General features: G+C 51.1%; 1 protein-coding gene and 2 pseudogenes across 2 annotated transcripts; all 3 read left to right on the forward strand.

Annotated features, from left to right (window-relative positions):
• Positions 1–9,750: 9,750 nt before the first annotated feature.
• Positions 9,751–11,747, forward strand: LOC107539174 (transmembrane protein 230-like; annotated as a pseudogene).
• Positions 10,584–11,295, forward strand: LOC107539160 (glucosamine-6-phosphate deaminase 1 pseudogene; annotated as a pseudogene).
• Positions 11,748–33,104: 21,357 nt separating the features above from the next.
• Positions 33,105–60,031, forward strand: ITGA3 (integrin subunit alpha 3). Of its 2 annotated transcripts, XM_016215597.2 has the most exons (26): positions 33,105–33,447; positions 41,070–41,197; positions 41,517–41,596; positions 42,856–43,105; positions 44,663–44,749; positions 45,120–45,327; positions 45,798–45,994; positions 47,767–47,855; positions 47,979–48,115; positions 48,285–48,371; positions 49,298–49,362; positions 49,438–49,574; positions 50,182–50,331; positions 50,425–50,522; positions 50,864–51,011; positions 51,233–51,307; positions 51,896–51,975; positions 52,082–52,159; positions 52,678–52,780; positions 52,929–53,111; positions 53,300–53,422; positions 54,152–54,265; positions 55,095–55,193; positions 58,179–58,304; positions 58,684–58,822; positions 59,551–59,639. In XM_016215597.2, exons 1-25 carry the CDS (start codon positions 33,242–33,244, stop codon positions 58,792–58,794), a joined length of 3,159 nt encoding a protein of 1,052 aa, XP_016071083.2. In that variant the 5' UTR covers positions 33,105–33,241; the 3' UTR covers positions 58,795–58,822; positions 59,551–59,639. The 2 variants fall into 2 exon arrangements, with proteins under 2 accessions (XP_016071083.2, XP_087682308.1); XM_087826182.1 differs by lacking the exon at positions 58,684–58,822 and having other exon boundaries at positions 59,551–60,031.
• Positions 60,032–62,715: the final 2,684 nt, after the last annotated feature.

Consider the following 62,715-nt stretch of genomic DNA (forward strand, 5'->3'; position numbering starts at 1 on the left):
TCTCTTTTGTTCAGTCAGGAGGGGAGATGAAACAGTTAATATTGGCTTTCCTTGAGCATTCACTATGTGCCAGGCACACTCAAGACATTCTGCACATCTCAGTTCATTCACTCCTAACACCACCCTATGGGATGGGCACTCTCATTTCTGTCTTCTGACAGAAAGGGAAACTGAGGCATGGAGAAAAGAAATACGTGGTAGATTTGAGATTTGAACCAGGCAACCTGACTGTTACCCTCTATGGCGTGGGCAGGTTTGCAGGTTTCGGGTCAGAAGGTAATTTGATAGAGTTGGGGTCTGGACACATGGGTGTTTGCTACACAATTCGCTGTATTTTTCAGGTATTTGAAACCTTTCAGAGTAAACAGAATTGTGCGAGATGTTTGGGGGTTTCTGTATGGGTGTGTATGCAAAGTAGATATGAAGTTGATAGCTGAGGAGCGGGGAGGTGGTGGAACCAGAGGTGTAAGGAAAATGGAGAAAGGCAAGCGAGCCTAAAGTGTAGCTGCTGCCGTGGTGACCAGGAAGAGGCCTGACCCGGGGACATGGAAGGATTTCTGGGGGTGACAGCCCTTTCTGTGGTGGAAGACCCTGAGGTTGTAGTGACCTAAGGAGGCATGGTGGAGGCCATGCCAGGTGGTGGGCTGCTCTCCAGCAGGGCTCAGTGGTCAGCTGTGGACCGACAGTTGGGTTGACTAGGGGTTTGCTTGGCAGGCAAGGGAGGAACAGACATTAGCAAAAGTCGCTCATGTGGTTTTTAGGGGAGTCTAAGCCAAGCAAGGGAGGGAGGGAAGAGTGGAGTGACAGGTGGAGGAATAGAGGAGAGGCCCAGGCCCAAGGTCCCCCTGAGGTCAGAGGCAGCCAGCGTGTCAGGCACCTCGGCTGCAGGCTCGATCCCGGCCCTGGCTGGGTGGGTGCCGGAGGCAACCAATCCGTGTGTGTCTCTCACACTGATGTTTCTCTCTCTTTCTTTCCCTCTCCCTCTCTCTCTCTCCCTTCCACTCTTTCTGAGAAGCAATGGAAAATATATCTTCAGGTAAGGATTAAAAATAAGTAAGTAAATAAATAAAATGTCCTGTGGAAGAACACGGGGGTAGTTTTGATAAGACAAGCCATGGCCTCCGACAGTGGAGAGCTCATTTTGTCATTTCTTACCAACAATCATGCTACTCACAGTATGTCAAATCCAGATCACGGCAACCAAAAGATGTTCCCCTAGCTCTCAGGTACTTTGATTTGAAAACCAGAGTTTCAAATGGTCATCTTGGTTTCTATGAAGATTTGAACATATCCACAGAAAACAACACAACACAGGTTGTTGAGCCCTGGCCTGGTAGCTCACTTGGTTAGAGCATTGTCCTGATACACCAAGGTTGTGGGTTTGAGCCCCGGTCAGGGAACATACAAGAATCAACCAATGAGTGTATAACTACGCGGAACAGCAAATGGATGCTTCACTCTCTCTCCCTAAAAATCAATAAAAAATAAAAAATAAAAACACAGGCTGTTGATATCCAAATACGAACTAATCTTGCTCACCTATGGTGCAGATTCAGCAGGCAGGGCAAATGTGAATTTTAGCAAATTCCATTCAGTCTATAAACTTCTGATGAACAAATGGAAACGATCTTATCTGCTCGATGACCTGCACATCCTGTGCACGGTGCTGCTAAATGGAGACGCCTTACTTATCTGTGACACTGGGGCTTTCGTAATGAATGTTTTTAGTCACTTTCAGCTTCCTCAACATGTGCAGAAGCACTTAATGAGATGATTGACTTTCTATAAATGGAAGGAAATCGTCCACAGCCATGTGCCTACAAGATGACTCTCAGTGTTGCTGTCCCTGGCAGAGACGTAAAATGTTGACCTGCTGTAAAATCATATTTTTAAGGGGTGAGATCAAACGGATGACCTTCTCTAATTTGGATGAGAATGGAGAAAGGGGTTATCATAAAACAGGAATTTATATGCTGTTTTCCCAAAGCTCTTTGATGATTTCTGGATAGGCCGCAAGGAGCCTAGAAAAGGGTGAGCTGACTGATCTGACTTGTTCAGTGTCATGTGCAGCCTGTGACAAAGACTCATGCAGAGCCAAAGGACATAGTTTGGAAACAAGACTGCTTCAGAACAAAAACAAACAAAAAAGTTACCAGAAAAGGACAGCCAAGTTAAATAAGACTTTCTCAATTTCTTCACTAAAACTGTATTTTATTTGAAATCTATATTAGCCTGGGTTTTCCAGAGAAAGAGAATCAATAAGATGGATATAGATAGATATAGATACAGATATATAAATATAAATATATAGATAGAGATAGATGATAGAGATATAGATAGATGATATAGATAGATATAGATATAGATATAGATATAGATAGATGATATAGATATAGATATAGATATAGATATAGATATAGATATAGATATAGATATAGATATAGATATAGATATAGATATAGATATAGATATAGATATAGAGCCCCCCAAAATGTATATACACTTTAACAGCTGATAGCTCAATCGATGTTTCTTTCTTTTCAGAGTTAACCCATTGGAATTAATAATTATTCAAAGTGTGTGTACATTTTGGGGGAGAATATATATTACTATAAGGAATTGGCTCATGTGGTTACAGAGGCTGAGAAGTCCTGGCATCTGGAGTCAGCAAGCTGAAGACCCAAGAGCTCTGATGGTGTAGTTCCAGTCTGAGTGCCAAGATCTGAGATCCAGGAGAGCCCACAGCATAAGTTCTATTACAAGTCCGATACTCAGGCCTTCACAGGACTGGATGAGCCCCGCACCCCCCCCCCAGCACCCCCACATTAGGAGGGAAATCCGCTTTACTCAGTCTACGGATTCAAATGTTAATCTCATTCAGAAACACCTTCCAGACACACCCAGAATAATGTTTAAGCAATTATCTGGGTGCCCCATGACCCAATCCAGCGGACATAAAATTAACCCTCGCAGGTTCCAACTTCCATTTCACCAGTTCACGCTACCCCTGCGCTTTAAGACCATTTTCCCTGAGAAAGAAGTTAAACTTCCAGCGACATCCCAGTGTTGAAAATGATGGACGTTTAGATATCGACATTCTACACGATGAATTTCTAGATGCAAAGGACCCGATGGATAAGCAGCTGGTCTGTAGCTACAAAGTGGCCAGACTTTTTTTTTTTTTTTAATATATCTTTATTGATTTCAGAGAGAGGAAGGGAGAGGGAGGGAGAGAGAAACATCAATGATGAGAGTCACTGATCCGCTGCCCCCTGCACGCCCCCAACTGGGGATCGAGCCCGCAGCCTGGGCCTGTGCCCTGCCCGGGAATCGAACCCCAATCGCCTGGATCCTAGGAGATGCTCAAGCGCTGAGCCACGCCCGGCCGGGCTGGCCAGACATTTTTGAAGAGCTATAATTTCCACAAGTCTGAAGACCTGCTGTTGCTGTAAGTAAACTCCTAAGAACTCCATGCTCACATGTTTTTGTCGAGAGGCTATTGGGTTCGATGTCATCGCACTGGACGGACACAAGAATCAGTATCACTGGGCCTGACGAGAGCAGAGCTGTGGGTCAGAATGAGTGTTAGGTTCCACTGTCTGCATCAAAGGGAAAGGCCATTCTAAGGCAAGGCTGCCTGCCGTTCAGAGAGCATTCCTGGGAAAGAAAACTGAGAGTCAAATTATCCCACCCTGTCACGGGGCAGAAAGAAGTGGCTCATTGCTCTTTTTAAAAATTAAATATGGATAATATCTGTTTGATTTGTCCTATTATATTTATGTTGTCTTTTTTGAACAGTCTTACATTTATGTACCTTAAGAATACAAAATAATATAGCCCACAGAATTTAAATATCCAATAAAGAATTTTAAGGAGTTAAAATATGTAGGATCACTATGTAGTACATCTAAAACTAATATAATGTTGTAAGTCAGCTATAATTAAAAGTAAATTTTAAAAGAGAGTTAAATAAATTTATAAAATCATATCAGAGGACAAAGAGATGTTACAAAGATATTGTTATGTTTTTCTCACACATAAATTTGTTTAATTAGTCCTACTTTCCATTAGTGCTAATTGCCTCTTTTAACTAGTCTTATTGTGTGTTTTTTTGTTTAAACAGCAGCATTTATGGACCAGAAAAGTAGTAGAGAATAGCATATAATTTAAAATAAGTGCCTATTTTCATATTTTTATGTTAAAGTCATAAAACAGCTATATTATTTGTGTGTGTGTGTCTGGTACGGCTGTGTCCCAGGCTGGCCCTCTAAAAGTTCATGGCAGTGGGTGAGGGGTTTCGCTGCCTAATGAAATCCAGGGCCCCTGGCTTGCTTCACAGAATTCAAATGATGTCACCAGGTCCACTCTGTCTCTGTCTGCTTCCTGTGGTTCCCCCCTCCCAGCCTGTGCTGACATGCTCCTCACCCAGAGGCCTTAGCCAGGAAAGCACTTCCCCAGACACAGGCCTGGGTGTGAGCCTCAGGCCGGTGCCCTTGGGTCACCTGCCCATCCCTGAACTACTGCTGCGTCTAAAGGGAGGGGCTAAGCCTGGGTCCCGCACTCACCCCAGAGTGGGAGGGAGGCTGGAGTGAGCCAGCTCCCTTCAGCACAGGTTGAGAGAGTGGAGAAGTGGCTCCCTAAAGAGGGGCTCTTACCAGAAGAGGGAAGAGATGCTGTGCAGGCGAAAGCATCCTCAGCTGTCCATTACTCCCTTGGCGGGGAGCCAAAGTGCTTTCCGCTAAATTGTTTTTGGCCAGATCCCTGGAGCCAAACAAACATGCATCCATTTTATCACTTACCAGATTACATTGAGATGATCTATTGACATGTTTCTCTTACCAGTGGGTTGAACAGGGAGTTTCTCAAAGACAAGGGACCATGTCTGATTCCTGCTCCTTCCCCAGCACTTGCCCCCAGACCGGCCTTCCCGGGATGCCCTGGGACCCTGCTCTCAGTTCATGTGTTTCCTACACAATTCCTTCCACTCCTATGGCCTTTAAACCTATAGCTCCGGCACAGACCTTCCACTGGGCCTAGGCTTGGCAATCCTAGTGTTTTCTGGATGCTCTAACTCAGACGTTCAACAGGCAGCTCAAAGACCATCTGTTAGAAATAAAACTCGGCGTCTCCATCCCTAAACATTTTCCCCCACTGCTCCCTTTCTCAGCAACAGCACCATCAGTTACTCAATTCACTACCCTCTCATGGCCATAATCAGTCAATACCCCAAGTGTTATTGATCCCGCCTCCCAAATACCTCTCAATCCCCATCCCTCCCACCTCACTGCCCTTCCCTGCCCAGGCCTCAGCGTCCCTCTCCTGACATGCAGCAGGCCTCCTGCGCCAGGCCTCCCTCAGCCTGTCCTGCCTCTGGAGCTGTGCCCCAGCTCAAAGACCTTCCATGCTTCCCATCACCTTCACCTTCACCTTTACCTTCACCTTCACCGAGACCACACCAGCAGCACTTTGGCCCTGCAGGCTCTGGCCCTGCTGCTCTGCCCATACCCTGGGTCTCCACCCCTGCACAGCCTCGCATTCCCCAGGGGCCTGCCTTGAGTACACTGTGCTGGGTCTCTGGTCCCCCCTTTCTAGATGCTAACTCCTTCTTGTCCTTGGGGACCAAGCTCACCTCCAAGCTTCTGAGCTCACTGCAGGCTCTTGTGGGTCCCCACAGTGTCCTGCTCTGTGGGGTGAAAGGCAGAGCATGTCTCTGCATCCCTGGTGCCCAGCGGGGCTGTCCAGGCCCCTCGGGGCGGCCTGGAATCTGCCCTCCTTCCTCTTAGGAGAAAGAGGCCAAGTTTCCTCACATTAATTGAGAGGCAGGCATGGACAGCCCATCCTGGCATAGCAACCAACTTAATATATATATAAGTGGGGCAAGAGGCAGACAGACAGACAGAATTCCTGCCAGGCCAGGGCCTGGCCCCTCCTCCAGCTGACCTTCCTGTCTGAGTGAGGGGAGGGAGTCCTTTTATTTCCTCTCTGCCTTGAGGACAAGAAAGAAGAGGAAGACACATGAAGGTGAGACCACAGGTAGGGTTTTCCAGGGAGCAAAGGTGAGGGAGGTAGCTCTTTCCTTGGAGGCTTTAAAAAATAAGAAATCTGCCTGAATGTGCTACAAAATAAGGTGGGATGGCCTGGAGGCAGGAGGAGGCAAAGGGGGCGCCTCCTGACCAGCCTTTTTTTTTAAACATTCAATATTATTTTGTATTAATTTCAGGTGTATAGCATAGTGGTTAGACAGCCATATACTTTACCAAGTGATTCCCTCAATATTTCAAGTACCTGCCTGGCACCATACACAGTCACTACAATGTTATTGACTATATTCCCTATGCTGTACTTTACATCCCCATGGCTATTTGGTAACTACCAAGAAGTATTTCTGACTCTCTTCACCTTTCTCCCCCGACCCCCTAATATCCCTCCCCTCTGGCAACTGTTAGTCTGTTCTCTGTACCTACGAGTCTGTTTCTATTTTGTTTGTTTGCTTATTTTGTTCTTTAGATTCCACACATAAGTGAAATCATGTGGTATTTGTCTTTCTCTGTCTGACTTACTTTACTAGCATAATACCCTCTGGGTTCTTCCATGCTGTTGCAAATGGTAAGGCTTTATTCTTTTTTATGGCCGAGCAACATTCCATTGTATATATGCACCACTACTTTTTTTGGACGGGTCTTAAGGGTTGCAATCCAGGGGATGGGCCCTGGGGAGCAGGGTGATGCTGGGCCCGGAGCGTGGGCTGCGGTTGTCTCCATCGCCAGCAGGGGGCGGGGCTGCCTGTTTCTAACAGATGGGAACTCCGGCTGCTGGGAACTCAGACTGGCTGATGAATTTGTTTATTTATCCATCATTTATTCATTCATGGTTTTTAATCCCCAAGCACTTTGGGCTCCTTATGTATGCCAGCAGGCATTGTGCTGGGTGTGAGGAGGAAACAAAAGTGGCCAATACGAGGTCTCTGATTGAGGCCCTTAGCACAACTCCTCTCTACCCAGCAGCAGGTCATATGCCCAGGCCAGGGTCCATAACCACTGACTGGCATCTGTGGGGCAGGCCTGCCGCCTGGGTCTGTTCCCACTGCAGCCACGTGGGCTGGTGCCCCTTGCCCTCTGTTCCGGAGCGAGAGCCAATGGGCAGCAGGCCCTGAGCAAGGTTTGGATCTCCTCCCACCCTGTCTCAGGTCACAGCAGTTTACCCGCGGCAGGGTCACAAGTGTAGCTGCATAGTAGTCCCTAGGGCTGAGGTTTTCTCTAGCTCTGTTCCTCCTCCAAACAGGCCCAATCTCAAACCACCAGCCCCTCCCCTCCCTTTCTTCTTTCCGCTTGCTCTATTGTGGCAACCTGTCTTAGAAATATCCACCCAGGGAGCAGAAAGTGGGCACCTGGAGCAGGCCCAGGTCCCAGGGGCCTTGAGGCTGCTGTGCCCCTTCTGCCTTCCTCAAGCCTTGCTCCTACCCCCTCCCAGTGCTGGTGTTCACCGTCAGAACGTGTGCTGGAAGCATCCATGCCTTGGCTGATATAACCTCAGGAGGGCAGGAACGCCCCTTGTTCATCATAAAAGCCCCAGGACCTGGCACAGTGCCTGGTATGTAGTAGGTCTCAAACGGGCTGAAGCACTCATGGAGGTGAGGCAGGATAGGAAGGGGTAAGCTTGGATGCTAAGGACACATCTGAGAGTATCCATGTGCCCAAGTAACTGCCTTGGATTGAACCAGTGGCCCCCCTGGACCTACTTCAAGGAGGACTGCAGGAGCCCTAGTCTGCTTCTCATGCACTGGGACTCCAGATCCAGCAGGGGGGCAGCACCCATGGGGGTCGCTCTTTGGAGGGTCCCCCCAGATGCTGCTTCAGTGGCCAGCAGCCATGGAGCCCTGTCTTCAGGAAAGGTGCCAGCCACTGCCCTGCCTTCCTTCCCCTTTCCCTTCTCCTCCTGCCCCAGCTCCCCTGTTAACCAGGAACCCCTTCTCTCAACCCGGCCCCATATCTTCTGACTCAGGTTCCCCCCCCCCCCCCCCCCCCGCTGGAAAGCATCTGGCCATGATTATGGCCTTGGCAGCTAGCCTGCTGGCCCTGCAAGAGGGGCACCTCTCCTTCAGACCTTCCCTGAAGTCCTCCATTAGGATATGGCCACTGAAAACTTCCTCGCTGCCCACCTCCCAAACCCACCGCCAGAGCTCTGTGCCAGGTGGAGTAGGAGTCCCGATCTTATCAGCTCATCACATTCCGAACATTCCCCATGAGTGGAGGAGGGGTGGCCAGAGAGGAGAATGCTGCTTGACTTGGATATCCTGTGTCTCAATTTGCCTGTTTCTCTCCAACCCGGACCCAAGGCACAGGCTCAGTTCCCTCCGTAGACCTCCCAGGCCTTTGCACCTTGGACTCATGTCTAAATCCCCACTCTTTCCTTTCTGGTCTGTTCTGTTCTTCTTTTACCTCCATTTTCTCTTTCCTCTGAGCCCTCTCCTCTCTGTCACCCATAGAATTTGTGGTAGGAAGTGGGGGGACCAGCCCAGGGTTCTCTGCTGGGACTTTGTCTCTATTCTAGGCATCTAAGAACTCTGGGTTTGGTCTGCCCCCCAGTTTGGCACCACCTCCCTGTGTGTCATGGGTCTAAAACTTGCCCTCTCTGGCCATGGGCTCCTCCAGCCCCCTGGAGCCCTGAGGTCCTGGGGTCCAAGTTCTTGACCTCTAAGGTCCTTACGGCCTGATGGTCTGGGTCCTCCAAGGAGAAAGTTCCCCAAAGCCTTCTTCTACATGGCACAGGATGAGAAATGGTGTGAACTCCTCCACCCGCCTCCCACCCCCATGAGCCCTGAGCCCCCTTCCTCTCGGGCTGAAGGAGAGGCTGCCTGCCACGTTCTTTACACAGAAACTGCGGGTCTTGGGCCCAGTACTTGGACAAAGTTGTCCTGCTCCTAAAACACTTACGTGCACATTGCTTTGCCTTCTGGCCACCTCCCAAATCCTGACCATGGGCTCCAGGAATCTTGAGTTCTAGTTCTGACTCTGCCACTAACTCGCTGTGTGACCTATGCCTTATCCTGCTCTAAGTCTCTGTGTCCCTGAGAAATGACACAAATAGACTGCTGGCCTCATGTTTCAGAGCCAAAGGGAAATATCCAGTGATTCCCTAGACTAGATTGAAGTTTTGACCAGGTTTTGATGGAGGATGTGGAGGGGAGTCATCATGGAGGTGTCCCCTTTTGGAGACAAGGCTATTTTGTTTTCTGAGTGAGGAGCAGGCCACTCCTAGGGTTTCCCTTCCCCCCAGTGCTCCTCAGGCCATTGTCTTATCAGAAAAGTGTGTCCAAAAAAGTAATACTATGAAGAGTAGCTCTAAACACACACATACGCACAGAGTCAACACGTTTAGTGGTGAAATACAGAAAGCTTTTCTACCGAGATCAGGAGCTGGACAAGGGTCTCTCTATCACATCTGTCCAACACTACAGTGGAAGCCCCAGGCAGAGCACCAAGGCAAGAAAAAAAATTAAGGGAATTGTACAAGAAGAAATAAAACTGTCAATATTTAAATGGCATAATGGTACATGGAGAAAATCCAAATCTCTCTATAAACTAATAGAATAAATGAGTGGATTTTTGGCACTGGGCTGGTCTGGGTGGGGTAGGGTGGGTGGCAGTTAGGTGAGGGGTATCAGGAGCGTCTCTATTTCCGATCGTGAGCGAGCTGTCGGCACGCTGGCGACTTGGCACGGCGCTCCGACTGTAGCTGTGTCAGCGTGTTATGATGCCATCTCAGACCAACCTGGCTACCGGATCCCCAGCGATAAGGTGAAATACTCAAGGCTCTCCAGCGCAGATGGTGGCTACATTGACCTTCAGTTTAAGAAAAACCCTCCGAAGGTCCCATAAGGCCATTGTGTTTGCTATAGTGTTGTGTTGTAGTTTTTTAAAATGTTTTGATTGATTTTTTTTTTTTTAGTTGTTTGACTTTTGAGAGGGAGGGAGAGAGAGAAAGAGACACGGGGGAGGGAGAAACATCCGTTGGCTGCCTTCTGCACCTTCCCTACTGGGGACTGAGCCTGCAACCCAGGCATGTGCCCTGACCAGAATCTAACCGGTGACCTTTTGGTCCATGGGACAACACTCAACCAACTGTGCAACACTGGCCAGGGCTACAGTGCTGTTTTTCATATTTTTAAAATTTTTGTTGTTGTTGTGTTTTAGAGAGAGAGAAGAAGGAAGAGGGAGAGAGAGAGAGATCGATGAGAGAGACATCGACTGTTTTCCTTTGATTTTCAGAGAGAGTGGAAGGGAGAGAGGGAGAGAGAAAAAAAGAGAGATACATCAACTGGTTGCCTGAACCTGCAACCTAGGTACATGCCCTCAATGGGGGGGGTTGAACCCAGCCAGTACTCTTCTACCCTCAGGCCTATGCTTTATCCACTGAGCCAAACCAGCCAGGGTTCTAGTGCTGTTTTTTATTGGCATCTTTTTCATTGTCATAGGCTCCCTCCTGCTGGCCGGCTATACCTGCAAAAGCTTTTGCCTCCAGCCATGTGACCCGAGCCCTTGCTGCAGTCGCCTAGGGAGGTGTCTGCAACAAGCTCACTATTCTGGACCCACTATTCTCAGGCCAGAGAGTGGGCAGCCAAAGACATCAGGACCTGAATCATCTAGTTTAACCCAGGACCAGGCAAGTACTTCACCCTGGGGCTCCACCCTGGGAGCACCCCATTGGCTGCTACAAGAAGCTAATTGAGTACTATAAGAATGGAGACCTGTCCTTCAAATATGTGAAGACCTTCAAGGTGGATGAGTATGTGGGTCTTCCTCAGGGCCATGCAATGGAAGAATGCAGTCACCGCTCCTTTATGTGTAACAACTTCAAGCCCACTGACATCCACCCAGAAAACACCCACATTCTGGATGGGAATGCAGTTGCCCTGCAGGCTAAGAGCGATGCCCTTGAGGAGAAGATCAAGGCTGTGGGCAGGACTGAGCTGTTCGTTGGAGGCATCAGACCCGGTGGACATACTGCCTTCACTGAGCTGGGCTCCAGTCTGGTGTTTAGGACCCGTGCGAAGGCGCTGGATATGGACACCATCCTGACCAATGCTAGGCTCTTCAATGGAGATCTCGCCAAGGTACCCACAATGGCCCTGTGATGATCCTAGCCGCTGTCATGGATGCTAGAGAGGTGATAATCCTCATCACAGGTGCTCACACGTTTGCTCTGTACAGAGCCATAGAGGAGGGAATGAACCATATGTGGATCGTGCCAAAAAGCAACTATCACAGGCAATTGAATAGGAAAAATTGTTGTTGATTTGGATAAACAAAAAGCAGTTAGCTGGTGATAGCATTTTGGAGGCAGTAATATATGAAAAATTCATTTAAGGCTAGTGGGGTGTTTCGATAAATTTAAGAAAAGGAGTGTCTATTTTTAGATTAAGCAATACATTAGACATGTATATAAGAAAGATTAAAACAAGGAATCATTTGGGGGTCTGCAATGGATTAATTCCATTTACATTATTTTTAATGGGAAAAAATGGTTCCATTTTCAAACAAATCACTTCTCAAACAGCCTTCCGTGATGAATTAAGTTCGAGCACTGAGGTTGCACTGTATTTCTAAGGGAGCAGACTAGTTGGTCCTGTCCTGATCATTAGCATCCTGGTGTTCCTGCCAAGATTTTACCACCTGCGCATTGCCTACTAAGCGTCCAAATGTTACCAGGGTTACTCCAACAATGACATTCCAGACCTTGATGACTAGCTCTCAACTCAGCCCTGAGGAGCAGTCAGATGGTTCTGAACTCAACTTCAAGATATTGAGCAGAAACTGTTGGCTAAAGGCTAAGGAATTCTGCGGTTTGCCGATGCTTAACAGAACAATGGCCAGGTTTTATGATTCCATCCTAAAGATGTTAACTGAGCTTACAATCAGCTAATTAGGGCACACTGTTTTTCATCTCCTGGCCCTGACAAAAAGCTGACAAATTTTCCCACAACCCCTATCAAGGAAGAAGAGCAATATTAATTGAAAAAAGCAGGAGGTTATTCTGTAGTGGGAAGTGTTGCTGCCACCACCCTTTTTAGAGTTGAGCATTTCTTTTAAATTGTCTTTATTGTGAGTTCGTTCTTGTGGCAAATGGAAGAATGCAGTATGTCAGATTTCTTATTACTAAATAATTTATTTGGAAAATATTTAAGTATCTTATCCCCTATACTCTAGCTTAATGCTCTAGTGGAAGACCTTGGCAAAATCAAATATTAGTGTGGATACATCTGTAATATTTTTTACTTGCTTTCTTATCAAGAGCAACCAGGAATTTTTTAAATCTCAGAGAAAGTTTTCAAAATATAAACACTTTCTCTGTTCACCACTCCTTGGCCAGCTCTGATCTGGTTGACCAATAGGTTGGCACCATATAATCTGGGTAATTCTATCCTTTATAGATTAAGATGTTCTGTATATCATGCCGTTAAGGACTGGGCTGTTGGCTGTTTTCTAAAGAAAAAATGTAGATAAGTGGCTGCTATTTAGAGTTTATAACCCCATTGTTAGCACCTTGTATTATGTCATTCTGCTGAAGATCAAAAGATTTGGCCTGGATCCCCAGGGGACTAGACTACCTTAGTTTGATTCTCTTTCTTAGCTTGCAAAAAGTGATTTATGTTCAAAAGAAATTAAAATGTCAAAATATTTTTTAAAAGAATAAATAAGTGAATTTAGCAAAGTCACTAGACAAAAGATCAGCAAAAGAAGTCAAGTGTTCTTCAACAAACTACCAGTGCACAATTAGGGAAAGGAATTAAAAAGACAACATCATTTATACACCATAAAAATATCAAATACCTACCTAGAAATAACTTTAGCCAAAAAAAAGTGAGAGATCACGCAATACACAGAAAACTACAAAACATTATTGGGAGATCATTTTAAATACCTAAATAATAAAGGGAATATACCATGTTCATGGATTGGAAGACTCAATATTGTAAAAGTGTTAATCCTCCCAAAAGCAATTTATAGATTTAATGCAATCCCAGTCAAAATCCTAGCAGGAACCTGTGTGTGTGTTTGTGTATGTATGTGTGTGTACTGACAAGATGACAAATTCTAAATTTTGACAAATTTGTCAAAATTTGTAGTGATAATTGACAAATTCTAAAATTGATATGGAAGTGCTAAAGACCAAGAATAGCCAAGACACTCCTGAAGAAGAACAAGGCTGGAGGTTTTCTAGCATTAAGTATTAAGACAGTATAGTATTAGTGCAAGGAGAGGCCAGTAGAACAAAATAGAGAGCCCCGAAACAGATCCACACAAATATGCCTGCTTGATTTTTGACACAGATGATACTGCTATGCTATACTGGGAAAAGAATGTTCTCTTCTACAAATGATGCGAGGTCAATTGAATATTCATATGGAAAAAAGTTATCTTGATCCCTACTTTATACCATACCAAAAATAAATTTCAGATCAATTTAGAACTAAATATAAATGATAAAACAATTAGAAGAAAACATAGAATATCTTCATGGCCTTGAGGTAGGCAAAGATTTCTTAACACAAAAAGTACTAACCATAAAGAAAAAAAAGTGATAAATTATTCTCCATTAAAATTAAGAACTTCTGGCCCTGGCCAGGTAGCTCAGTTGGTTAGAGCATCATCTCAATACGCCAAGGTTTTGGGTTCAGTCCCTGGTTAGGGCACAGGTAAGAAAGCAACCAATAAGTGCATAAATCAATGGAACAACAAATCTCCTCTCTCTCTCTCCCTTCCTCTCTGTGTCTAAAAATCAATAAAAAAAATTAAGAACTTCTGCTTTTCAAAAGTCACCATTAAGAAAGTAAAAGGCACCCAGCCAGGTGTGGCTTAGCTGTTGAGCATCGACCTAGGATCCAGGAGATCAGGGTTAGATTCCTGGTCAGGGCACATGCCAGGGTTGCAGGCTAGGCAGCTGATCAATGACTCTCTCATCGTTAATGTTTCTATCTCTCTCTCTCCTCCTCCTTTCCTCTCTCTGAAATCAATAAAGATATGTTTAAAAAAAAAAGAAAGTAAAAGGCAAAATATACAGTTGGAGAAAATGTTTGCAACACAAAGGGCTTGTATCCAGAATATATAAAGAACTCTTACAGATCAATAGGATGGACAGGATGGACAACCCAATAGAAAACAGGGGAGGGACTTGAACAGGCACTTCACAAATAAGACTTTCCAAATGACCTGCAAACATATGGGAAGGTGTATGATATCATCACTCACCATGGAAATGCAAAACCTGCAATGAGCTAAAATGAAAAAGACTGACTACTAAATATTGGCAGGGATGTGAAGCATGTAGCACTCTTATACCCAGCTGGTGGGAGTGTAAGTTGGCACAACTTACTTTGGAAAACTTTATGACAACATCAACTAAAGCTGAACATATTCGATCCCCATGCCCCAGCAACCCCCACATCTGGGCATGTATCCAACAGGAAAGCAGACATTATGCTCCTAAGACACACACAAGCATGTTCACCACAGCACTATTGTCAGCAGCCCCAGACTGAAAAAACCAGATGTCCCTCAGCTGAACAGATAAAGGGTGGTACATTCATATGTTGGTATACTCTACAGCAATGGGAAAGAGCAGGCAGCAACTATAAAAAGACGAATCTCACAAGCTTAACGTTGAACGTACGAAAGAACACATATTGTATGATTCTGTTGCTAGGAAGTTCAAAAACAGTCAAAACTATGGTGGTAGAAGTCAGGATGGTACTTACCTTTTGGGGAAAATAGCTATTGGGAGGAGGCATGAGGGGGTCAGTGGGTACTGGAAATGTTTTATTTTTCAATCTGGGTCTGGTTGGTTACACAAATGTGCTCATTTTGTGAAAACCCACCCACTTTCTGTCTTTATGTGACTTTCCAGTAAAACATGCACATTACAACAAAATTAATTGGTGATCCAGAGAGACTCATTAACTTGCCAGAGTCACACAGCTCTTGCACTGGCAGTTAAATGTCCTAGGGTCTTATTCCTGCTTTGTCGCTCACCGTAAGGCCCTCGGCAAGTCATTTTTTCTTTGGGGGCTGGCTCAGTTTTCCCATCTAAGTGGAATGGGAAGAAAAGACTCGCACTTGGTATTGTAAGAGCTGGTGGCAGAACTCCTCTGAGGGAGAGAGCTCTGCCTGGGAAAATGCTTTGCTGGGCTCTCTCTGAAAGGAAGATGTGGGACAGGGAGGGGGGTGGAGGAGAGAGAGAGAGAGTCTGAGAACCAACAAGATGGCAAGATGGCAGGCAACTAGGATGAGATAAAAACATGGCTATGATCTGGCCGGTGTTGCTCAGTGGTTAGAGCATCAGCCCTCACACCAGAAGGGTTGCAGGTTCTATTCCTGGCCAAGGGCATGTACCTGTGTTATAGGTTCAATCCTTGGCCCCGGTAGGTTGGGACGTATGCGGGAGGCAACCAGTAGATGTGTCTCTCTCACATCGATGTTTCTCTCTCTCTCTCCCCCTGCCTCCCTCCCTCCCTTCCACTCTCTCTAAAAACTATCCTCAGGTGAAGATTAACAAAACAAAACCTGGCTGTGAGAGGAAAGGGCCCCATGGTGCTTGAAGATCTGTGGTATCTCATACCCAGGAGGCTCCTCCCCCCTGCATCCCCCCACCTTTCAGGAATGATCCTCCAGGCTCACTGCCCTGGGTGAATAGTATTTAGGGAGGAATTAAAGGAGGGGGACTGCATTCCACACCTGGCTGACACAGTGAAGGGCCAACAGCCCGCAGGTGAGAGGCAGAGACTTGGAGAATTCAGCAAAAGCTGAAATCCAAAATCTGAGGGAGAGGTCAGCATCCAGGCCCCTCAGGGTGGGGAGCTCAGGCTTAAAACCCTGGTATGATTTGAATGTGAGAGGGGAAGAGGGAGCCTGAAAGTGTGGAGAATTCAAGGTGCTGGGTGACTGACTCTTGGGTTTCATGTAAAGTGAGCAGGGAGATTAGACACTGTAGGCCGGGCCCTCTCAGTGAACTCCCTGGAGCCCCTTCCTGTGCTGGTGCAGGGCTGGGGAGCCTCAGCCCCTCTCAGCCAGACAGGACAACCACATGGACATGGGCCAAAGGCCAAGGCGTTCGGAGGCAGCCATGGAGATTTATCTCAGTCATATTCAAAGGCTGGAAAGAGAGACCCTTCTCAACCCCCACCCCAGACCTCTCCTTGGGTGGAAGGACTCTGATCCCCAAAGAAGCAAGGGGCTCAATGCAGGTTGCAGGCCCCAAGGAGAGAGTCAGCTCTGAGGACCTGGGGACAATGACCTGCCGCCTTGAGAACAGGGGAGAGCTGGGGGAGCTGAGACTGAAGGCCAGGGGTCTTCAGCTCCCCCAGGGCCAGTGGGGGAGAAGGACATTTACCTGCAATATCTCATTTCCCTCTCACGGATTGGAATCCCCAACCCTCTACTGTCTTTGTTGCTTCCAGCAACAAAGTGATGGAGGGGTCACATTATGTGGGGCCTCGCCTCTCATGGAGCTGTCAGTGGCAGGACCCCAGTCCATCACTAGGAAAACTGTGAGAGGCAGGGTTTCAGTCTATTTCCCAGATGAGGTTCAGGAGGTTCCATGGCACACCCCAGGGGCACAGCTGGGGAGCAGGTGGAGGAGGTGGGACCTGTGGAGAAGAGGCAGTGCCCTGGGTGAGGTGGCAGGAGGGCAAGGAGCAGGCTTTGCCCCTGGTGGTCAAGGAGGCTTCAGGTCGGTGTGGGAGTGAGGGGCCACCAGGGTGGACAGAGATGCCAAGAGAGATAGGTCCCTCTTCATTAAGCCCCACCTCCTGCAGCAAGCTATCCCAGGAGCCTTCATCCCAGAGGCTGTCCCCATCTTCATGTCCACCCCTGCCTCCCAGAACACGGACCACACCAGCCCCACCTTGAGTGCAGGGTCTATTCTGCCTGTGTCCCCCTTAATACTGACTGACATCTGACCCGCAGGGGTGGGAGCTCCTCTGGGTTTCCCCCAGCTCCCCCTAGAAGACCTCCTAAGGGAGGGCTGGAACAGAAACGGGAAATGAAGGCGGAGTAGGGGGGGGCCTTCGTGCCAGGAATAAGTGCTCTGCAGTTTCCCACCACACACCCTGCTTCTAGGGCGGACCTGCCCTTTCTGCCCTGGCTGGGAGCCCCTGAAGGCGTGGAAGGACCAGCCCACTCCCCTGACGAGTCTGAGCCAGGGACGCCCAGGTCTGGGAGAGGAGAGGCCATAACTGGGCAGAAGGTCTATCCTTTACTGGAGCCATTTACACCCCCACCCACCCCTACTCAACCTGTAGTCTCTCAGGCCCACAGCCCCTTCCCACACTGGCCCTGAGCAGAAGGGAGGCGCTGCAGGAGGTAGGTGGGGCAGCTTCCCCCACTGTCCTCGGGGGTTGTGGGGAAAGGGCGGCCTGGTGGGGTGGGGGGGGGAGGGGAGCAGATGTTTACCTGGTTGGGAGAGGCTTGGCCGAAGTTCAAGCTTAGCTACTTAAACCACACCAAGAGGGGGAGAGATGCGGTTTGTTCTAGGGCACGGTGGGGACTGGACGGGACAGAGAAGGGCGATGGTCTGGGGTCTCAACCCTCTAGGAGGACCACGACCGCTTCTCCTGGCCTAGACCCCTTCTCCCACCAAACCCATTCTAAGTGAGCAGCACCTGGATTCCTTCCTGTCCAGAGATGAAAGATAAGGAGAAGGGGGACAGACACAGAGGGAGACAGGACAGGGGGGCAGGAGGGAGGTGATGGGGGCAGAAAGGGGGCCAGGGAGGAAGCTCCAGAAGGGCCCTGGGAGTGAAGCAGGCTGCCCGCTGTCCAGGCCTAGAGGGAGGCAGCTACACAGGGCGGCCTCTACCCGGCCTGGAGCGGTATCTTAACTTTCTGGGCCCAGCCTCTCCGCACCCAGATAGTTCTGGGTGTGTGTCTAAGGGTTGCTGTGCGTGTGATGCCCTGACGGTGTGTTCTGGGGGGTGGCTGCTTGACAAGCGAGCCAGTGACAGGCCCAGGAGAACCCCCACCCCTGTCAAGCTCCTTGGTTATTTTTTCCTGTCGGCTCTGCCTCCAGGGACCGCTTCCCGCCCAGGATGTAAGACAGGCCGCAGCTTGTCTGACCCAGCCTGGCCCTGGGGGAGTCCAGCTCTTGGGGGGCTGGATAATCTGAGCCAGGGGAGGGCAGATGAGAGCGACGGCTCCCACCCCCATCCTGGGAGCCTGGGAGCCTGGGAGGCCCCCTCCCTGCCCCCAGCTTCCCAACCTCCCTTCCGAGAGCAGGCTTGAGCCTTTGGGATGCTGCCAGGTTCCTGCCAGGCGGGTGGGCTGTGGGAGGGATCGGAGGCCCCGGCTACTGTTCCGCACTGCCCATCCCCCACGCAGGGTGAGCCAGGCTCCTGCTTCCTCCCGCCTCCCCTCCCCGGGTCCAGGGCCTGCTTGCCTGAGTGAGACAAGAGTAATGGACGCAGCCAGGGCCTGACCCGAGGGCCTTGGCTCCAGGCCCAGAGCGAGGAACACAGTCCGTAAATATTTGGGGAGTGAATGGTGCCCACCCCTCTGCGTACAGCCGACTCTTTCCTGCGTCCACAGAGGCTTTTGGGGGATGAGGGGAAGGAGGCCATGTCCATCCCTCTGCTTCCGAGCTGGGATCAGCATCAAAGACCTTGGGGTCCAGCCTGCTGGGCCCTCGGCCAGGTCTGGCCACAGACAGGAACACCATCTCTTCATTACCCAGGGCAGCAGCCACCCCCTGCCTCTAATGTCAGCGCAGCCCGGGGACCCCAAGCCTTGCCTTTTGGATACAGAACGCTTCCTGAGGGAAGTTCTTTCTGCAGTCTAGCTCTGCCTTTCCAGGACCTCTTTACTTGGTATTGGGATGGAAACAAACCCTGTCTGGCTTTTGGAAAGTTAACAGTGGCCCTAGACCTGCTCTTCTGGGCCCTTCCTGGAGCCTGTCTGCCCACTGTCACCCAGTTTGAGAGGGCTCAGCTCCGGGTGGGTGCCCTGAAACTCCTTGGGGGCTCCCTTCCTTGATCCGCCAGGACCCTGGAAGGGAACACACAGCCCTTAACCTTCCCCGATTTTTCCACTCTCCTGTAGCCTCAGATTGAGACAACAAGGTTTCTTTTGAAGGAAGTCTGAACAGCTCCCACAAAGAGAAGCTGGTAATTTGAAGGACCCTCCAGTCACCTGCTGCAGTGGGATGGCTGGAGGGGCCTCCTGCCCCTACTCCTGGGGCCTTGGGAGAGACCGTGGAGAAGGGAAGCTAGAGTTGGGGCTGGGAAGAAGGCAACTGGGGCCACTTTTCCAACCCCACTCCCTAGTCTACAACTGGATATCTAACCTCATTTCATGAGAATCTTGTGGCTCATTGTCTTGTTGTGTAATATCAGAGCAAGTTATTACAATCCTCTGGGGCTCAGTTTCCTCATCTGTAAAGTGGGACTAATAATGGTACCTGCTTCATAGGATTGCTTTAAGGATCAGATGAGACGATACATGCATGGCACTTAGTTAGCAGGGGATATAGCAGAGAGTAAGTACTCAATAGATGTTAACCATTATGACTAAGACTTTTAAGACTTAAAAGTCAAGTTCCCCAGGTTCTCTCAGACCTGAACTCTGGGTGTGTTTCTCATGAACCAGGAGAATGAAGGGTGTGTGGGAATTAATGTGCTTTGAGGCCGGACAGACCCCTGCGTCAACCTGCCTGGCCCTGATCAGGCCAACCTGCTCCCACGCACTGTTACCCTCCCCACTGGGTTCTCATGGGTCCCAGGTCTGGTGCCAACCCCCCTCTCGCCTGGCCAGGCTGGTGCCCATCCCACTTCCAGGAAGAGAGACATAATAAACACAGCTTGGATGGATGAAAGCCCACCTCCCCCAACATCCTCTGCGGAAGCTCAAGGGTGATCAGGGCTCCTGTCCCCGTCGGGGATAGAGGCTGGGAGTTCCTGGGCCTTAGGTCATGGAGCTCAGGGAGTGGGGGAAGTACCCCTTCCAAAAAATATGGAGAGAAGGGGCAGGGTGGTCCCCCCAAAGTCCATGTCCAGACCCCCGCCAACACTGTCTGCACACCTAGTGGGTATCAAGTGATCTCACTGTGGTTTTGATTGACATTTCCCTGATGACTAATGATGTTGATCTTTTTAAGTGCTTATTGACCATTAGTATAACTTCTTTGGAGAAATGTCTATTCAAGTGCTTTTTAACCACCTTGCTGGCACCAAGCCCCTAGGCTGTCTTCCCCCTTTCATTCTCTCCACTGCAGCCTGACTTTCTTCTAAGTGCAGCTCTAGCCAGGCCCTTCTTCTGCTTAAACCTTCAATGGCTCCCCATGGCTTGCAGCCAAACTTGCCAAATTATGCTCGGTGAAAAACATTTTGTGAGAGGTTAGGAGAGTCTCCTCTGAAGAAGATTCCATGGTCAAACTATGTTCAAAGTTTTGGGAAATACTGCATATTCTAACCCACTCCAAGAGTTTGCCAATGCATGTTGGCCCAGAGGAGTCCCAAAACAAACAATCCCCTCCGTAACTCAGCATTTTCCAAGTGAATTTGATGGTAATTCTACATTTCTCCCTGTATTTTCTTTTTCACAGCTTTATTGAGATATAATTCATATCTCATAGAACTCACTCGTTTACAGTGTACAATTCAATCTTTTTTTTTAAAGTATATTCAGAGTTATGGAACCATCACTACAATTAATTTTAGAATATTTTCACCACCCCCAAGCCTCACACCCTTTAACTTCCAACCTGTGTCCCCTCATTTCTCTCTTTCAACCCTAGGCAACTGCTAATCTACTTTTTGCTTATATTTGCCTGTCCTGGACATTTTCTATAAATGGAATCATACTATAGCAGCATTTTGTGAATGGGTTCTTGCACTCAGCAAAATGTTTTCACAGTGCATCCATATCTTAATGTTTATCAGCACTTCATTCCTTTTTATGGCCAAATAATTGATTCATTGCGTGAATCCACTACATTTGTTCATCCATTCACCAGTTAACTGACATCTGGGTTGGTTTTACTTTTGAGCTATTATAATTAATGTTGCTATAAATATTCATGTACAAGTTTCTGTGTGGTCATATGTTTTCATTCTTTTGAGTATATAACTGTGAGCAGAATTGCTGGGTCAAACGGTAACTCTATGTTTAACTATTTGAGGAAATTCCAGCCTATTTTTTTGAAACAACTGCATCATTTTACATTCTCACCAACAGTGAATGAGGGCTTCAATTTCCCCACATCTTCACCAACATGTATCTGATTTTTTGTTTCTAGCCATCCTTGTGGGTGTGAAGAGGTATCTCACTGTGATTTTGATTTGCATTTCCCTAATGATTAGCTGAGTATTTTTGATGTGCTTATTGGCCATTTGTATGTCTTCTTTGGAGAAATATCAGTTCAGATCCTTTGCCCATTTTTAAACTATGTTGTTTGTCTTTTTATTATTGAATTATATATTTTATTTTTTAAAAATATATCTTTTTAAAAATTGATTTCAGAGAGGGAGAGAGAGAAGCATCAATGATGAGAGTGTTGTCATTGATCAGCTGCCTCTTGCACACCCCTGACTGGGGATCGAGCCCACAACCCCGGCATGTGCCCTGACCGGGAACCGAATCTCGATCTCCTGGATCCTAAGTCGATGCTCAACCGCTGAGCCATGCCCACTGGGCTGAGTTATATATTTTAGATATAAATCCATTATAAGATATAGGATCTATAAGTATTTTATTCCTTTCTATGGGTTATCTTTGAGCTTTTTTTGAAGGTGTCCTTTGAAGCACAAAGGTTTTAAATTTTGATGAATTTCAGTGTCTTAATTTATTCAGACTGCTATAAAAAATATAGCTTATAGACAACAGAAATTTATATCTCACAGTTCTGGAGGCTGGAAGTCCAAGATCAGGCTGCCTGCATGGTTAGGTGAGAGCCTTCTTCTGGGCCCCAGGCTTCTAATGTAACAAAGGGGCTAAGGAGTTCTGTGGGACCTCTTCTGTAACAACACTAATCCCAGTCATGAGAACCTTGCCCTCATGACCCAGTAACCTCCCAAAGGCCCCACTTCTTAAAACCATTACCTTGGGGATTAGGATTTCATCATATGAATTTGGGGTTGACACAAACAATCAGACCATAGCATTCAGTTAATCTATTTTTCTTTTGTTGCTATGTTTTTGGTGTTATATCTAAGATTCCTTGCCAAATCCACGACCACAAAGATTTAACCTTATGTTTTCTTCTAAGAGTTTTATAGGTTTAGCTCTTGTATTTAGATCCATTTTGAGTTAATCTTTGCATATATGATCTGAGGTAGGGATCCAACTTTATTCTTTTACATATGGACATTCAGTCCTCCCCCTCACCTCCCCTTATATGTTTACAAAACATCCAGTAGCATCTCATGGACCAATTGGGAAATGCCAACCAAGATCAGGCCCAACTTTTTAGCTTGGTCAAGGCCTCTCAGCATCTACCCCCAACTTGCCTCTTGCTGCTCCTTAACTTGCACCACCCCCACCTGCCACTGCCCACACCCCCCATTTTTGCCTGATGAAATCCACTGTCTTCTAAGGAATAATAACAGCTTTCTATGTACCAAACATTTTCCTAAGCACTGTATTTGTATTATCTCATTTAAATTCTTACACTAACCCATGTGTTATATACTCCTGTTATCCCCATGAAGAAGTCAAAGTTCAACACGATTAAGTAAATTGCCCAAGGTTACAGTTAGCAAGTATTGAAGGGAGCAATTGAACTGAGGCCATCTGACGCCAGAGTCCCTGCTCTTAAAAAAAAATCACTACCTCCCATCAACCTTTGCTTTTCACCGCCACTCTGCTCACCACTTAATTGGTACCAAAATATATTTACTGAGCTCTACCATGTATTTCGCTGAAATAACAAGTTAGCAAGTGAGTAAAGAATTAATAGAACTGCATTGTTGGAGCTGGCAGGGACCCAAGCGGTGGCGTACATTCCAGGATAACAACTCTATCCGATGGATGGGGAGGCTCTGTGACTCCTCCAGGGTCACAAGGTGGCCCAGAGATCATATCAGGACCAGATCTCTCCACCTCCTGCCTGGCAGTTTTTGACACCATGCCTGCTGCATCTCCATTCAACACACGTTTGTTAAGTATCTTCTTGTGCCAGGCCCCAGTCTGAGCTCCGTCTGAGCCAAACAGAACAAGAACCCTGGAACCCTGCCCTGTCTCTTTCCTCAGGGACAGGGGCTTAGGCCTGGCAGGGTCCTTCTGGCCTTTGAGACCCTCCCGGTTTCTCCTCTACGCAGAGCCATCTTCTGAGCTCCAGGGATGTCTCTGTTCCTTCGGAGGGAGCCCTGGGAATGGGAGGCGGCCAGCTGCTGGCCAGGGGCACAGGGCGGGCCGGGAGGAAGGGCCCTGGGTAGGGTTCATTTCCTGGCACCCTTGTTTGCCGTGTGCCCTGGCTTCTGGTGGCCGTTTCCGCCCCGCCCACAGCCTCCCTGGATGAGTGGGCAGCCAGCCTAGGACTGGAATTCCTCACCATCCTCAGTTTTAACTGTCTCTCAGCTGGGTCCTCTCCCTGGAGGCCAACAGACTTGGATGAGAATCCTGCTGCCCCCACCAGCTGTGTGACCTCGGGCATGTCTGGGCCTTTGTTTCCTCTTCTGGAAAAGGGGAGAATAGGTTGACCTCAGAGGCTTGTCATGAAGAATAAAGGAATAATTTACATAAAAGGCCTGGCACAGTGAGACTCCCAGTATAAACTGTTACCCGTGTTGTCAGCCTCGCTCTCCCATTTTCCTCCTTCAGGAAATCTTCCAGGATGCCCACTTCCCCCTGTCTCCCCATTCTTGTGCTGGGTCCCAGTCCGAACCTTCGGGGAGGTCTGTGATGGGGGTGATATGATGGGATTCCCCAGGTGCTGATACCACCCCCAACTAGCTCTTGTGTGTCCATTTCCCATGTCCCACAGTGAATGGGACTGAAGGGGACCCTTGGGGAGCCTCATCAGTTTTCTATGAACCAGATTCAATTTGATGCATAACACTGACCACTCCAAGCAGAGCACTGTAGTGGGAGCTATTGGCAGGTGGAAAGAGGGGGTCTGAGCTTGCTTTGCCTGGAGAACAAGGCTGTGGGGGCTGTCTCTATAGCCACTGCTGCTCCCACCCCCATTCCTATAAAAACGTAATATTTCTTGAGCAATTGCTATGTGGCAAGCACTGTGCCACTCTCCTTTACTCTCCACAAAGATTCTATGGTCAGGGTACAATTTTAAACTCAATTTTACAGGTAGATAAACTGAGGCACCAAGAGCTTAAGCAACTCTGTAGAGCTAATAAGTAACATCTGGCCAAATGTGACAAATGCTCTATCCGAGGGAGAAACAGGGTTATGCTGGAGCAGAAAGCATCGGTCAAGACCCAGGGAGCCTGGGAAGATGGTGGTCAGTTGGCTTTGAAGGACAGGAAGCGGTTAATGGGCAGGAGGAAGCTAGAGCATTTGCTTGTAGGCAAAGGCCTCGGAAAAGGGACCAGCAGGCGTTTGGGGGATGAGGGCCCACCCAGTGGTTGTAAGGGGAGGATGGGAGTGTGGAGAGCAAGGGCCGAAGATAACCAGGCAGTCACAGAGGACCACAAGCCTTGGGCTAACGAGCTGGCCGAGGCATCCACGGTTGGGTTTTGGGTGGGGTCAGATCAGAGGGAAGTAGGAGGACCTCTTGGGGCCAGGTGGCAATTGTCTAAGGGAAGAGGGGGAAGGGCACGGTGTGCAGCCTGGTACCTGATGTCCCCTTGTGTGACCTCAGTCAATCTTTCAATAGTTCTCAGAGTTGCGCACCATCATTGCTGCTTTACAAATAAAGAAATTGAGGCTCAGGGGTGGGGGTGCCTCATTGTCCAGGGTAGGGTCAGGGCCCAAGCCATGTTTGCACACTGGCAGCGAGAGTGTGCATACAGTGCTATGGGATCCTCTCAATGCACCCGTGGCTGCAGAGAGGAGGGTAGGCATGGGGTGAAGGAAGTGGGTGTTATATCCGGGTCACCAAGAAAGCTAGGGCAACAGTGGTGCTGAAAGAAAGGAAGGGAAGAAAGAAGGGAGGGAGGGAGGGGGAATGAGGGAGGGGGGGAGGGCAGAGTTAAGTGGCCGGAACCTACGTTCAGGTGGTGAGTGGCCTCTGGGAGTTGAGGCCCCAGGTGGCTACCTTGGGCAAGCCAGCCGTGGGCCCAGCCTGATCTCGTGGAGCCAGGCTGGTGTGCTCTGGTTGACATCAAAGCCAAGGCTGGTGCTCCCAGGGAAACGCCTCTAAGAACTTCCCTCTGCCAGTGGGTTTGGGGTGCACCACCTTGGGGTCCTTCCTGGGCTCTAGCTTCCTTATCTATCTCCACCCTTGTCCTGAGGCTTTGAGCAGTTACCAGCCAGACCTGCCCCTCCACCCTGGAGGCCCTAGAGGTCCCCAGATTCACCAGCTGTCCTTGATGCTGACCTGTTCCCTGCATCCCACAGCCACCAGCTCCTGTGCCCACCCCTTGCCCAAACACCTCTCAAGTCTGCATGTCTATATCAGCGCAGCGCCCTCTCCTTGTTTCCATCCCTGGATCAGTCCCCAGATGGGTCTCTTTGACTCCCAACCAGAGAAAGCTTTTGACTCCACAAAGGCTATCAGCTCACTCTTAGGAGTGAACCCATCAGTTCCCTCAGTTTCAAGGCCATCAAGCTGAAGCCCTACTCCTGGCCCTAGTGCTTTCCTAGTGTGTCCCATGTCCTATACAGCCAGTTGTGCTGTGACTGCTACTCTTACATCTCACTGCCCCTTTGTGCCCTCAAAGTACCTGGCTGTTCCCTCTCCCTCCCATCCCTGAAGGGGCTGCACCCTCACTCTGCCTCACTACTATGCCTTCCTGAGCTGCTACTGCAGGGGTGGCCTACATCCCCCAAGCCCCATCTGACTCCTTCTCGCAGAGGAACCCCTGATGTCCAAGACAGGGTGGGGAAGGGACCCCCAGAGGGAGAAGGCCAAGACCCTGGGGGTTTGTTTTGCAGGGAAGTGAAATCTTCATCATGGCACCCATTGTGCTAACAGTTAACTGGAGAGGGCAGGCCTGGAACCCCTGCCCGCCCCACCCACCTCCACTAAGTCATTCTTTATACCTGCTCTTCTCTCAGCGCCCTTTCCCTCCCGCCCACACCTGAGTCATTTATACCCCAGGGCCCTGGTTTCTGTGGGTGATGCTGTAATATTCTCCCTGCCCCTCCCAGGGAGACCACGTGCTCCCCTGCCAGGTAGGGCTGCCTGAGTTTTAATTGGAAGCCTTAAGCTTTGGAGGGCTGGCCAACCAGTAGAGTTGCTGTGATCCCCGCAGGAAAGGAGAGGGGGATCTTCTGCTGTTCTCCAGATCAAATTCCAGAAGGGGGCATTGTCTTGCCCCTCAGAGAGCGGGGCTGGTGCCTCCCCATGCCCTGTAATCTACTCCTCAGCTCGAAAGCAGGTTTCAAATCAGCAGTAACCGGCTCCACTCCCCTTCCACTGCTGGACACTCAGAGGTGAGGTCCACAGCGAGGGGGGCTGGAGGGCGCCCGGATGAGGGGCGAAGCCTGGGCGGAAGCTACAACCTGTGTTACTCAGGGCCCTGGCCCGTCCGGAGCGGGTGGGGAGGAGGAAGTGAGTCAGTGGGCACAACGATTCATGCCTCAGAGCTCTGACTTTCTTTTTCAACCCACTGAGCCAAGACATTTGTCCCAACAGGATCCCACGGTGGGGGAGGGGATGGGAGCAAGAGGCTATTTACAAGACAGAGCTGGCCTTTCACTCACCTCCACTGAGTTTCCTCTTTTAGGGCCGTAAAGAGCCTGTGGCCAACTGAATTGGGCTGGACGCACAGTGGTTGAAGACCTACGGGGAGGGGGACTGTCAGAGGTGCTGGCAATACAGGTATAATCAGCAAGGAACATAACTACAGGCTCCCAGTTCTACTCTTTTTCAACAGGCCTGTGAGTCTGGTATATTTCTGTCTAATTTACATGAGGAAACTGAAGCTATGAGAGGTGAAGAGACTTGTTCAAGGTCACAGCTCTGCAGTCTATAATCACACCATAAGCCCAGGCTACAAATCAGCTCAAGGCCTGGACGATTCAACAGGGATTACATGCACGGGCAGGTGGGAGCGCGGGTGATAGAGGGTCCAGGGGTGAGGGAGGAAAGTGAAAACTCATGAAAGAGTTTGAAGAACACGTAGATAGAGTGGTACCTCGGTTTTTGAACGTCTCTGTTGACGAACATTTCAGTTTACCAACGCTGTAAACCTGGAAGTAAATGCTTCGCTTTTCGAACAGGCCTCAGAAGTTGAACATGCCACACGGCTTCCCCTAAGGGCAAGACCCTGAGGCCTAGCTGTCGGCTGCTGATCCCTCGGTTTTCAAATGTTTCAGAACTCGAATGGTCTCCAGAACAGAGCACATTCGAAAACTGAGGTACCACTGTATTTTCCAAGTGGACAAGGTGTATTTGTGGAATCCTGCTGGAGACAAGGCGCTGAGACAGGCTGTTCCAGGACAGTAGGCTGTGGGGGCAAGGATGGGATGCTGAGCCCATTCTGGATGCTCAGAGTCTGAGGGGACTGTGGGTGGCCAACTAAGTGGCTGCCGAGAGTTGAATGTCAAGGCTGGAGCCTGGAGGAGCTTGGTGGGTGTCATCGGCAGATAGGAGGATGCTGGCGTACAAGGAGTGGTCAGACAGACCGAGGGATGAGGTCTGGGAACAGAAACCCAGGGTGGGCTGGGGAGTCCCCCAAGGGGGCAGTGCGCTAGGAAGGAGCAGTCAGGGAGGAGGGCCGGGAGAGGGGACAGAAGAGTTTAAATGCAGAGGGCATCAATACAGTCATTGCTGCAGCCCTATGAAGATCAGGGGCAAAGAACCGAAGTTTCTTGGTTTCGCCCATCAGAGGAAGCTGGTGCCAAAGAGAAGGTTTCTGTGAGACGGGGGGGGGGGGGGGTTGGCGCTAAAGCCAGGTTGGGGAGCTGGAAGGGGCAGCAGTAAACCAAGAACAGGATTCCTCCTCCAGTGAGAGACACAGGTGACTCCACTCAGAGAATATGACTTCTAAGCTGGGGTGTCCTGGAAGAATAGAAAATAACCAAGAGAACTGGGGTAAGGGGGGCGGTATCTGGTGGAGATCCTCACACCTCTTGCACCATGGGCACCTCAGTACTTTTAGCTGTAAAGCAGGAGTCATCTCTACCTCATAGGGTTTTGGAATATAATATACATAAAGGGCCAGGCCCACAGTGGGTGCTCAATAGATATCAGCTCCCTTTCAGCATTCAAATGTACATAAAGCATTCAGAGACATGAAGCCACATAGGCAAACACATGTGACTGCTTAAGGAACCATGTGCACAGATATGTTCCAGTCAACACATATGTAGCGGCATTCCACTGAAAACCACACGTGGTCCTCCATGCCCAGGAGAGTTGTTAGGGAGTTAGTAGGAGTAGGGGGCATAGATGAAGCCCCCACCTGCCCAAATTTCCCACTTGAGTACAGAACCCTGCAAGTAAGAAGGCATCTCCCCCAGAAATGACAAGGCCCCAGGGGCTGGTGACTCAGCTCAGCTGGGGTGACTACATGGGCCCCCATGGCCTCCCAACCTTGAAGGGTCCACCTTGGCATGAGATAGAGAATGCTGGAGAGCCCAACAGAATTCCAATCTTCAGCTAGGGCAGGTCATGTGCAGCAAGGCCAGACCATGGGTGGCAGTGAGGGGACCATGAGAGGGCTGGAGAAACTAGAAAGACAGGTGTGTGTGCGGGATGTTGGCTGGCAGGGAATTTTAGTGATATTTGGGGCCTGCACACCAGGGCCCTCTGGAGGACACTGCCTGTTTATTCTGAGAACCCCTCTGCTTTTCCCCTCCCCCATGCCCTGCCACACCTGTGCCTGAAGTCCAAGTCAAATCTGTGACCTGGGCCTTCTCACTCACACTCTCTCCCTCACCCCTTGCCCAAATTATTACAGCAGCCCTTTTCTGCTCTCTCAGTCTCTCTTGGCAATGCCAACTTCATGCTGTAGCCCAAATGTTCTAACACCATCCACTGTCCCATAAGCACCAGCCCTAAAATATAATGTAATGTGGGTTTAGCTGTTTGAATTTGAGAGCTTTCAGAATGTGAGGCCAGGATGAAACCCCAGCCTCTGGAACACGCTCTGTTCATCTCTGACACCTCTGGGGGTTCCCAGCTGTGTGCAGGTACATAGTAGGTTGTCAATGAATGTTTGAGGCTGACGGATTCTGAACCAGAGAAGTTGCCAGGACTAGGCACCTGCCCCACCCACCCCAGGCCTGTATCTGGGTCACTGGAGAAAGGAAATCTGATAAAACCATTCAAGCTTGTCAGCTCCTCCCTCTCTCCTCAGTTATTTGCATTTTCAATTCAAGTCAGAGATAGAGACCTGAGTTTTAGTTCAATAACAGTTATTTGGTCCACTTTGTTCAACAAATATTAGGAGCGTTGGGACACAAAGGATACCAGTAGAAAATTAATGAAAATTTTTCTCTAGCCCTTTCCTTTCATAGATGGGGAAATCAAGGCTTAGAGGAGGAAGGTAACTTGCCCAAGGAGAGAAAGCAGAAGGTAGCCTGCATTCAACCCCAGTGGCACCGCAATTTTACTCCATCACTATCTGTCCACCAAATGCCTGTGTACATCACACCCAACCCCCGGCCTTCTCGTGAGAAGTGAGTGGGCTAGTGGTGCAGTCTGGGAGTCTCCAGAGACAAGTGGACAAGGGGAGAGTGAGAAGGGAGAGTGAAGTGAATAAAAAAGGTGCTTTTGTAGAATTTTGACATCATTTTTGCAACTGGGAAAACTTCACCCCAAACAAGGCACCAACTCTTCTGTTTTCTCCACTCCCGAGGCTCCCTCTTGCTAGTCCTTTCCTTATCCCTTGTCCAGATACTCCTCCTCCAGGAAGCCTCCCTGACCCTACAGCAGAATCCACAGTTGCATGTTGTCATGGTCATTTGCAGAGGTAGATGGACCCCATTCAAGATTTGGTTCAATGTCAGGACTGATGACGTCACACACACACACACCAAGAGGGTATGAGAAGTTTTATTTACATAATTGAGGTCTCCGGGGAGCAGGGCTGGCCTCTCAAGCAGGTCTTATATGGCTTGAGAGAGCCAAGAAAGGAGATTGGCCCAGGATTTTTATTGTGGTTAGGGAGTGAGGTCAGGGTGAGCATTTGTGTGGGAAGGGCTTGCATGGTTCGAACATCCCACGGATGCCAAAGGAGGGAGCACAGCACCCAGGCTTTCTCATCAGCTTACCTAGGTGTGGGGCACAAGGGGAAGGGGGAGAAGGGACAGCTTAAGAGCTGTCAGCCATCAAACATCAAAAACTGGACCCAGATTCCTCATTACACGTGTTATTCATACCCCTTTGTTTCTCTCTCTCTGCCTACATTTCTATCTGAGTCCCGTCTCCATGGGAAGAGTTGACATGATGAAGTCAACTGAGGGGTGAGATGAGGCTGTAGATGATGCCACCGAAACCAGAGCATTTCGGGTGCTTAGCATGAACTCTCCAGCTCAGAGGCCCTTCCAGTCTCCAAGTCTCCCTTCGCCATCCCATCTCCCCCAGACCTGTCCAACACTCCCCCACATTCCTTAGCTTGGGCCCTCCCCCTACCAGGCACCCCTGCTCCCGCTCCCACATTCCCTCTGGACACTCCCCTGGAGTGGAAAAACCATCCGTCATCCCTTTCCTGCTCCCAGCCCTGGGATCGGACATGCTGGTCATTCCTGCTGGGGATGGCCAAAAAGATAACGCTTGGCATGGAGCCCCTCGGTGTCATCAGAGGACTCTCAAAGCTATTTCAGGCAGGACCCCTGCCCACACTGAGTGTCCACCCTGATCCCTGAGCTCCTGGAACAAGGTGGAGGACCCAGCAGCCAGCCAGGAGAGCAAGATAATGGTTTCACTTCCAGCCAAGTCAGCTTCCTGCTCCTTGACCTCCAATATCTCCTAACCCCGGGAGACTCTGGGCCATAGGTGGACCATGAAGAGAGGCCAAGTGGCTCTGGGAACAAATGCCATCCTAAGGGCAGACAGAGACGAGTGTCCACTCCCCAAAACTACAGAGAGCGCTGTTATCGCAGCTGCTTTTGTTTAGGCATATCTGGCTGGCTGACCAACATCTGCCTGGAGTTTGTCACTTAAAGACACAGCTGTGGTCAGTGGCGTCCAGTCCTAACTGCCTCCCATGAGTCGCGTGATCTTGGACATTCAAGTTCCCTTATAAATCAGATGAGGATGATAACCCTGACCTCACAGGGAGGCCGGGAGGCTGAGATGAGAGTCTTCGTGTGAAATGATTCCTTAGCTGTGAAGTTAGGCTCCAGCCCTTCCCAGGCTCTGAATCTAATTCTGTACTCCTAATTCTTTATTGTTTTCCTTAAAGAGGGCTCCAAATTGTACAAGCTTCAGGCCTCACCAAAACTAGGTCTGCCCTGAGTATTATATAAATGTTAATCATTAGCTTATGTGGTTAAGAAAGGCTCTGGGGCCAGGAAACACGGGATTAAAATCTGAGCTGTGTGGCCTTCACCAAGTTGCTTAACCTCCCTGAGCCTCAGTTTTCTTATCCTGAAGCAGAAACAACACCTCACCAGTTGTTGTGAGGATTAAATTTAGTAATATTTGCAAAGCACTTGGCATAGTTCTGGCTGCATAAAGACTTACCACGTGGTAGTTTTCTTATTCTAAATCCTCAGAGATAGGAGTACTAAACCGAACTTTAAGGGAATGAGAGCTGAGGGCTGAACTTCTGGACCAAAGTGAGAAAGCTCCTTTAGCTCAGTGAAAAGAATGCTCAGGGGAAATGGGTCTCTTTGTGCTGCAATAAGGGAAATCTGAGTGAGACTCAAGAGAGTACATAGGGAACCTCTGCAAGTTCCCTTTCAGAAGTTCCCCACACACCTGTGGGGGCTGGCATCCCCGCCTAGTCTCCAAACACTCAGTCTGAACCTGGATGGGAGAAGGGGAACTTTGGGGTTCTACTGGGCTAGTCTCTGAAGACAGGGATGGGTGAGAAATGGTGCAGTCTGGGTCCAGCTCCCTGACCCTGGAGGGCATTCTTAGGAGAAGGGGATCATTTCCACATCGATGGGCTTACAAGGGATACCAGAAGGCGCAGCCCTTTGGGGGAAGCCCTGTCTTGTTGCTAACTACTACAGATGCTTGGTTATTTACTACTGTGAAATATCTGTCTGGCTTTGCTGAGGGAACATTCCCAGCTGGGCTCAGGGTGGATGGGGGCGGGTGGGCAAGAGAGAAAAAAAAATCTCCACCAGGACAGCGAAGGGGCTGCGTGCGAGGAAGAACGCCCAGAGACCGCCAGCCGCCTCTCAGGACTCACAGCACAGCAGAGGCGAGCCGGGCTCTCCCGCCCGCGGCGCGCGGAGCTCAGCGCGCCCGGGCTCTCCAGCCCGGCTGGCGGAGGTGGCCACGCCTGGAACCGCCTTTGCAGCGCCGGTAGCTGCGGCCGCAAACCGCCGGGACAAATCCCACCCCTGGCCCCGCCCGTCCGACCCATCTTGCTCAAAAGGCGACGCTTCTCCGGAGAAGCAAGGGGCGGGGAGGGGAAATCCAAGCCTTTGGGGGTTCTCGACAGGTGTTTTGGGGAGAGGGCGGAGCCATATCGGGGAGGATGAGGAGGGAGGGGCGGTTCTGCCCCTTTAAGAGGCGGTGGCGGAGCCGGGACCTTTTCCCTTTCCCCGGAAGGAGAGCGGAGCCGCGGCTGGGCGCGCAAGGTGGGGAGGTGCGGGGCTGGGCGTGGGAAGGCGGGGCGCGCGGAGGCACCCCTCCCTTGCGTCCTCCCTGCGGTCTAACAGTCTGCCTGCCCAGATCCGTCACGCAGCCGGGATCGAAGTCGACAGCGCGGCCAAGGGGGCGCGGCCGGGACGTGCTGTGGTGCAGGGTGTCCGGGGCGGGGGCGCGGTGACCAGACGCAGGGCTGGCGGGAGAATAGACCGGCGGACCTCGGAGGGGAATCTGAGAGTTGCAGACCCTGAGCCGACGTGAAACCGACCGGGGCTGGCGGCCAGAAACTGATCGGCGCTGCGGGGCTGAAAGGACGCGGCGGGCCGAGGTTTTCCAGCGGTGAGGAAAGCAGGTGAACAGGTCCTCCCTCCCAGCTCCAGGTCCTCACGCACTCTCACCCGGGCTCCGGCTCCCGCTGGCATCCATGGGCCCCAGCCCCCGCCTCGCCGCCCGGATCCTGCGCCCAGCGCTCTGCGCGCTCGCCTTGATTGTGGCCGCTGGCGTTCGCGTCGCCTACGCCTTCAACCTGGACACCCGATTCCTGGTGGTGAAGGAAGCCGGGAACCCGGGCAGCCTCTTCGGCTACTCGGTCGCCCTCCATCGGCAGACGGAGCGGCAGCAGCGCTACCTGTGAGTGAGGCTGGCGGGGGTGGGGTGGGAGAGGGAGAGTGTGCGGCGTGCAGACCTCGCGCGGAGTCCGAGTCCTGGCCCGCGGGCCGCCGGCTCCTGTGAGCCAGGATTCAGGGGGTGGCGACCTGGGCCGCGCTCCTGCTGCCGAGGTTTGGCGGGAAGTGAAGGGATTAGGCGTGGGGTGGTGGGGGCGGGCAATAATCATTGGCAAGTGCTGACCCAGCCAGAACCTGTCTAGACGCAGCCCCTCAGTCCTTTAAACCTTTCTGGAGAGCAGCAGTGGGGTCCCGCTTTCCTGAGCCTCCTTCCCTTCTGTGAATTAAGTACCTTGTATACTGCATGCCTCTTATTCTCCAGGGATGGGAGCCGGGGAAAACCGCAAGATAAACACCTAGTGGATCTCCCGTATCCATTTCCCGGGAAGAACCTATAGGCACATGCTTTTAAGCCCTCTCCCTTTACACCTCGCATTTAGTCTGCGGCCACGTCAGCCACACCCTCTGCAGAGCCAGACTAGAGAGGTTCTCGACCTCTTGGGAGTTGAAGGGTGAGGCCTGAGTGTTTGGAGCTGTCCAGGGGCTCCCTCTGATCCTTTGAGAGTGGGGGAGTAGAAGTGAGAGGAGGGGCTGTCCCAAATCCTGCTTGGTCTCCTGCCTCCCCACCCCCAGCCCAGCAGTGACACCCTCCCACCAGACATCTTTCCTGCATTCCACAGATTCATGTTGAATCTTCAACCCTGAGTGTGTTTGTTTGGTTTGAAGAGGGAAATGGTGTTTTTCTCTTTCTTCTGTTCTCCTTCCCCAACAGCTGCAAGAAGGAGGGGAAGAGCTAGGCATAGGGGAGAGAGGGGAAGGAGATTGCATCCAGCTGCTTGTGTGCCCCCTCCTCCGCTCTCACCAATGCACTCATGCCCAGAGGGGTATGTCCAGGTTTCAGACCTTTCTCTGCCTTGAAAGAGAACAGCTGGGGGAGGTGAGGCTGCTCCAGGAGAGAAGATGATTAGGACAGGTCAGGCAGGCCCCGTCACTTTGAGCTGAGTGACCTACCAGACATCTGTCCCCACCTGGTGTCTGACCCTGCTGAACAAGAACATAGTCAGAAAAAAAGGTGTGTTGAAACCTCTCCCAACTCTGGCCGAGGCCTGTAGAAACTTGAGGAAGCTTGGAATGCCCAAAGTCCAAACTTGGCTCCTGCCTTGCTGGCCCAGCCCCTGCCCAGTCTACCTACCTGAACTGGCCTCGATTCCATTTAGCTTCTGCAGAAGCTAGAGCCACCACACCCTTCCCAGCCCGGCCCCAGCAGCGGCAGTCTGGCCTTGGCCACTCCTCCATCTTTTGGAGACTCTAAGTGACCATCAACACAAGTTTCTATATTGCTGCTCTTTCTGCCCCCGTCCAGAAAGAGATTTTCCATGCTAAGGCAACATAGTGTAAAGAGAAGATCAGAAAAGCAAGAGGAAATAGTGGAAAGCTGGAGCCAATAAAGGATTCTGTAAACTGCCTCCCTCCCCTTGCTATGTGACCTTGAGCAAGCTATTTCCCTTCTCTGGGCCAGTTTTCCCCAAAGAAGGGTTGGACCCGGATCTATATGCTCCTTCCTGCCTCTGTTGCCCTGTAAGAGGCCACTAGGTGTTGTGGAGAGAGAAGAAGCTTCAGAGTTCCATTGCTAATTTCCTGTCTTGGATCTGTCACTAATACATGAACCTTCATTTCCTCGCATGTTAGGGGAAGGGGAAGGGAAAGGGGAACAGCACACTTTCTTTTTTAAATAACCTTTGAGTGCTCACTATCTTCAGACCACATATACGCTTTGGATATATCATCTTGTTTGTTTTTTCTGAAATATGTTTTAATTGATTTAATTTCTATCTCTCTAGATAGAAATGTCAATGAGAGAGAAACATCAATTGGCTGCCTCCTGCATGCCCCCCACTGGGGATCGAGCCCTCAACCTGGGCACATGTCCTGACCGGGAATCAAACCGGTGACTTCTTGTTTCATGGGCTGACCCTCCACCACTGAACCACACCAGCTGGGCATAACATACTTTCTTCATGGGGTGATAGTGGGGCTTCAATGAGATAATGTGTGTAAAATGCTCTGCCTATTCCAAGGTGCAGCAGAGGGCTCTTGTACCAAAGCCAGGACCTGGATACACCCGCACTACCAGTGGGCCTCACCCAAGATGGCTGAGCAGAGAAGTTCTACTTTTCTTCCTGGGCAGCTAGAGATGGCATTAGGCCTGACAAGAGCCCAGAGGTTCTAGAACTAATGAACCTCAGAGAGGCAGGTGGTTCTAGATAGACTTCTGGGTCACTTTCTTGGATTTCCTCAGTCTTTCCCAAGGATGGTTCTAGATCTTGGCTCATCTCTTCGTCTCACTGAATTCTGCTCCTTGGTCCTTTGGGAGAGCCAACTGGCCCAGCTGGGCTTAGCTGCAGCCAGCTGTATAGCCAAATGTGAACAGCTGCCTGACTGCACAGCTCAGGGGAACCAGCAATTCAAGTCACAGTCTTATATTCTGTTAGCCTCAAAGTCCCTTTAGAAAAGGGGAAGGGCTCATGATCCTGAACAAACTCTTAGCCTGGGGTTTATAGGTGGTTTTCCAGAGGTGCAGGGACCGCTGAAACTATAAGTAAAATCATGTGCGTTTGTGCATTGTTCTGGGGGCAGGAGCAGGGAGAGTGTAGCTTTCACCATGTTCTCACAGGCCTTATACCAGAAATGGTTAAAAACCCAGGTGTGGACCCTCTTTGTTCCCCATCACCTCCATCTCTGGACTGGGGTTCTCTGCCCACAACATCAGACACTCACCCCAACCCAGGCCCCAGTTTCTCAGTCTCCCCACCTGAGGGGTGAGGAGTATGGCAGAGGACCAAGTTGCTTTGGGCTCCTTGGTGAGATGCATGAGGACCCCTGGGGAAGCAGAGGGACTAGTCCTCAGGGAGATGGCCACTGACTCCCCAGCCCCGAGCACCTGCTCTTCATTTTCTCCTGGGAATCCAGGTGTCCTAGTCTGGCCTGCCCTTGTGGGCTATGGGAAATACCTCTGGGGCCCTCTCCCCCTTTTGCCCTTGCCTGGCAATGAGGGTTTCTGGGAAGCCTGGGGTGGGGGTGGCTGGGGCTCCTGGAAGATGAGGTCATACCTGAGGGAGGCAGGAACCAGGATTACCTGCTACGCTCTCCTAAAACATGTTACCCTGGGCACAGCAGCTACCTGGCAGCCTCCAAAGCTTGTGCCAAAGGAAACAGGCATAGCAGCTGCCGCTGCAGGCAGAACGCCTGCATGTATAGTGTCGCTTTCCTCTGGCTGTCTCCAGTGACCAGTCCAGGCCAAGGAGCTTTAAATTGGGAAGGAGGCAGGGGAAGCCTGATCTTGTAGAAAAAGAAAGGGGCTTGGTCAGAGCTACACAAAGGAGAAAGAGGATGTCCCGCTGCAGCGAGAGGAATTGAGGTTAGATGACACATAGAGTGCCCTGAGGGATCAAATATGGAAAAAACACTAAGGAGCAAGGGAGAGGGAGCAGAAATGAGAAGAACGGCCTTGTTTCTTTTAATCAGAGGCTCGGGCCAAGGCCTCTTTCTCCTGTCCTTTCTCATTCTATCTCTTCCTCCAGCTTGTTGCTCTGGTTCTAGGGCTGAGTCACCAGAGACGAGAGGGGGCTGGATGGGCAGCATAAGAGGTAAGGGAAGGACAGAGAGGGCTGCAGTTTCAACTACCAAGGGAGCAGCCTCTGGGAGATGGCTAATTCAGGCAGCAGAGTTGGCACAGAGCTGGGATCCAGGCATCTGAGAACTGCTGCCACCCCACCCCCAGGCTCAGAGCTGGGGCAGCCCCCTGCCTGACCAGCTTCTAGTCCTGAGGTGGAAGGGAACCCTGAGGAGTAAGGCATGGGGCCCACTGGCCTGAGTGCTGGACCCTCTGGCCCTCTCTTGGTTAACCGAAATCTTCCCGCTGGAGGCCCCCCAACTCCTCCCCCTGAGGTGAGGAGCCTGGGAAGTTGACTCACACAGGTTGTTTCTCTGAGCATCACCCCACCCCAGTGCCCCAGGGGGGCCTTCTTCTTTTGGGGATGAGCCAGCCTGGTGCCCTGACACCCATGGGCCTCATACCCCAGCTCTTTCCTATTCTACTGCTTTCTATTTGGCTGTTCCATTAGCCTTGAACTGTCAAAGAGTGATGGGGCAGGGGCGAGGAAGTGCTTTTCCAGAACTTGGAGGCCAGGGAGCTCACCAGAGGCCAGGAGGGCCTTTCTGGGTGGGCCACAGGAGGTAGTGAAGAGGCAGATGCTTAAAAACCTTTAAGAGTCCACTTTACCCATTCTCTTACCTCCCAGAGGGGCTCCCTGCCTCCCCCCAGCCTCGTCTGACTCCAGGAGAGGTTTGGTCTCATCTCCTTTCATCCTTGCTCCAAGAGCTGGGCAAAGCCTCCCATCTAGCCTCCTTCCTTCTTACTGCGGCTGGGAGGGTGGACTCAGAGGTGGTCCAGAAGGGGTCAGCTTTTGGATTCTTTGATCTGGACCAGATCCAACAGAGGGCAGCAGTGTGCTCATTTGCATATTAATTTGCAATACACTGGCATATCTGTAAGGTCTGTTCCATGCTCTGGCTTCTCCCACACCTGGCTGTGGCTGGAGGCAGCTGGACCTGACCCTCTGCACACCCACCTTCCCCCATCCATTCAAAGTCCTCTGGCTGTAGACCCATTGGATCCTGGGCTGGCAGCCAGAGGGCCTTAAAGGGCCTCTGAACAGGCCAAGTTGGAGCTAAAAATACTCCGGGGGGGTGGAGGTAGGGGCTCCCTGTGGAATCTCTAGGGAGGGAGGGGCTTGGGATGTGGGCCTGGGATTAAGGCACTGGCCCTGCCCTACCACCCGTCAGTAGGTACAAGTCTGGTTCCCAGCAATGGCAGGGAGGGCATAGATGGTAAGGGGATTTACTTCAGTTCAATTGCTGGTTGTGCCCAGCGCTGCCTGCTTGGTTCTCCAGGAGGCTAAGAGGAGGGGTCCCGCAGCCCACTCCCTCAGACATCTTGGGCAGGCAGCAGCATGACCAGTAGCACTTCCATTGCATTGCACACCCTAGGAGGCAGCCTGGGCTCCCCTTGCCCACTGAGGCCTGGACTTGCCCCTTTAGGTTAACTGTAGCAAGCCTCCAGCTTCTACTAGTGAACTCTGAGCTCCCACCCTAGAATGACTCTAGCTTCCAGGGCCCCACCCCCACTGTAGTGATTGCCTGGTCTCCTGAGGTCTCCTGAGGCATTGAAAGTGCTACTATGTGCCATCTTCTGCTCCCTCTAAATAACTGGACTAGATTGCTCTTTGTCCTCTGCTCCAGGCTCCCTAACCTGGTGGAACAGAAATTCTTGGTGCCTGGAGGGAGACCTGGGGTGTGCTAGGGCCAGTCCTGGTATCTCAAAAATCGGAATGACAGGACTCACATTGACCATGGCTTCATAGTCAGAGAGCCCTTTTATTTTATTCTTTTTTAAATATATATATTTAAATATATATTTTTATTGATTTCAGAGAGAGGAAGGGAGAGGGAGAGAGAGAGCAACATCAATGATGAGAGGGTCATTGATTGGCTGCCTCCTGCACGCCCCTGACTGGGGATCAAGCCCCACAACCTGGGCATGTGCCCTGACCGGGAATCGAACCTCGATCTCCTAGATCTTAGGTTGATGCTCGACTGCTGACCTACACCCAGCCGGGCAGAGAGTCCTTTTAAAGAAAGAACCCACTTGTTCCCCCAACAACCCTGAAGATTGTCAGGACAGCTGTTCTCCCCATTTTACAGATGAGGTATTCAAGGCTCAGAAAGGGAAAGGAAATTGCCCCTTGAAACAGAACAAACCTTATAACCAGTCCCTTAGGCTCCCAAGCTGGAATGTTTCTCTTCTAAGGCTTCCTCTCTCACCTGTCAGGTTCCTCAGGGGTGGATGTCCATAGGCGGTCAGGCAACAACTCGCCACGCGCCCTTCCGAGGCTAGACAGAGGGTGACTAACTGCCTCACTGCCACACTGGCTCCCTGCCAGCCTTTCTGCCTAGCACTGCCTAACACTCCCCCAGGGTGAGGTCTTAGCTGAGGTGTAAGGTGCAGGCAGAGGTCCCACCCCCTTCCCAGCACCCCCCAGGCAGTGCATTCCTGACACCCAGTGGGCGGGTGCACTCAGGCCCTGGCATGCCTAGGCCCCGCCCCACCCACTCCTGCAACCTTCACTCAGGTCCCAGGCAGGAGCTGCAGGCGGGGTTTGGGGTTTCGCTTGGCACTCCCAGTCTCTGACAGGCCCAGAGCCCGAGTTCTGAGCTGGGAGCCTCAGGGTGATAGCATTGCTGGGGCCAGATGGAGAGGCCTGCCACCCAGGAGACTGGGTCCATCAGGATCAAGGAGGCTGTCCTGGCAGAAGGTCCAGAGGCTACAGAGAGATGATGAGATGATACTGGGAGAGCAAGGAGTGGTAGAGCTGGGTTCTCAAGCTGGGTGTACAATATTTGGGGTGCATACTAAATATGCAGGTTCCAGAACTCCATCCATATTCAGTTCAGATGGTCTGTGATGGGCTGAGGAATTTGCCTTTGTAACACATATCCCAGGGATTTCTGATGCTGGTGGTCCAAGGACTCTTCTGAGATATTATTCCCAGGCTGATCCCCTGCCTTTCTGTCTTCTAGTCACCTCCCTGGTAGGGATGGGTTGCCAGGACACTAAGTACCCTTGTAGGAACCAGTAATCAATGTCCCTAAAGATGGGCAGGCTGGGTACAAGGTGACAGTCCTCACCCATCCCCCCTCCCATACCCACTTACCAAGAACACTGCCCTGGGGCCACATTGTCGAAAATGTCAGGCACCCGGTCCCACACAGTACCTGTGTGCCTTTCTTAAGGTGACAGTGGGGGGTAAACATCACCCAGATCACTTAGGGGTCCACTCCTCCTACACCTGAGTCCTCAGGTTCCCAACAACCAGTCCCACCCCACCCTCACACATTCTCCCCTCGGGCCCCCTGGAAGTCAAACCCTGTGCCAGGATTCCTCCAGTCTTGCCCTCTTTCAGTTTACCTTTATCTCAGAGGTCAAAGCATTCCTTCCCAAACCCAGGTCTGGCCATCTCACTCCCTTGCTTAATATCCCTCCATGGCTCCCCAAGGCCCTTTGCACCCTGCACTCGTGTCTCTCCCCAGGTTCCTGGATTCCAGCTGTATGAGGCCCCTGCAGATACCTGAGTCATCCGCTTGCTCACTCTTCTTGGCCCTTGCACATGCCGCACATGGGCCTGAAGTGCCCTTCCTCCTCTTCCTCCCCTGGTGACCCCTGGTCCTCATCCTCAGGCTCAGACCAGGTCCCCTGTTCCCTGACTGCCCCTCATGCAGAACTGGGCCTGGTTTGCTGCCTGCTTTCCTCTCGTGAGGCGCTGACTGCAGAGGTCTGCTTCCTTGCCTACTTCTTCTACATGGGTGCTCCTGGAGGGCAGGGGCTGGGATCCATTTATCTCCCAACCCCAGAGCCTGGCACACAGCCTGGCAGAGCAGATGCTCAGTAAATGCATGTTAAACAACAAGTTATTTGAAGTGGGCTTTGGGGAGTCTGAACCCAGGCCCCCCTACCTTCTTGCCTTCCAGGCTCCTGGTTGGTGCTCCCCAGGACCTCGCCGTGCCTGATGGCTACACCAACCGGACCGGTGCTGTGTACCTGTGCCCACTCACTGCCCACAAGGACGACTGCGAGAGGATGGACATCACAGAGAAAAGTGAGAAGGGACTGGGGATCAGTGCCGGGTCGGGAGCCTGGTGGAGGGATGGCAAAGAGAGAAATGACTTGGAGGAGGCAGAAGGCTTACCTGGGAAGTTTCTAGTCACTTCTTGTCCAGCTGGGAAGAGAGAGTCCTAGAGGAGCATGGGACCATATGGGATTGGGGAGCTCAGACTGTGGGTGGACTGGAGAAGGGGAGTAGGGGTGGCTGCACTGCTGGAGTGGGGGATCCAGGAGGGACCTACCCCTGCCCTCTGGAGGCTCTAGGCACTGGGAGGATGGGGTGCCCTGGCCCATGATCATTCCCATGTCCACAGGTGACCCTGTCCATCACATAATTGAGAACATGTGGCTTGGGGTGACTGTGGCCAGCCAGGGCCCTGCAGGCAGAGTCCTGGTAAGTGGACACACAAGTTGGCTCCCCCGCTCTAGCCCTCTCTTTCATCTCCCAGGAGTTGGGGAGAAAGGCAGAGGACAGAGGGGGGGTCCTTGGTGCATGAGCTGGGGTTTTGCAAATGTCCATTTCTGTGGCTATCTGTGTCTCTCAGTCCTGCATTTATGGTGGGGCGGGGGAGGGGGGCTGGCACTCTCCCAAGACCCAGCAAGGCCTGGGTCCTGTCTGAATCACACTTCCTCCCTGCCCCACCCCTGCCACCCCCTGGGTTGCTCACCCTTCGTGGGAACAAGTTGAGCTACTGGAACTGCAAGAGAAAAGGGCAGATAGGGCCTCAGGCAGTGTAGCCCGGTCTTGCTCCTTCCTGGGAGGCTGGCTGAAGAGGGACAACCCTGCTGACCCCTGTTCACTTGGATTGGGTCTGAGGGCCACTTCCTGTTACCGATCGTGACCTCCTGTCCACATTCTTCAGTGCTGGCCCCTAGAGCTCTCAATTTCTGAGCCCCAGAGAGATCTTTTGTTGGTGTTGTTTGTTTTTTGTGTTTTATTGTTGTCATTGTTAAACCTCACCTGAGGATATTTTTTCCATTGATTTTTAGAGAGTGGAAGGGGGGTGGAAGAAGCTACAAGAGAGGCAGCTCAGCCTAGTGTTTAGCAGCTTAGACTTCAGAGCTGGATAGCCTCTCTCTAGATGTGAGACCTTAGGCAGAGACTTATTCTCTGTGCCTCAGTTTCTTTATCTATAATGGAGAAAGTAATGTCCCTACTCTATAGTGCTATTATGAGGCTTAAAAGGCTTAATATGTGAAGAGCTTAGAATTGTGTCTGGCATATAGTAAGCACTCAGTTTTAGCTGCTATTATTATTGTTGTTGTCAGTGGTCCTTTCATTAAGAGGAAAGGGTCATTTGGGGATAGCAGAAAAGCAAGTTTCTTAATCTGCTGGTGATCTAGCTCCTTTAAGACACGAGAGCCTGAACCCACATTCCCTCATCCTTTCCCCTTTTTGTTTTGCCAAGATCTCTGAGCCACTCTCAAATCCAGTACCTTCTAGCCTTCCAAAAAGTGTTTCCAACCTTCAGAGCAGATTTCTGAATTCTAGAAAGGAGATGTAGGTCTGGGCATCACTGTGGGAAGAAAGAAAAGCTAGGAGGCCCCTTTCAGCTCCTCTTCCACAAAGCCAGAGGTGCACAGGGCCAAGGAGACAGCTGGCCCTGGGTCCCTGCTTCAGGCTCAGGCTGTGTGCTGGGGTGGGGTCCCCAGGTCTGTGCCCACCGCTACACCCAGGTGCTGTGGTCGGGGTCGGAGGACCAGCGGCGCATGGTGGGCAAGTGCTATGTGCGGGGCAACAACCTCGAGCTGGACCCCACCGATGACTGGCAGACCTACCACAACGAGATGTGCAATAGCAACACTGACTACCTGGAGACAGGCATGTGCCAGCTGGGCACCAGCGGCGGCTTCACCAAGAACACTGTGTACTTTGGTGCTCCCGGTGCCTACAACTGGAAAGGTAAGGACCTAGGGGGAAGAGGAGGGGCAGCCACCACCCACCCTTGTTAGCCACCGGGACAGCTGGCCGAGACCCTCCACACTAGAGGGCTCAAGAGACAGGACCCCTTTGCCAATATCAGCAACCACGACCTCTACTATTTTAAAGCACTTTCTATATGCCAGAGGCTCTACACATATTATCGTAATTAATCCTCAAATACTCTATGATGCAGGTATTATTATACCCATTTTACAGAAAACTGAGCCTCAGAGAAGTGAAGTAAATTGCTTAAGCCAACAGCAAGTTATGAAACCTAAATTAGAACGCAGGTCCATCTGACTCCAGTTTAACCATTTAAAACCTGATTTAAAGAGTAAAACATGCTCCTGGTAAAACTACTAAATGGTACAGCAGAGTTTGCTAAAATAAAGAGTAAAAGTGCCCCTCCCCTCTTCTCTGCCATCTCCACCCATCTCCCTCATCCCATTTTCCAGTTGATCTTGTAGATCAACCATACTTATTTTAGAATATACAGGTACCTTCAAGACACACATGAACAGAATCACACTAAACAGGCTGTTCTGCTACTTTCTTTTTCTTTTTTAAAATATATTTTTATTGATTTTAGAGAGAGAGGAAGGGAGAGGAAGAGAGAGATAGAAACATCGATAAGAGAAACATCAACATCGATTGGCTGCCTCCTGCATGCCCCCTGCTGGGGACTGATTCCCCAACCAGGCATGTGCCCTGACCAGGAATCAACCCAGTGGCCTCTTGGTGCATGGGTCAATGCTCAACCACTGAGCCACGCCGGCTGGTGTGTTCTGCTACTTTCTTTTTTCACTTTTCAATAAACTGTGGGCATTTTTTCATGTCAATACATATAGGACAATCTTTTGGGGGCTGCAGAGTATTTCCTTGTACCAAGATCCATGCTTGCAACTACCACAGTAGACATCTGATGGCTCATTTCCCAACCCCCATCTCTACCTCTCCACACAGGTTGTAGCAACACACCCCTCTCCCCTTACTGCACCCTATTGTTGTAGAATCAAAGGCAGAGGAGCCTAGGACCTTGTCCCCTTGACCCGGGTCTTAGTCACAGCTCTGGCCTCATCTGAACTGAGGCCTCTGCTTGCTCCTGTGCTCCTGTCTCCCATCCCCTGGTCCCTTAGAACCTTGGCAGAAGTGTAGGTACTCTCCAGCAGCAGGAGCCAGGTAGGCAGCCAGAGTTTGGGGGCAGGACCAGGAGGAGATAATGGTGCCAAGTCTGGCCTCAGTGTCTAGAGTAAGAGAAGTGTCAACTAGTATCCAGGAACTTGGATGACCACATTCCAGCCATGTGTCTGCAGCTAGCTCCCCACCCCTGAGCCTCACTTTTCTCATCTGTAAAATGGGGGTCATCATTCTACTTCACAGAATTGTTAAAATAAAGAGAAGTGATTTGCACATGGCAAAGCTATCACAAACAAATATTTTTAAAGGTTTCTATTATCCTTCTCTGGGGAGAGGGCCTGGATGTGGCAGAGGAAAGGGGTGGTGACTTATACTCCCTCTCCCCAAATCCTTGTGAAGGAAACAGCTACATGATTCAGCGCAAGGAATGGGATTTATCCGAATACAGTTACAAGGACCCAGAGGACCAAGGAAACCTCTATATTGGTGAGTCCAGTTGTGGTGGCCCAGTGGGTGGAAGAGGAGGGGAGGGGCTCAGTCCCTGGCAACCTGGCCCTCTCACCTTCGGTGCCCGGTGGGAGAGTGAGGCCCGGGTACGGGTGCTGCTAGTGGCATTTAGTTCAACTAGCACTTATTGAGCACCAAGATGCAAAGTCCCTACCCTCATGGAGCTCACAGTCCAGTGTGCAGACAGGACTAGGGGTGGGCATCCAGAAGCCAATTTCTTGCCCAACTTAGAATAGAGGAATAGAAGATAATGGAATAGAAGATAATGGGAGGTGACCTCAGGGTGGGTCCGGAGTAGAAGGGGACAAAGTTTACTGGGGCCTTGATTGACCACCTTCCCCCATCCCAGGGTACACTGTGCAGGTGGGCAGTGCCATCCTGCACCCCACAAACATCACTGTTGTGACGGGTGCCCCGCGGCACCGACATATGGGTGCTGTCTTCTTGCTGAGCCAGGAGGTAGGCGGAGACCTGCGGAGGAGGCAGGTGCTGGAGGGCACACAGGTGGGCGCCTATTTTGGCAGTGCCATCGCCCTGGCAGACCTGAACAATGATGGGTGAGAATCCAGGGACATTCTCTGGGGCCAGGGAGAATGGTGAGGGGGGCAGGCTTGCCAACGCAGAGAAACGGAGGCTTGCATTTGTGCATTTGTTCATTTGTTTGCATGCTATTGCAGGGATTTGCAAATCAATTTGGCCTGTTGATTTGCAATCAGACTTTATGGGATTCTGGGTATTTGCATGTCAATTGCATGACACCTGCCTCTCCTTGTCTAGGCCTGTCATTTCTATGACTCTAGTGGATGTGGGCTGTTTGGGTGTGATCTGTGCGTATATGGCTTCCCCACATGCATTTTCCATTAGACGGGTCGTGTTAGCATTTCCATGGCTTTCTCTCGACCTATGGCCAGAAGTATCATTTGTACAGTCATGTGCCCTGGCACAGTTGTGCCTGCTAAATAGAGTTATGCTGCAAAATGGTGGCTGACCTCTCACTCCCATTTCCCCCTACTTCTCTCCTGTGCAGGTGGCAGGACCTCCTGGTGGGTGCCCCCTACTACTTTGAGCGGAAGGAAGAGGTAGGGGGTGCCATCTATGTCTTCATGAACCAGGCAGGCACCTCCTTCCCTGCCCAGCCCTCTCTCCTTCTTCATGGCCCCAGTCGCTCTGCCTTTGGTTTCTCCGTGGCCAGCATTGGTGACATCAACCAGGATGGATTCCAAGGTATGAGCCAGCACTCCCGCCCCAGCACCCTCACTGACTGGGTGCCAGCTGCATACCAGGCTTGACAGGGCCCGAAGAAGAGATGGGATGGGGCCCAGGCCTGGGGAGCTCACAGCAGTACTAGGGAGAAGACGTGAAGAGGGAGCCACACGTGAGGAGTGAATGTGCTGCTGGGCATTGAAGGCTGGGCTGAGCGTGCACAGTGGAGGGGAACAGAAGGGGTACAATATGAGGGGGGGATACTCGCTTGAGGTACCCAAATCTAGCCGGTGTGGGGTGCTCACTTCAGAGATGAGGCTAGAGAGGTAGTGTAGGGGTGGGGTGGATGTTGTTGAAAGGTAGGCAGGGGACCTGGGGCTTTATTTTGGGTAATGTTAGAGGGGTGTCCAGTTCTAAGGTTTGGGGGCAGGGATATGGTATGATAGCTTGGTGCCTTGGAACCTTGAAAGATCATTCTGAAAGATGTGGCATGGATGAGGGGAGCAAAGCTGGGGTGTTAAAATCAAGACTATAGTGTATCAGGTGGGGGATGTTAAGAGCTGGGACAAGGTAGGAGCGCTGGATATAGAGGATATCACCAAACTCTGTAGCACTTAGGGACTGATCAGACCTGGGTGTCAGGGAGAGGGACAGATTGAGGGTAAAGGAGCCTCTGAAGAGTCCAAATAGGTGCGAGAGTTCAGTTAATGAAGCCCAAAGCACTTACTGATAAAGGAATCATCCAGTTTCCTCTTAGGACCTACTTATTCATCTTTTACATACTTTCCTGGCATGCTTGGCATTCTGTGTACTTAGGCCTTATCAGATCAAAAGCAGCAAAGTAAGAGTTGAGTAATGTTTAAGAAACTAAAGCATTTTGGACTTATGCGTGGAAATACAGTGGTGCCTCGGTTTTCGAATGTAATCCGTTCTGGAAGATTGTTCGGGTTCTGAAACGTTTGAAAACCGAGGGATCCACAGCCGACAGCGAGGCCTCAGGATCTTGCCCTCGGCGGAAGCCGCGTGGCATGTTCCACTCCCGAGGCGTGTTCGAAAACCGAAGCATTGACTTCCAGGTTTACAGCGTTGGTAACCAAAATGTTCGTCAACGGAGACGTTCAAAAACCGAGGCACCACTGTAATGGTTAGAATTTTATAAGTCTGGACACTCTAACAAGTAAAGCTCGCTTGTGATTAGAATCCCAGCCCCCCATGTTAGAGAGACATGGCCTCCTGTATCCTCCTCTCTACTCATTAGCTGTGTGACTTTGGGTTTCCGAGTCTGTTTCCTCATCTATAAAGTGGGGACAGTAGTACCTACAGCCAGCACTTTTGTGAGGATTAAACGAGATGGGTGCTTGATAACTACCTGGCAAAGTCACCAATGGGGAACACCTGCTTTTGTGACCCTGCAGGTAAATGACATTAGAGAAAACGTCCCTGGAGGGGAGGTTGGCGGGGGAGATGGAAGGCACCGTAATAAGGGGAAATAAACAGCAGCCAGTGGTCAGGAACCTGGAGTGTAGGCCTGCCTGAGACATTAACTTGCTGTCTGTCTTTGGGTAAGTCACTTCCCTCTATTGGACCTACTTTCCCACATATAAAAGGAGGCAATTGGATGCCCGGCAGTTCCAGTTTTAATCCTGAGCCACAGAGCTCTGTTTCCTGATGATTTGAATACTGCCTGGCAGAGTGAGGTCAAGGCCATGCTGGGCTCTGTGGCTGGAGCACAGGGCTGGGGACCCATGGGCGCACAGTCCCCAGGATGACCCCATTCTGCCTCTCTTCCCCAGACATTGCTGTGGGAGCTCCATTTGAGGGCTTGGGCGCAGTGTACATCTACCACAGCAGCTCCAGGGGGCTCCTCCAACAGCCCCAGCAGGTAGGAACGAACAGAGACTGGGGGCCTCCGCTCCTTTGGCTCACCCACCCCTTCATTCCCCCTGGGCCCCACTCTCTGGAGCCCACCCTAGAGCCTGTCTTCAGTGCTTCCCCCTGCCCCCAGGTAATCCACGGAGAACAGCTGGGACTATACGGCTTGGCCGCCTTCGGCTACTCCCTGAGTGGAAAGCTGGACGTCGATGAAAACTTCTACCCAGACCTGCTGGTGGGGAGCCTGTCAGACCGCATCGTGCTGCTGCGGTGAGCCAAGGCGACGGTGAATAGGGGGTGTTCTCTCCTCCAACCCTGTTGGCATGGAGGCCCACCTCTGTCCACCTTCATCACCAGGCCACCCAAGCTTGAGCCCCAGCCTGGCCTGGCCTGGGGCGGGCAGGAGGTGCTGATATCTGTGTGCTTTCTTTCCATGCAGGGCCAGGCCTGTCATCAACATCCTCCACAAGACCTTGGTGGCCAGGCCATCTGTGCTGGACCCCGCACTCTGCACAGCCACCTCCTGGTGAGACTCTCGGTCCCTGCTCTGCCCACCCGTTCCTCTTTATGTATGGGCAAGCCAGGAGGGGCCCTGGCTCCCAACCCCTTCCCTGGCAACTCCTGATATCCTACCATCAGAGGGTTGATTCTTGGGGTAAGCATTGCCCAGCCTACCCAACCTCATTAAAAAGCAAAATTCTTTGCATTGGAGGGGTTGAGGGGTATAGAGTGGAGCATGGTGGTTAGGAGCGGGAGCTCTGGACTGCCTACTTCAAATTCTAGCTATGCCCACTGCAGTGGTATGGTTGGGCTCTGGGGAGTAAGATCCCCAGGGAGGAGGGGCAAGGGAGACAGTTGGGTGGATGTGGGGAAGGGAAGAAGAGAGTCACCTTGAGCAAATTATTAATCTTTCTGAGTCTCAGATTCCTTGCCTATAAAAGAAAGTTAATAATAACCAATTCATAGGATTGTTGTAATTAAATGAGATAATGTACAAAGAGCCCTTAGCATGGCACCCTGTACATCCTAAATGCTCAAAATATGTTAGTGACTAAGATGGTAATGACCCCAAGGCCGTTGTGTGAATGAGGGTATTGGGTCAGAAGGCAGAGGGAGACAGAGCAGGGAGATGGGAGCATAGAAGGAGATCTGAACTGGGGATCCTGAACAAGACTGGCTGAGCCACAACTTCAGGCAACTCATTCCACTCTCAGGGCCTCAGTTTCCCCATTGGTGACCTCTATCCCTGTTTTCTAAGGCTCTAATGGGAGTGGCCAGGGAAGGAGCCAGGGGCACCCCAGACCAGCTCTGTGGACTCCCCAGGTTTGCCACTGCCTTTCCCTAGAAGGGCCCTGTTTCCCCTTGCCCAGTAAAGGGAGTAAGAGCTAGGGCCTGGATATCTGGGTCCCACCATGACCAGGCCCTCCTGTATGTCCCCCACCCTCCCAACAGTGTGCAAGTGGAGCTGTGCTTTGCTTACCAGAGTGCCGGGAACCCCAACTACAGGCGAAACATCAGTGAGTGCTGGGGCGCAGGGTGAGGGGGGGCATGCTCATCTGCTCATTTGCTGACCACCCGTCTTCCACTTGCAGCCCTGGCCTACACGCTGGAGGCCGACCGGGACCGCCGCCCACCCCGGCTTCGCTTTGCGCAGAGCCAGTCAGCTGTCTTCCATGGCTTCTTCTCCATGCCTGAGATGCGCTGCCAGAACCTAGAACTGCTTCTGATGGTGAGAGAGGCGTCAGGGGAGGGCCATGGGTTCCACATCCCTCAAAGAGGTAGCCAACATCCCCCCAGGTCAAGGGTGATGGGCTGGGGTCTCCCCAGAGATAGAGGTGGGAGAGGTTGCTTGGAAGTCCGTAGGTCTTCAGGGGGTACAGTGCACAGCACCCAGCGTGTGGTAAAGGAGAGACAGAGACTTTCAGAGTGGGGAGGGGGCTAAAGGGCCACCCACCTCTGAGAAGAGTGAGGGTTGTGAGACTCTTGGCCCAGCTCAGCTCTGGGGAAAGGGGTCTACGAGTGGGAGGCTAGCTCAGCCACTCTCTGGAACATTAGGGTGGAAAGGAGAGTTCAACCTATGGATCCCGGGGTGAAGGGAGGCTCAAAACCTCTCCAGAGAGATCTCTGGGAAGGATGAGCCCCATTTCCTCACTCTGGATCAAGGTGGTACGAAGGGAGTCAGTTTGGTTATAGAATGAGGGGAGGTTCAGCCTCACTGGGGGGCTTTCAAGGTGGAGGGGGGCCTAAGCTCCTCCCTGGGGGCTCAGGGCGGTGTGAGGATTCAGCTCAGCAGGGAGGGCAGTGCAGAGCTGGGCTCAGATCTCCCTCTTTCCCAGGACAACATCCGCGACAAACTCCGCCCCATCGTCATCTCCATGAACTACTCTTTACCTGTGCGCTTGCCTGAGCGGCCCCGGCTGGGGCTGCGGTCCTTGGACACCTACCCGGTCCTCAACCAGGCACAGGTTCTGGAGAACCACACCGAGGTGGGTGAGGCCGGGCGGGCGGGGCGGGGCCCGGAGGGCCGTGGGAGGAGAGGTGCTGTGGTGGCGCGCTCCTCACACTGCTGGCACCCCCAGGTCCAGTTCCAGAAGGAGTGCGGGCAGGACAACAAGTGCGACAGCAACTTACAGATGCAGGCAGCCTTCGTGTCCGAGCAAGGGCAGCGGCTGAGCAGGTGCACTGCGGACCGCACCTATTGGCCAAGGGTGGGGCGGCCTTCATTGGCTAAGAGGAACTGAGGGGCGGAGGTTGAGGGGTGGGGCCTCACCGGCCATGGGCGGGGCCTCAGAGATGGGGCCTGAGAGGGTGCACTTTGATTGGCCAGGTAGGATGTGTAAGGCTGGCCTTCACTGGCTAGAAAAGGGGCTTTTTTCACCAGGTGAGACTAGAGGGCGGGGCCTGGCTGTCCTGAAAAGGGGCTTTTTAGACCTAGTAGACTCAAGGGGTGGGGCCTAATTATCTGGGGCGGGTCTGGGGCGGGGCTTTGGGCTCAGTCCAAGGTTCCTCCCTTTTCAGGCTCCAGTACAGCAAAGACCTCCGGAAACTGCTCCTGAGCATCAATGTGACCAACATCCCAAGCAGGGAGCAGGCTGGGGAAGATGCCCACGAGGCATTGCTCACCCTGGCAATGCTTCCCGCCCTGCTGCTGTCCTCAGTGCGCCCTGTGAGTGCCCAACCCAGGCTCTACCACGCATTTGCATCCTTATATGCATGTTTACATGTGTTGTCATTTGTCATGTGTCCCCTCTCCTCTGAGCTGGGCCTCGTCAGGTGCCCACAGCATCTCTGTTGCTAAGGGAACCCTGTTCTCAAGCCTCAGACCCTGTGCCACTCTGACCCAAGCCCCACTCTGACCACCCAGACCTGGTTATCTTCTTTTCTCAGTCTGGAACCTGCCAGGCCAATGAGACCATGACCATACTTTGCGAGCTGGGGAACCCCTTCAAACGGAACCAGAGGGTAAGCCCTGGCCACATTCTCCCAGACTACTACTTTTCTTCTTGCTTCTGCCTGCCTGCCTCCTGGCCTTCCTAGAAGCAAAGAGCCAGAGTGGGGGTGGAGGAGGTAAAGTAAGGGTAGGAGAGATCCAGAGACTGAGAAAAATGGAGTCACTAGGGAGCTATGCACAAAGTGAGAGCAGATGGAGGGGAAGAAACCAATTTGGCTGAGCACCTACTATGTGCCAAGCCCAACACTTTGCTTCTTTTATATGACATGATTCTTACAATCTTCTGAGGTGGTAGATGCTCTTTTATAGAAAGGAAATATAGGCTTAGAAAGTTTTAGTAACTTGCTTAAGGTCATGTAGCTCAAAAGTAGCAGAGATGTCACTGACAGAGAAAGGGACAAGGGAAGCAAAGATGTGACTGGGAAGGTAAAAGAGTGGGAATGGGTGGAGAGGTGGAGACCCCTGACTCAGAATGGGGGGGGGGAGAAGAGGCCAGAGAACGAACTCTCTAGCATAGCATTCAGCCCCCCCCACACCACATGGCATCATCCCTGCCTGGCGCCAAATGCCCCTCTCTGCCTCTCTGGCCCTCATGGCAGATGGAGCTGCTCATCACCTTCGAGGTCATTGGAGTGACCTTGCACACAAGGGAACTCCAGGCACAGCTGCAACTTTCCACGTAAGTGACCTTGCAAAGCCAGTCTTTGTCCAGGTTAAGGTGTCCTCCCCCAAGCCCAGCCTCAGCTGACACATCTCCTTACCTACTCCTTGCTTTTCCTTCCCAGGTCAAGTCACCAGGACAATCTCTGGCCCATTACCCTGACTCTGCTGGTGGACTATACTCTCCAGGCCTCATTCAGCATGTGGGTAGCCGCCCCCAGGCTGCTGTTCCTGAGCTAGGGCCTCCCTGTCCTCAAGGTGTCTCCCAAGCTTCTCTGACACACCTCTCTCGGCCTGGTATCCTTAGGTCTTTACTTCTCCTGGGTCACCCCTCCCCTTAACAGCATCACTATCATTATTGTTGTTACTGCTATCCCCCTGCAAAGCCAGCAGGAGTGGAGGAATCAGCAACTCTGGTGAATAAGGTGTTGGTGTGGCCCCACCATCTCTTGACGGCTCATTGTGCTGAGGATTTTATATCCATCATCTCACTGACTTTTTACAACAGCTCACGATACAGCAGCAATCATTAACTCCACTTTACAGATGAGGAAACTGAGGCTCAAAAAGGATAATTTGCTTGAGGCCACACAGTTGTGGCAGGGCAGGAATTTATCTCAGGTCTGCCTGATGTCAGAGGTAGTTAACCAACCTTGGTGCCCACCCCCTCTGCCAGAGCCCCTCCTGTCTCTTGTGACTCCAGCATCTTTCTTACTACTAGGGTGAGTCAACGACTACAAAGCTACTTTGGAGGAATGGTGATGGGCGAGTCTGGCATGAAAACTGTGGAGGATGTGGGAAGTCCTCTCAAATATGAATTCCAGGTAAGGGGACCTGTGGAACTTTGGGCTGGAGACTCCTGGGAAGAGTAATGGGCATTTCTTTCTGGGTCTGGGGCCTCAGGTTGTAAGCCTTGGGGTTGCTGAGATGGAGGTGGTTTTCTAGGAAACTTGATACCCCTTGTATCCACAGGTGGGCCCAGTGGGAGAAGGGCTAGCAGCCCTGGGGACCCTGGTCCTAGGGCTGGAATGGCCCTATGAAGTCGCCAATGGCAAGTGGCTGCTGTATCCCACAGAGATCACCATCCAAGGCAATGGGTCCTGGCCCTGCCAACCACCAGGAGGTCTTATCAACCCTCTCAACCTCACTCTCTCTGTAAGGACACCACAGGGACCTTTCATTTGCATTGCACCTCCTTTGCATGCTGCAGGGCAGAAAGGCCAGTGTCTTCCCATCCCTCCCCTCACACCCTTAGGGAGCCTGCCTCTCCTCCTGCCCTTTCTACCTCTCCTCACCTCTGCTCTCATTCCCTCCTTCCAGCAAAGCTCCTCTTCCCTTTTCAGGTCCCTGGGGACACACCACTATCTCCACAGCGCAGGCGGCGACAGCTGGACCCAGGGGGAGGCCAAGGCCCCGCGCCTGTTACTCTAGCTGCTGCCAAAAAAGCCAAGTCTGAGACCCTCCTGGTGAGTGGCCAGGGTTGGAGAGGATTGTGGCCACACACCCAGGGGGCATGCAAAGCAAGGGGAATAGGGGCTATTCACCAGGAGACCCCAATCTGATGAGGTGATGTGGCCCCTGCCCTCAGGAGCCCCTAGTCAGAGCAGGCAGACTCATCTGCCCTCAGAGGGCACCTCACTGCCCTTGCCCTTGGGGAGCAGCCAATACAATGGTCCAAAGGAAGAGACACTGGCTCTATTCCCAGGAGCTATATAGCTGCTCAAAGCCTTAGACATTAGGGCTAGGGAATGGGGAAGGGCAGGACAAAGGTGGGGTAAGGTACCCTCTGTCCAAAGAGGAAGAGGAAGAGGCCTGGGAAGCAAGTTGAGGCCTAGCTGGGTGGAGAGGTAGGAGGTAGTATCCCAGGTGGAGGGAGTGGCATGAACAAAGGCTCAGTGTGGGAGAAGGCTGGGAAGGGGATGTCGTGGGTTGGGCCCCATTTCCATGAGCAGAGATCAGATTTCATGTTTGCCTCTTGGCATCTGTATGTGCTTGGCCCAAAGAATGTGCCTGAAACATATAAGTATTGGGGGTGGGAGGGTGGGGGGTGTGCATGAGTGAAGGGATGAGGCCAGGGCCCTTTGGGTCAGCCATGGGTTGGACAAAGCCAGGGGAGGGGTCAAAGGTAAGGGGTGAAGAATGAAGAATCTGGAGACCCAACCTGTCTCGTGTCCTGTGTTCCCCACCTATTTCAGAGCTGTGGCAGTGTCCACACCCGCTGTGTGTGGCTGGAGTGCCCCATTCCTGATTCCCCCATCATCACCAATGTGACAGTACAGGCTCGAGTGTGGAACAGCACCTTCATTGAGGTCAGTGCCTGGGTCTGGAGGTCTCTCCTGCCAACCACCTGGCTGGAGAGCAACAGGGAGAGGGGTGAGGCCAGGGTCACAGCAAGGCCTTGTGTGTGTGTGTGTATGTGTGAGGGACAGCATCGTGCTTTATGTGTGACAGGTTGTATACCTGTTACTGTGTGCTGTGTCAGTGTTAGCTTGTGTGCCTGTGTGTGGATATGACATGTTTGTCTCCAGCCAAAGTGACCTTCTCTCAAGTATTCATTGTTTTGTCACGTGTCCAAGACTTTCCTACCTCCATGCCTTCAACATGCTACCCCTTGCCTCTAGAATGCCAGCTCCCCCCCTTTTATCTCTGCATGTAAACTCCTATTCAGCCTTAAAGTCCCCCTCTGATGCTTCACCACCAGCGAGGTCTTTTCCACCCAAAAATGATCTCTCCTCCTGGGTTATAAATCTTTTCAGCTTTGTGGGCCACACAGTTTCTGTTGCAACTACTCAGTTCTTCCATGTAGTACAGAGTTGCCATAGACCATAGTAAATGATTGGCTATGGCTGTGTGCCCAAAATACTTTATTTACAAAAGCAGATGGCAGGCCAGATTTAGCCCACAGACCTGACCTAGACTGTGCCCTTCATTGTCTTTGTTGTCCTCAGCATCCAGCACAGGATCCAATGTGCAAATGAATGAGTGACGTGCATTTGTGTGTGGGGAGGCCTGGCTGTCAGATCCTTTGGGGTGCTGTTGAAGGATGCTGTGTGGTGGGAGGGTACCCTGGGGGAGGGGAAGCTTAGGGTCCGAAGGGAGGCTCAATTGATTCTTTTAACCCACCCCTTTTCCCTTCAGGACTACAAAGACTTTGACCGAGTCAGGGTAGCTAGCTGGGCTACCCTGTTCCTCCAAACTAGCGTCCCCACCATCAACATGGAAAATAAGACTGTGGCGGTGAGTGAGCATATTAACTGGCCAGGGCGTGGTTGTGCAGGGCATCTTTTCAAAGCACTTTCACACACTTTGGCTATGTGGTTCTCAATCTTGGCAGCACATTGGAATCCTCTGGAGGACTTCTGAATCTGGACCACAACCCTGAACAATGATATCCGAGTTTGTGGAGGTGGGATCTGGTATTGGTTTGTTTCAAAGCCCCACCTCCCCGTGATTTTAATGTGCAGCCATGGTTGAGAACCTCTGCTTGACCTTATTTGATCCACACAATATTTCCATGAAGATGTTCCATCTCCAAACAAACTTGAGAAAAAAATTCTCAAACTTGATTCTGAGTTACATCTGGAAGAATAAATATGACAAAGTTGCCAATAATTTGTTGTGAAAAGGATATAAAATGGAGATATGTAGGAAATACATATAGGAGACGAATGGAGGGTTGGTTAAATATGTTATGATACATTTCCTAAAATAAATAAGGTACTGAAGGAAGGGCCAGAAAGATCAATGGAACAGCATAGAAATTTATTTTATTATACAGATAGCATTTTTGATCAGTAGAGAAAGGCAGATTATTAAGTCATGTTGTAAGAACATATTTGGAAGGCAAAGGCAAACCCCTACCTCACATCATAAACAAAAATATGTTTGAGTTAGATTAAACACTTATAATAGGAAATAAAACCTAATATACCAGAGAAAACAACTTAATGATAATCTTTAATTATGTGGAGAGGGAATTCTTGTATTAAACCCAGAAGTCACAAAGGAAAATTAGACAAATTGGACTCTATGAAATTTTAAATCTATATACAGGCATACCTTGGAGATATTGTAGGTTTGGTTCCAGACCACCTCAATAAAGCAAATATCACCATAAGGCGAGTCACACGAATTTTTTGGTTTCCTACTACATATAAAAGTTATGTTTATACTATACTGTAGTCTATTAAGTGTGCAATAGCATTATATCTAAAAACACAAGATACACACCTTAATTAAAAAATACTTTATTGCTAAAAAATGCTAATCATCTTCTGAGTCTGTTAGAAAAATGGTGCCGATAGACTTGATTGATGCAGGGTAGCCACAGGCCTTCAATTTGTAAAAAATGCAATATCCTCGAACTACAGTAACACGAAGCACATTCAAATGAAGTATGCCTGTCCAGCACAAAGGATGGCAAGGAAACTGAAAGGGCAAGCGATATATTGCCTTTCAAAAAGTCTAGAGTGTATATGACAAAGTATTGATATACATTTACTATATAAAGGGCAACATAGAAATAAACAGGCAGTGTACATACTGTAAAATGCAAAGGTTTAACTCAATAGTAAAGAAATAAAAATAACAGCAACAAGACTTTTATCCTATCAGATTGGGAAATATGAGAAAGAGTAATATTGTCTGGTGCTGATGAGGTGGAAGGAAATGCTTTTGATTGCAGTATAAATTGATGGGTCCTTTTTGGAGATGAATACATCAATATCTATTACAATTTAAAATAAATATTTCCTTTGACCAGCACATGATAATATATCTTAAGGAGAGAATAGGACAAGTATGTGAACATAAATATATGGAGATATTTTAAAGCATTGTTTATAATAACATAAAATTGGAAACAATCTAAGTGTCTTTCAGTGGATTGGCTCAATAAATTATGGTACATTTCTACAATGACCATGCAGTTATCAGAAGAGAGGAGGTTGATCTTTATTAATGGCATCAAAAGATGATGATATTAAGTGAGAAGGGAAGCAGGTTGCGGAAGAGTGTGTGCATTACCCATAGATCCCATTTATGTGGAAGAAAAAAGTATATATATTTAACATATGCATTAAAAATATGGAAAGAGATTCACTAAAATGTTGAAGATAGTTGTTTCTCAGGAGTAAAATTACTAGGAACCTTTGATTTTTCTTTACAGCATCTGTATTTAAAAAAAAAAAGAAATCAGCCCCATCTGGTGTGGCTCAGTTGGTTGGGCCATGTCCTGTGCACCAAAAGGTTGTCAGTTTGATTCCCAGTCAGGGCACATGCCCATGCCTGGGTTGCAGGCTCCATCCCTGGTAGGGGGCATACAGGAGGCAGCCGATCGATGTTCCACTCTCACATCAATGTTTCTCTCTCTCTAAGCTCTCCCTTCCTCTCACTCTAAAAATCAAATTAAAAAATCTTTAAAGAAGAAATTTAAAAAATAATAATTTTAAGAGAAATAATCATGTATAGCCAGCAAATCTTTCTAGATATATGTAAAATATATTATAATATATAATGCAATTTTGTATAAAACATGTAATATATTATAATAATATAATATATAAATATATATTTCATATATATATCTCCATCGTAGGGCAAGAAAAAGAACGGTACTATATGCTATGCATTCTTTGTTTTTTTGTAAATATTTATGGAGTGCTTGCTATGTACTCATATTAAATGCATTTAATCCTCCCAGCAACCTATTAGGTAGGTATTATTTTCCTAATCCTCATTTTACAGATGAACAGAGAGGTTAAGCAACTTACTCAAGGCCACACAGCTAGAGAATAGCACAGCAAGGACTTGAACCCAGGCAGTCTAGCTCCAGAACACATGCTTTTGGCCACTTGGCTGTATACTACGAGGCAAGCATGATCCCTTGATCAGAGACCGTGAAATGGAGATTCAGAGAGGTGAAATTACTTGTCCAAGGTCATACAGCTCATAAGGGATGGAGCTGGGACCTAAGTCTAGATGTGTGAACTGCAAACCCAGGCCCTAGGCTGCTTCCTAGGTCTGAGGCTTGCTCCTTTAGAGAAACAAGATGATGGACTAATCTGCTGCTGCCATTGGACAGGCAGGGGCTTTTTCCAGTCCCTGAGTGCCCCCTACTGGCAGTAGGTGAAACAGCAGGGTCAGGGACCCAGCTGGGACGGGATGAGCGCGGGGCCTGGGGGGCAGCGGACACAGGGCTGAGCCCCTTCTCGCCCTCCCCAGTTCTCCGTGGATATCGACTCCGAGCTGGTGGAGGAGCTGCCGGCCGAGATCGAGCTGTGGCTGGTGCTTGTGTCCGTGGGGGCCGGGCTGCTGCTGCTGGGGCTCATCATCCTCCTGCTGTGGAAGGTTAGGACCCCAGCCGGCCACCTGGACCCCTGCTCGGGGACCTCCTGCCAGCAGGCCCTCAGCACCTCTCCCTTCATCCCATCCCTCACTTCCACCGCAGCCCCACCCTTCTCCCATGTCCTCCCGCCTTCCCCCCAGCTTTCAGCCTCATCCCATACCCTTCCTCACTTCACCCACTGGGGTGCTTCTGCCTGGGTTAGTGGGGGGACCTGCAAGCTGCAGAGGGGAACCCAGGAACTCTGGCTTCTGGCCGCACCACTCAGCCGGGGCTGGAACCCAGGCCTCCAGGCTCCCCAGCCCTTAGCCCCAGCCCATGAGTGCTGCTGGCAAGGCCCCCCAGCTCTCCCTGATGGCCCCCCGCCCCTCCTCCCCTCCTCAGTGCGGCTTCTTCAAGCGAGCCCGCACTCGCGCCCTGTACGAAGCTAAGAGGCAGAAGGCGGAGATGAAGAGCCAGCCGTCAGAGACGGAGAGGCTGACCGAGGACTACTGAGGGGGCAGCCCCGCCCCCGCCCGCCCGGGTAACTCGGCCTCGGGCCCTCTTCCCGAGCTCCCCAGCTGGCTGGGGCCTCTGACTCTGTCCTATCTGCTCCTCTTCCTTCATGGGACCTCTCTGTACCTCGCTCCGCTCCGTCCCTGGTACCACCCCAAAGGGCAGGCCTCTCTGTCTGCCTCCCCTCCCTGCCCGGGAGAGCGCATGGTGTCTTCTCTCACCAGCCTCCCCACTGAGCCCTTCGAGGACTTGGAACCCCAAGAAGTAGCCATAAAACCCTCCCCATGCTTTCCGGGGGTTGAGAAAGGGTCAAGACCAAGGCTAGGCCCCATTTCCATAGTTCACAAGGCAGATTTCTAGATGCTTCTACAGCCCCATTCCCATCTCCAGAGAAGGAGGGGACTAGTAGAGTCCTTGCTTCTGGGAACCCCCACCACGGTGACAAACTGACCCCTCCCCACACTGTGGTCAGGATAGATCACCACCCTTCCTAGCCATCCCATCAGCAACCTCGGTGGCTGTCCCCTACCTCCATCTGCCTCTCCCTCTCCTCTCTGCCTTCCTCAGCTCCTGCTTCCTGGGGACTGGGGTGGGGAACCTCGCCCTTCCTGTCTCGGCGCAGAGAGATGGAGTGTGTTTGGATCAGGGGTCCTGGCTTTGAGGACCTCTGGGTGGGAGAAGAAGGGGCTGGGCACATCTTCCCACTGGCTGGAGAGCCAGATGCTGATGTCCTTCCTCTTGTCCCTCCAACTCCAGTGTGACTTCTTTAAGCGGACCCGCTATTACCAGATCATGCCCAAGTACCACGCGGTGCGGATCCGGGAAGAGGAACGCTACCCACCTCCAGGGGGGACCCTGCCCACCAAGAAGCACTGGGTGACCAGCTGGCAGACATGGGATCAATACTACTGATGTCCTTCCTGATCCCGTCCCTGCGCCCCTGGTGTCCCCTTCTTCTGTTTATCATAACTTATGCCTCGACAGTCCATAGGGGCTGCTGCCTTTGGCTGGCACCAGTAGGTTCAGGCACACACCTCGGAGCACGTGCACATTCCATCTGGCCGTGGGCTTCTCCCTGCAGGAGGGCTGGGGCCGTGGACCTTGCTATGCCGAGCACACCGCAGCCCTGTGCCCTAGACACATGCGGACACGTGGGTCCCACTGCTTGTGGACTGCGCTCGTGCACCACAGATGGTGCATGGACATGCATGTCCCAGCCTTTGCCTATGCCAAAACCAAGCCAGGAGGGAAAGGCCCCCAAAGTGGTGACACCTCCCCATTCACACTGGACCCACCTTGAGCCATAGTCACTGGATGGACACTGCTCTTGAGATTAAAACTACTGACAGGGAACAGCCCACAGGCTTCCAGCTGTAGTTCCCAGCACCCACACCAGAGAACATGATGGGGGTGGGAGCCTGCCCGAGGTTGTCTAAGGGGGCATTTGCAGGACCTGGCATGCTCAGACATGAGAGCAGAAGGAACTAGAAAGAAGGTCCCAGGATGGCTTTCTTTCGTGGATCACTACAAAGCCTCTTTCCTCAGCCACGGCATGCACTAGTGGGGAATGCAGCCTGAAGGAACAGGGATGGACAGACCGCTAGACAGCCTGGACGTGCTGCGCTGGGATGCCCTGGGAGCGAAGTGGAGTACTCAACAAAGGAGTGGACTGGTCCTGGGCCAAGGAGATGTTGGAAGGACACAGAGGAAATACCACTTCTCACCCGCCACTACCATCCTGGCCTCTGAAGGGCCTGGAGAGACCTCCCACGAGATCACAGGGGGAGCGACACTTGAATGTAGGACAGGGAGGGAGCCCTGTCCCTGCCCCATTGGCCAAACTCCACTCTGTCCCCACCAACCGTGGGTTGGGAGCCTGGAAGTGGAGTACTTGGCTGCCCTTGGCTTTCATCACCAATCGGCTCTGCCTTCTCCCCCTTGGGCTGAGTCCTGAGTCCCATTCTAGAAGTTGAAGCTGGTTCCGGAAACCCTGTCCTGCCCCCTGCCTGTTGGCAGGCCCCAACCCCCTCCATGGTACTGTAGCAGGGGAGCTCCCTCCCCCTCCTTGTGCCTTCTTTGTATATAGGCTTCTCTCACCAACCAATAAACAGCTCCCAGTTTGTACACTATGTCCTGCACTCTCTACCCCTCACCAACCTCATTCATTCTGGTGGATAATGATATCTAGCTGGTCCCCAGGTGGACCAAGAGCAATGCAGGGGTCTTAGAGGTTGGGAGGGTGAAGATCTATGGAGGAGGTACCTGCCCCTGCTCTCAGGGATGCCCCAGTCCAAGGGCTGGTCATAGATAGGAACTGAAATGCAGAAGATTGGGGGAAAGACAAATAGATTGGTTGGAATCAAAAGTGGCTTCTTGGTGGCCAGTGAGCTGGCTCTGGAAAGGGTGGAGGAGGGAGGGTGATATGCAGGGTTTGGAAGAGGCAGGAAGCCACTCGATGTAGACACAGGTAGTCCTAGATAACAGTGGAGGTTAGATGGTGCAAGGGCGGGAGCCGAGAGCTCTCCCTGCTCCCCTGGCTTCATTCAGATAAGAACCAGCTTTTCTGCCTCAATTTTTCCACCCCCACCCCCAGGTATCATGATGAGTAGATTATCAGAAGGTGAACCAGACCCAAGGCCTCCAGACAGGAGTTCCTGGAGCCCTAGTTTCATGGAAACTCCCCCAGGAGTGCTTCAGTACTGAGCTAACAAAGCCCCCCCCAGCTCCTCCTCCCCCCAGCACTGGACAAAGCCCTCCGCTTCCTCCTCTGCACTGTCTGTCCCCCCCACACAGGCCTAGGGATGGAGAAAGGCTATTTTCCCCATGACTTCTTCATCCTAAATTGTGGCACAGATCCTTCTATTAACTTTCCCCGAGGTTGTGACCTTTGGCAAGACTTAACTGAAGGCTAGATTTTATTACCCAGAGAGGTCCAGAGGCAGTTCCTCCGAGAGCCCACAGACCCAGGCCGTTCTCATTCTCAGGGGAGCTGCTCCTGATGCCTGCCTGGGTATCTCCCAGCCTGCCTCCATGTGGCAGCTGCTTGCCCTCAGCCCCTACACTCGTGGGCCCAGCACCCCATGCCCCTTTTTGTGGTGGGATTTGCCCCATTGCCCCAGGTTGATTGACAGTGGAATGTCCAGTTCCTCTAGGGAAAAAACCAAAACCTCGGCCCCTACCCAGAGCTCTCAAAACCAGTCACTGGAGGCCTCAGTTTGTTTTCCAGAATCTGTAATTCACTAGGTCAGCAATAACACTACATGTAGGTTATCAAAGTCCAGCTCTGGTTGAGCTTGCTCAGTCCAGTCCTTTGCAGCCACCTCCTGCTTAAGAAAAAGGTGGGACCTATATACATGCTTCTAGCCAGCTTTGGAGGGCCAGCCCCCAGTCTCCTGTGAGCAGCTGCTTGGGTGAGCCCCCCCCCCCCCCCCACACACACACACACAAAGTGGTCATTTTCAGGACTGGTACAGCTATGCTTTTATGCAAGAAACAATGGCAGAGATGCAACAATGCCCACTTTGTATAAAAGGACCTTTTATAACACCAAGGTTGAGCTCCTTGGGACTACAGCACCTCCCAACTGTTCCAGAAGAGGGTCTTGGCTCTTGTATCACTAAAAGGACCCATAAAGTGATGCTCCCCTTTTGGGCATGTGGCGAGGTTTCACTTTCTGGGCCCTACTGATTATATGAGACCATGTCACTAATTCTGGCCAGTGAGCTGTGAGCAGGAGGAAGGCGGATCAATTCTGGGCTGAGACAATGAATTGCTGGGTGAGACTCCCCCAGTTCTGCTTGCCCTGCCTCTGCTGCTGTGGAAGCCTGTGTTGAGATACAGTTTCTATTGGTCTGAGTCCCAACCCATGCTGTACATGTAGTAAGGAATTTTGGGTCTTGGGGATGGAGGTTATCTCAGCAT

This window comes from Miniopterus natalensis, chromosome 17, assembly GCF_054644295.1.
Source record: "Miniopterus natalensis isolate mMinNat1 chromosome 17, mMinNat1.hap1, whole genome shotgun sequence".
Classification (NCBI taxonomy): domain Eukaryota; kingdom Metazoa; phylum Chordata; class Mammalia; order Chiroptera; family Miniopteridae; genus Miniopterus; species Miniopterus natalensis.

Bases quoted from the DNA above. Each gene is read 5' to 3' on its own strand.
- ITGA3 (XM_087826182.1), top strand. From the start codon at position 33,242: ATGGGCCCCAGCCCCCGCCTCGCCGCCCGGATCCTGCGCCCAGCGCTC. The intron at 33,448-41,069 runs GTGAGTGAGGCT...CTTGCCTTCCAG, and splicing joins GAGCGGCAGCAGCGCTACCT to GCTCCTGGTTGGTGCTCCCC. The intron at 52,781-52,928 runs GTAAGGGGACCT...TTGTATCCACAG, and splicing joins CTCTCAAATATGAATTCCAG to GTGGGCCCAGTGGGAGAAGG.